Consider the following 62,508-nt stretch of genomic DNA (forward strand, 5'->3'; position numbering starts at 1 on the left):
AAATAAAGTTATAGACAAAAAAAAAATGAGGAAGAAAGAACCAAAAAAGGGGGGGGGGGGAAGTGAGTAAAAAATAAGTTAAAGAAAAGCATGGAAAGGAAGAGAATAGGTTAATTATTTATACAATTTAATCAAATGTCAAGGTGGCAGCTTTTATAGCAGCTACCTGTATGTTAGGCTCAAACTTCATGCTTCCAAATCCTCTTCAATCTGATAAGCATAGTCTTCTATATTTAAGACACAAAGCATCCTACTCCATTGCCAAGAAATCCATGACTCTTGCCAATATCTTTCTATGGTGAACCTTCTAGAAAAATAAAATCTAGTAAATTCTGTGCCTTATTTGCTACACAACTATATTTAACATTTTCTCAGGGACAAGATAGTATCCAAGATGATGACTGAGCAAAGATAACTATTATACATGGTAGTGCTGTGTGCTAGAGTGGGTTTTGAATATGATGGTAAAGTTGACTTTAGCTCTATTAAAGTTGAAAAAAGTCAATATTTACCATGTGTAAAAGAACTCTCCTAAATTTAAAAAGCTGAATATCCAATGAAATAGGATAACCAATATGAACATATTTTAATAACTAGTAAAACTCGCTGACCAAAGGATTCTTTCAAATTAATAAATACACTAAGATCCCCAACAGGGTGAACGTGAAGAAAAGAACATAGATAATCTGTTCACAGAATAGGTAAACACAAATAAATAACCAATAAATGTAGAGAAGGATGCTTTGCCTATACAAACAATCCCATACATAAAAATTTACACAATTACACGATCTACCAGGTTTCACGTTTTGCCCAGGAAATTAGCTGAAAAGTAACAGGGGCCTACTCTAAACTCTAAAAAAAAGTGTGTTGAGACAGGCATGCCCCTATGCTAATAACATACACTGACACATTTTTCTTGAAAGAAAGTTGAAAATATATGTCAACTGACTTATAAAATATGGATGTCATTAATCCATTGTTTCTATTTACAGATACAACTTCTACAGAAATAAACAGAGGTATGGACAAGGATTTTTTACAATGATATACATCTCAGTCATAATTGTTATGTAAGGGGAGTGAGTATGTGAGGTATGTATATATTCAGAGAGATCTTGTTTTTTCATGCTCAGTAAAAGCCCTCTTATCTGATTGGATTGGTATTTAGTTAGTGGGAAAAATGTTGGTTAAAGCAAAAAAAAAAAAAAAATTTTTTTTTTTTTTAATGACCCATACATTCTATTTTAGTTAGGATTCATTTTTGCTGCAAGCAACAGAAACACAAAATAACAGCAACCTAAACAAGATAGAAGGTTATTACTTTTTCAAGTGAAAAGTCTAGCAGTTGGTGATCCAGAGTTATTGTGGCCCCCCAAAACATCCTGGGTGTAGATGCCTTCTTTATCTTCTTGTGTGGCCACCTATGACCTTTATTCCCAGTTTCAGTTCTAGCAATCATGCCTCCATTGCAAAAGCAAAGAAGAAAAGGAGGAAGATAAAGGTATACTCAAACCTGTGACCTTTTCCTAGAGCTGCACACACCATTCTCCTTTCATTTCATCCTCAGAAATGCTGAGATGGTAACACTTAGCTAGCTACAAGGCTAATGGAAAACATCGACTACTTCAGGCAATCCCGTGCCCAACTCAAAATCAGATTTTTTCATATTTATCTTTTCCTCAGACTATAACTTATCCGTGTGCACCACCCTGAACAGAGCTTTGCATACATTAGGTTTTCAGTAACCGACTGAATGGCTAATGCAGACACTAGACAATGTCCCCTTCACATGAAGTGACCTTTTGGTTCAACCTGATATAAACGTTCAAAAAATTTGAAATTACTGAGCTCTGCCATCAAGAAAAATACTCTCTAATACCTGATCGAATATCAGTGGACAGTTAATATTGTAAATGCTACTGGGCCCAGACACACTGACAAATCCAGGTAATCAGGATTAACTTACATCTGCAAAGCAGGTAGCAAATCATAGTACTCAGATTCCTAGTATGCCATGGCATGATGAGAATTCTAGGAGGCCTTGGGTTCACTAGAATATTGACTTAAATTTAGAATATATGGACTATCAACCTATTTGATTGCCCTAAGGGATAGCTTAAGTCTAAGAAGTGCCTGGTGATGCTCTCTGTTCCCTAGAATATACATCAAAGGGCCATTTAAAAGACTGTAAAATCTTACCCAGATTATATCGACCTGCTAATTTGGTATCTTCTTTTCTCTCCTGCCTCAAGCAATTTACCCTTATTCTTTTTCAACCCATAAGAGGATCTGTGTATTCTACATTCTTCAAGACCTGGAAGCTTATCTATACATATAGATAAGGTAAATCTAGATCTAGCTATTTTTAAACTCTTTTAAGTTCATTTATTTATTTTGAAAGAGAGGAGGGAGGGGCAGAAAGAGAGGCAGAGAGAGAGAGAGAGAGAGAGAGAGAATCTCAAACAGGCTCTGCATTGTCATCACAGAGCCAGATGGGGGCTGGTATTCACAAACCATGAGACCATGACCTGAACTGAAACCAAGAGTCTGATGCTTAACTGACTGAGCCACCCAGGTACCTCTAGATATTTTTTTTAAAACAGCTTCTCCTAACTAATCCTAAAATTTCCAAATCCTTTTTTTTTTCTTCCCAATGAAAGAGTCTCCTTAGAACTCTGTGACATAGTTTCGTTAATGTTTGCATACATGCATGTCAGTTTTGGAGGACTGTGAAAGAAACAACACGATGCTTCTTCTGTTTCTTTCCTTCTTCTCCTTCTCCTCCTCCTCCTCCTTCTATTTCTTCTTCCCCTCCTCCTCCTCCTCCTGCTTCTTCTCCTTCTCCTTCTTCACCTTCTTCACCTTCTCCTTCTTCTTACTCCTTCCCCTCCTCCTCCTCCTTCTCCTTCTCCTTCTTCTTACTCCTTCCCCTCCTCCTCCTCCTCTCCTTCTCCTTCTTCTTCTTCTTCTCCTTCTCCTTCTTGTAACTTTCCCCATTGCCTTCCCTTAGATCCAACAATTAAATTACCTTTCATGGCTGCAAATTAGGTTCAACACCAAATATTTTCAGCCATATACTGTAAATGTTAGTAATAGAACACTGGCTCTTACAGAAGTACTCAGCACATATACAAACACAGTTGTCTTAAAAGAAGCACATCACAGTGTCTAGATTCTAGATTCTAGAAATATGAAGATATTCAAAAACCAAACACTGTTTTCTTAAGGCCTCCTTCTTAAGAAGACAAATATGCTTGTACTTTGTAAATGAAAATATCATGGTCAACCAGAGATAATCAATAATGACTGCCATGTTCTCAAAAGGAAGGAAATAGACTTTTTGTTCATTTGTAAAAAATTGCCACTCTGCTGGGTTCTGCTCATCAGCCTCTCCTTTAAGACTATAGTAGACACCAAGAGTAGATACCTACCTCATAATTATTTCCCTTTCTCTAAGAATGGTTCCTACATGCGAGGTGACTTTGTCCATACTATATGGTCCTGTCGATTGGCCATGGTTGATTGGTTCAGTAAAGGCAGCCGACCCAAGCTTGGCTAATCAAAATCATTCTCTAGAATTTTTCAGACTATACTACCCAAAGGGTCTCAACATATCCCTGAGGGTGGAGGAAGCTCAGCAGCTATCCACGGCCATATATGCTGCTATATCGTGCTACCTAAACCTGACTTTGTGCAATAATTTCCTGAAGAATGCAGTCAGATTTTTAAAATGGTTAGTCTTAATCAGAACTTCTTTTTTCTTCTGCACCCATATATAAATTCTCAGATAAGATGTACTCAAGGGGAGATTTTTCTAAGTGCATGTTGTTATAGTGCTAACATGCAATCTGTGTTATGTTGGTACCTAGGAAATTAGGTTCCCCTTAAGATTGCCTACTGGATTTTCCAGAAAGGTGAACTCATAGAAAACATATTGCATTATTCTTCTGGGAATGTTGGTCACATTATTTTTGTAGGACTCCCAGTTAGATGATTTTCTCATTTCTGGTATCTGCTTCAATCATACACCTCACTTCTTTTCTTATAAAAGCAAAATGAGACATGGTAGGAAAAATAATGGCTGTTGTCTACTTGGCAATAGAGTACTTGGCCCATAGTAGATATTCAGTAAATGTTTGGTGAATGAAATAATTCAAGGTGAGTGTTACATCATATATACTATCAAATACATAAGGTATATATATTAAACTATGTCCAATTAATATTAATATATCTATCATTCTATTAAGATTATATATTAATAGAAGTTGTACATCTAAATGAGAGCCATCAAATTCAAATTAGTCACCTTGACTAGGGTAGGCAGCCATTGCTCAAAACAAATTGAACTCTTTCAAAATCATTTTATACTATAGCATGCTTTGGAATAGCCTTACAACATTAGCAAATCTCTTGCTTTTAAAGTACATTTGATTTTTTTATTGTTGCTGGGCTAATGATTTTGATCGACTTAAAAAAATCATCAGCATTAAAGAATTGTATTAGAGCTTGGAAATCATCTAATTAGTGATCAAGCCAGGGGATAACATTTTCTGTTCAGAATAAATAAAATATGACTAATTCTTTCAGTCGATTAATTTTAGACTATAACTTCTTTTAAGTAATGATCATCACCTGCTATGGGATGGGTCTAATCCTCCCAAGAAACCAGCAACATATTAGGCCCATTTTATTAATAATAATACTAAGATTCCGATACTGTATATGCTATAATAACTTTCTCAAGGCTAAACAGTCAGTAGAATATACCATTTAGACAAGTTTATCTTACTACCCCTCTGCCTGTATTGGTAGAGATCCTAAAAGCAAGTTTTCACAATGAGATGATCCCTCCTCAGCTGCAGTTCATTGGATCATGGAAGGGTGGAGGTAAGTTGCTTGATCACCAAGCTAATCAAGTCTTGTACCTAGGGAAATTGGAATTGGGGTTGAGAGAGTCATTGTTTCTTTCTCTGAATTGGCCATGTAAATGACCAAACTGTGGTGTGACCCTTTTTTCTTAATTCAAGAATCAGAGGTGGTTCACTCTTGAGGAGAGATATAGACTATTCTATCATCAGTTAAACTTGCTTTTCCACCCAGCAGAAGCGATGAGAAGGCTAAGTTGCAGAGAGAAGATAAAATACACTCACAGAGAGGAATGTAGATAAACCGCAGAGAGAGATTTTGAATGGCTTTCTGGGCCCTGGTTCTATTTCTTTCCTCATATCCACCTGCATTTCTGTACTTAATTGGAAAATAGCCCTAGTGGTGTTGTACTACATTCTTCTTTTTGATGAAGCCAAAAGTAGTTATCAGTGGGTTTTGTCTGGTCATTTCTCTCCTCACACTTCTGGAAATAGTATACCTCTTCCTTGGGTGTCCTTTTCCTCTTCACTTTATATATTGGTAATGATCTGTCCATTTTGATACCCAGCCTACAGAGGGAAGGCACATGATCGAGACCAAATTGGATACTGTAAATAGTTCTCTCCATGATTTGTTACAGATGACCACATGACTTAAGCCTGAATATTCAGATTACTTTCCTGTGATTTTTTTTTTATATGAGCAAATTTTCCCTCCAGATGAAACACATCTGGTGTGTTTTCAAGTTGGAATGGTATAAATCTGAAGTATGTATGTATGTATGTATGTATGTATTTATTTATATTATTTCAAGTGCGCTCTCTCTCTCTCTCTCTCTCTCAGGGATTTAACAATTAGAAAAACAGAATAACAACTTCCCTCCAATTTCTCTCACAAATGGTGAAGAGATTGAATGTATACATGCTAATAGCTTGGTATATTCTTACCTTAAATTATTTAATATTAAATTTAAATGAGATATATTAGTGGACACCTGGGTGGCCCAGTCGGTTAAGTATCCAACTTCAGCTCAAGTCATGATCTCACAGTTTGTGAGTTCAAGCCCTGCATTGGGCTCTGTGCTGACAGCTCAGAGCCTGGAACCTGATTTCAGATTCTGTGCCGCCCTCTTTGTCCGCTCCTCCCCTGCTCTCACTCTGTCTCTCTCTGTGTCTCAAAAATAAAAATAAAACGTTGAAAAAAAATTGTAGTGAGATATATTAGTTATATAAAAGGTTATGGAATAATATTCCAAGTCTATACTGTACATCTTACACTAAGGTATGCATACTGTGTTTCTGATTCTATAATGATTGGGATAATCCTGGGTCAGGATTCTAACATGGAAAGTGGAGCTGGGGGGGTGATATATAAGCCTTTTACACAAAGCTTTTGAGGTTGTACTGGACAGACTATAGGTAAACAAAAAGAGGGAAGGTTTCTTAGCATTTTATTTATGGGCCTGCATGATCCTTACCATATCCACTCAGATTCTGTTCACAAGAACTCAGTCATATGGTGACACCCAACTGTAAAGGAGGTTGGCATATATACTCTAGCTTTGGGTCCAGGAAGAAACCTATGTAAGTTTATAAGCAACTATGCAGCTCTTGCCATATACTCTTTTGGTGGTTCTAAAATAAAAAAAATTGTGACAGAATATGGAGAATTGTGTAGCCCAATCACTGCCAAATAATTGAAGTGATATTTAGGCTACATGACATGGTACAAAGAGCTCAGGATGAGAATTCAGAAGACTGTATTTTCAGTTTTGTTCTTACCACTGACTCACTCTGTACTGGGAAAGTCGCTTAATATTTCTAGACTTTATTTTCCCTATCACTAAAATTTGTATTAAAATATCTGTCCTACCAGGGTTCTTGGGTGGCTCAGTCAGTTAAGTGTCTGAGTTTGGCTCAGGTCATGATCTCACAGTTTGTGAGTTCGAGCCCCACGTCAGGTTCTGTGCTGACAGCTCAGAGCCTGGAGCCAGCTTCAGATTCTGTTTCTCCCTCTCTTGCTCTGCCCCTCCCCTGCTCATGCTCTTTCTCAAAAATAAACATTAAAGCAACTTTTAAAATATCTGTTCTACCTACACTACAAGTTTATTGTGGCTACCAAATTAAATATATTATAAATGTAGAGTGCTGTTCAAATGGAAGATCCTTCTTAGGACACATACACACACACACACACACACACACACACACACAACTATGCTATTTGCACACATAGAATTCCATGTGTATACTCTACTTCCCATGTTTTCCCATGCTGTTTGACTCTCTCCTCTATAATGTAATAACCTCTTTCAGGGATGCTATGAAACACCTTACATTGTCCTTCTCCCTAGGACCAAAGTATTCATTTGCACAGCTGGAGGAATGTAGGCTGTTCACAAATGAGTCCCTCAAGTATTTCCCTCTCTCTGCTGAAGGGAGATATCTTACTCAAGATTTTGTTCCCTCCCCAGAGGTCAACCTGTATTCAATACCTTCACAGGGGTATTTATAATAGGCCTATTTCCTATTTCATGATGATTCTGAAGGACCATCCCAGGTTCAGTGAGCCCCCACTGGAGTGCCTGAGGGCTCTACTGCTGTTCCACTTTTTCCTCCTAAGTCCTTCTCCCCTGCCCCTCCCCCCCCACCTCCTCATGCCCACCCTGTATTTTTCCTGAGAGCACTCCTAGATACATCTCTTATTTGCAATCCTCTGTCTCAGACTCTGCTTCCCAGGACACTTGACCTAAGATAGGCTTCTCATTCCTATCCTTGACCTCGCTATAGTTTGTTCTCAGCATTCAGCCGGAGAGATGCTGTTAGAACTAAATGCTTGTATGTTTCCTAGAGTCACTATAAAAAAGTACCACAAAATGGGTGTCTTAAAACAACAGAAATTTGTTGTTTCACAGTTCTGCCAGAAGTTGGAGCTCAAGATGTCAGCAGAGCTATGCTCCTTCTGAGTGTCTGAATCATATCTTTCCTTGCCTCTTCCTAGCTTCTGATGGTGGCCATCAATCCTTGTCATTTCTTGGTCTGCAGCTGCATTGCTCCAAACTCAACCTCCGTCATCACATGGCATTCTTCCTGGGTCTCTGTCTTTTCCTTTTCTTGTAAGGACGCTGGACATACTGAATTAGGGCCCACCCTAATGACCTCATCTTAATGTGATCAGATCTTCAAAGACCCTATTTCCAAATAAGGTCATATTCACAGGTACCTGGAGCTAGAACATCAGCATAACTTTTGAACATCAGCATTCAACTCATAACAGCAGTGCCCCAAATCCTCCACTTACTCTCTATATCACTCAGAGTAAACCTGAAGTGGCCTGCAAAGCACTATACAGTCTGTCCCCTGAAACCTGAATGGCCTGATCTTCCACTCCTCTCCTCTCCTAGAGATCACTTTCCTGCAGCCATAGTAGCCTCCTTGTTGCTTCCTCACTTGCCAGACACACCCCCATCTCAGGGCTTTGCATCTGCTTATCTGTTTACCTAGAATGTTTTTCACCTAGAGATCTCTGCACCACTCTTTACCTAACCTACTACTAATTTGTGCACAAATGTTTCTTCTCGGTGATGCTTTCTCTAACACTCTATTTAAAATTACAAACAACCTTATCCCACACTCTATCGCCAACCATTTTTTCCCTCCATAGAACTTCTCACCTTTTTAAAAAAAATGTTTATTTATTTTTGACACAGAGAGAGTGAGAGACAGAGTGCGAGTGCAGTAGGGACAGAGAGAGGGAGACACAGAATCCTAAGCAGACACAGATTCTGAATCAGCTGTCAGTACAGAGCCCGATGCGGGGCTTGAACTCGGGAACTGCGAGATCATGATCTGAGCTGAAGATACTCAACTGACAGTCACCCAGATGCCCCATCTCACCTTCTAATATACCATGTAATTTACTTCTTCATTGAGTTTATTATAATCTGCAGTATGACTTCTGTGGTCTCAAGGCAATTTTGCCTTAATGGCCTCTTCCTCCATTAAAAAAATATTTATAATTGTATTTTATGGCTGCATTGATATAAAGAAAAATATGATCCAGGGTGGATGCATTATTGTAATATTCACATTTTTTCTGGTTTTAAAAGAAATTACAATTAAAACATTTTTGTGGGCCACCAGAAGGATCCTGGGCATTAGGCCCCATGTATAATGGATAACTTGGCCCTGGGTTTATAACTGCTTCCCCATCAGAAGGTAGGCTTTTGGAGGACAAGGACTCTTGTCTATTTTACCAATTGATATTTCCCCAGCAAGTAAAACAGGGCCTGGCATATAGCAATGTTCAATAAATATTTGCTGAATATACAAGTGGCTAAAAATATCATTTTGATTTTCCATTAGTTTGCCATTCCCTTAGTGAAATAGGTTTGTGTGGCCTAACCTAGAATGTACTGTTATTTCCACTTGAATACTTAAAACTTCAAGAATAATTCTTTAAGAGCCTAAGCAATCTTTGAACTAACCATAGGACTCCAACTTTATACAACTCTTGGGAACCATGGGAGTGAGCTAGAGGAGTTACTCTTCTGTATCTGTTCTTGGTGCTCTGTAAAGTTCTATGCTCTGTCTGGAAGTTATTACAAATACTATGAGGAACATTTTTTTTCAACTTAAAAAAACTTCCTTAAACAATTATAAGAAAAAATCTTGCTAGCTTGAAATAAACCATAATATTGAAATATCTTCTAAGTAACGAAATAAGTCATGAAAATGCTTAAGATAATTTTATAAAACTAAACTAGTGTGGTTGCCATGTTACAGAGATTCATTTTAATGAAAAAAAAAGAAAAAAAAAACTCCATGAAAATTGGTGGGTCTCAGGTGGTAGAGCAAGGATAAGAGAATGACTAAATTTGATTTGTATTTATTAGAAAAGGGGAGATCAGACCTTCAATTTGATTTGGGAAAACCGAAGTTAAACTTGCAGGGGTAAAATATAGCTTATTTTTTACTGAAGAATCTTGGTACTTATGAATTTCTTAGGCTAAAATGTGGCCACTAAAACCTTTTTGAGAGGAAATGTTATTTCATGGGAGACGAAAATCATTACAGTGTTGCATACATTTAATAATATGAAGAATATTCTAATTTACAGCTGATGAGGAACTTTCATGGTGGTTTTCTTACCCTTTCTGGAACTACTGTGAAACTTCCCATTTGTTCTACAGGCAGCAGTCTTATTTGTTTTTCTTGGAACTTGACTAACAGTCAATATTTAGGTATATATGTCTGTCCCCCATTAGACTGTTGGGGGAAGCATGAGCAGTTTATTTTAGTACATATATCACCCAGCATGATGCTTTTCATATTGAATAGATATTCAATGAATGAACTGTTGAACGTGAAATGATTTAACAACTATGGACATGGGGTGATTTTCTTAAGCTTGTTTTCATTATATAAATATTTAGGAAATTCTTTCCTTTGAAGGTTTCTTTTTTGCTACCTGACAGGTATCTGTTTCATATACCTGCTTAAGATATGGGTCCCAACCCTGTCAGAGTAGGGCAGAAGATGGACCCGTTATCTACTTATCTAATACTTGCCTGGAAACTTACTGGAGACATTATATACATGATCTCACTTAATAATAACAACAACTTAGAGATATAGGAATTATATACTTCATATGATAAATTAAAAAAGGCCAGGGCTGACTAATATGCTCAAGGTCAAACAGCCAATAAGTTAAAGGGTGAAATTCAGTCCTAAATCTGTCTAATACCAAAACTTACATTCTTTCTCACATGAACAAAAGATCAGCTCTACAAAGTAATATGACATTTAGGAATGGAGCATGCTTTTAAGGCAAGATATTGAAAGATAACATAATGAATTTTTATAAAGTAGCTTAAATTTTAATTCAGTAGCCACTACATTAAAATAAGAATTTTGAATCATAATGATCTGCCAGAGAGACCTATATGAAAATAATGAATACATTGCTAAGAAAAATGAAGACATTTACAGTGACAGATACTGGTCCATGGAATTTTATATCATTTTTACATCCGTATTTTGTCATGTCCAGGTCAATTGTGAAAATGATTCTACTACTTTTATATTCTTTGTCCTTCTTTACCTTTTGTGATGATTTATTTCTGCCTGTCTCCTTTAGTCTTATATGTCGCATCTTCACTTGCATTGCTGATTTTTTTCTATCTTACTTCTATGAATTCATTACTTATCCAAAGTTTCTTTATATCTTCTTCTTTTTTTTTTTTTTTTTTTTTTTTTGGTCCTCCTGAAAGAGCTTATTACAATACTATCTGTGTGATTCAAAGAAGTCCCAGTGTAGACCCATGCAATGCTTCTTCTCAGATTTCAGAGCTAGGGAAATATCTCTTTCCTGATAATTTGGTTTTCTGCCTTATTAGCTATTGAGAGTGATGTATCCTATTATATTTCCCTTTTGCTTTGAATGCCTGAAAGATAAGCATTTGGTTTTGTGCACAATAGCAATAGTTTCCCTAGACTTCGTTGTCTGGGATGATTATTGTTCCCATCATTACTTGTCTGTTGTCATTGTTTAAATGATGTTACGGTTTTCTCATGTGTGACCTTAATCTGTAAGAGACCTCCCTTTCTTTTTGGAGGTAAGAAAAAGAGAAAAAGATGAGGAAAGAGACTGAAAGAGATAGAAAGAGACGTGGGAAAATTAGACATTTCATCAGTTTTGCATCAAATTTGGTTCTGCCCTGTCTTCTCCAATTTAAGTGAATAATTTCTGTCTTGCTTTGTATGCAACTTCGAGTAGCTGGGACAACTGATTTACTCTTTTGTGCTTGACAACATGTGTTCGTATCTCATGTCCTTTAGGAATGGAGCACTTCTTTATTTTGTCAAACTTTTTCTACAGCCTGTCTTTTTCCCAGATTGGAGCCTTCTTTCTGAATGCCAGATCTACACAGGAGGTCTTGTTATCCTTGGCCAGATAGCCCCAATTCTGAATATGAGCCTCTCTGTCCATCTGTCTGTTGCTATGTATATGTATGCACACACGCCTGTATGCACACATGTTTAACATACACACATATGCATGTTAATGATATTAAGAAAGTCTAATAGAAGGTGCCGGTGTGTATTTATATTAATGCTAAACACTGTCTGTGCTGTTTCTGTTATCTGTGCCATATTTTAGTTGGTTGCTTTTGCCTTGCTATTTGCCTTTCAATGTCCCTTTTACAACACGGCATCTATGTCTACTTTGAGATTCATGCCCACCACTGCCAGCTTTAACACACAGCAGGATAATCTGGTTTCATTTTAAATTCTTTTATCTCTCTAAAAAGTTAGAAGGAAACATTGCTTTATAGCCCTTTAGTTTGGTTTGGACTTTGACGCTATGTTGATAGTAGATTAGGTCAGCCTGCCTGCATGTACCTACATATATTTATATGTATATACTTACATTCTGCCATATCCAATAAAAAGAATATTCCATTCTACAAATTAGTTGTGCCACTGACATATTTTCCTTCTCTGATTCAGTTCATCAGAACTTTACTGGATCTCTACCATGTACAAGGCACTACACTAGCTCCATAGTAACAAATACAAATAAGACGTGAAGTCTGTTCTTTATGGAGTCATGGTCCATGCTGGAGACAAAAATACCTATGATATAAGTGGAGAGAGATATGGGTCTTGACAGTGATTCAAATTTTGTGGCTGACATGCTTCCTAGTGGCACACTTCAGGGTTAGACCCAGGGACTTGTGTGAGTTGCAGAGCACTAGCTGTCACTGTCACCTGTTTCCCCATTTAAAAAAAATTTTTTTAATGTTTATTTATTTTTGAGACAGAAAGAGACAGAGCATGAATGGGGGAGGGTCAGAGAGAGGGAGACACAGAATTGTAAACAGGCTCTAGGCTCTGAGTGTCAGCACAGAGCCCGACGCGGGGCTCGAACTCACGGACCGTGAGATCATGACCTGAGCCGAAGTCGGCCACTTAAGCGACTGAGCCACCCAGGCGCCCCTTTTTTTATAGTGGTGGTAGTACTGGATTATTTTAGGAATAATCTTGAATTCAAACACATGTATGCTGGCATGTGAACCTGAATAGATTACTTACCCTCTCTATAGCTCATTTACCTGTTAATAATATGCAGTCATATGTATTTATTAAATGTATAAATATTGTCATATAATGTATGTGCCTGGCACAAAGTTGTCTTAGAGGATACGGTGGTGTATAAGACACGTAAGTTTCTGTTTCATGAAGATTAAATTTTAAAAGACAACCATACTGGCCCAACTGTAGTAATATAGAATTACATACACAATATATAGTTTACTAAAGCAATATTTTATGTAAGTATTATTGCATATTTGAAAGATATTCAATATATTCTAGGTATTTATTTTTATTTATAGGTAATAAAAAGTGAACTTTTTCTTGCATCATGCAGAAATCAAGATATCACAAAGTATTACATATGTCATATGTATTTAATGTTTTATCTCAAGGTAGAGAATACAATATAGTAAGTGTTTGTGGCAACTTTCACTCAGTGCAGAGATGTCACTGCTTGATTTGACATTTCACTGATTCTTGAATCTGGCAGTTGAGATGAATACCAGAGTTCCTAACATGCTATGTTCTGGGTTTTAAATCACCTTCTGGCTCCTCTATTATTCTCTGAACTTAATAAAGACATTATGCCCATGTGTTTTCCAGATCTCATAAAGCGTAAGGCGGTGTAACCTAAGGTGCTGGAGGAAGGAGTCAGTAGATACCTTAGAATGGCCCCTTTCATCCTGATCACAAGGCGTGGGACATTAACATGGATCTATGCTCTTCTCCAGCAGCTGGACCCAGGGTAACTTCTGAGAAATGCTGACTTCTGCACTGACTTTATGCAGAGATGAAAGAAATGTGTGTGTGTCTTAAAAGCAGTGATTAAAGATTTGTCGGACTTTCTACTATTCTTTCATCATTTACCCAAACCTATGAGTGTGACAAAGTGTGTGTCATTAGAAGGCTTTTGTTAAAAAGTAACCACATGAGATACACGTGATGATGTGTGAAGGTTCCCCACCCCCAAAAAGGTTTGTTAAGAAGTTTCAAATACTAACTTTTAGATCATCGGTAACATTTTACATCAGAAAGACAGTGTTTCTGAATGTAGATATATTGGGCCTCAGTTTACTTGTCTGTAACTCAGGGCCAATAATAGAGGGTCCTTGTGATTATTAAATAAGTTAATAGGTATGAAGTGCTTTGAAAAATACGTGGCAATAGAAAGTGCCCCCCCCACCCCAGACAGGAAAAAGGTAAATAACTTCACCCAAGTCATGCTGCTTGTTACTAATTACCTACACTGCAAGAATTGATGTATGTTTCTTGACTTATAGTTTAGCAAGAAGTTGAGAAAGATACTATACAAGTGATGTTAATTTTATATGCTCACCGTGTTCAGCCACTGAGATTTTGGCATTCATCTCTTAGGCAGCCTGTGTTACCAGAACTATTACCCAAATTGTACTTAGAAGTGAGGAGAGCTGTAACAACAACAACAACAACAACAACAACAACAAAAGCCTAAAAGATATATCTCTTAGCTTGGTAAGACGTCAGTGGATGGCAAGAAAATTTGTGTAAGAGGCTAGAAAGATGGAGACCCAAGATATACAGTGGCAAAATATCTGGCAAGACTAGCTGCAAAATCCTGGAAGGTGAACTGTATGTTTACCAAATCTGCATCCATCAGAGGACCCGAATAAATTAATGAATGGGCAACGCCTCTACCCACCTGTTGTATTTTAAATGAGTGAAAAATGAAATTCTACTTTGTTGGTCATTAAAAATTTAGGTTCATATGTTATTGCAGGTAGTGCCACGTAAACTAATACAGTCTTTTGTGTAAACATCAATTCATTACTTTGGTCTTAATTTTTTCTATTTACCAAATACTTTCTTACTACAAGTTACTTGAATTTTGTGATGTTTCAATCTAAATTTATTTGAATTACTATTAATGAAGGGTACAATTAAGCACTTGCTTTTTGCCAGGTACTGTGCCAAAATATTTAACTTGTCTCACTGGCACTTTATAGTGTGACCCACGGCAGATGTACAATCTTTATTCCTTTTTACAGATGGGACAACTAAGGTTGAGAAAGCTTAAGTAACTTCGTTAAAGTTATAGGTGGTACATGAAAATTGTTAGTCACTTAGGATAAAGTTATCCTGTTGGCACAGGATAAAGATGAGGTCGATGATTACTCAAACCCGTGAGTGTGGATGACATATTTTAGAGACAGTATGTTGTATGGGAAATAAATAAAACAAATAAGAGGAGACAAGAGAAAAGAGCCTGGTGCAGTACTCGAGAAATAGCTAACTTTAAACATGGGTAGAGTAAAAGAAGCTGTCAAATGAGAGTGATCAGAGAGTCTGAAAGGTAGGAGGAAAAATAGAAGAGTATGATTTCATGAAAACAAGGAAAATGAATGTTTCAAAGAGGGAATAATCAAGAGTGTTAAGTGTTGAAGAGAGGGCAAAGAAAAGGACCAAATGATGAGTTTCCTTTAGAATTATAAGTGAACACGTGACCTTGGCAAGAGCAGTGGAAGAGAAGGAGGTGAATCACACTTATGGTGCAATGAGCTGTAAGTGGAGGTAAGGAAATGAAGACAGGAAGTAGAGACAACATTTTGAAGAAGTTTGTGGAGAGAAAAGAAGTATAAGTTAGTAACTGGGGTGGACTGTGGTGTTGAATTTTGGGGTTTTCTTTGGGGGGGTGTGTGGGGGAATGTATTGGGAAGAAATATGAGAGGCTGATGATGTAGAATAGAGAACAGGTAATTGAGCAAACATGAACATCTTCTGAGAAAGCCAGAAGAATACAATCCAATATGTGGGACAAAGATTTATATTTTAATTTGAGGAAAGGTGAAAAGGATAGAGGGTGATATAAGTAAGTAGAATTATTTTAGCTAGGGAAGTTAAGACATTTTTTTGCTGGTGTGTTCCATTTTCTCTCCAAAGAAGGATATAGTCAGGTGGCTGAGGATGAAGACTGTTGAAGGTTTGAAGAGCGTGGGCATGATTTTAAATATCTTCAAAAACTAGAAAGAGAGCTGCTAGTAAAATATAGACATAATAATACAGGTCTTCAGTTTGGAGGAGCCAAATGAGGTTGAAAGCTAAACGCATACAGATCAAAAGCACTAAAATTTTGCATACTCTTTGATCTACTATGTTTGGACTAGAAATTTATACTAAATGAGTAATTATAGATGTACCCAAGATATCACCATGAGGATATCCACAGTAGAATTGAGGATATTGAAAAACTGAAACTTAAATACTTACTGATAAAATTATGGTACATTTGTAAGTAGAATATCATGAACCCATTAAAAATTGTGTTTTAGAGGGGTGCTTGGGTGGCTTTGTCATTTAAGTGTCCAACTCTTGATTTCAGCTCAGGTCATGATCTCATGGTTGGGTTCATGAGATCAAGCCCTGTATCAGGGTCAGTGCTGGGCATGCAGCCTACTTATGATTCTCTCTCTCCATTTGCTTCTCTCTGACCCTTTCAAAAGAAGTATTTTAGAATATCTAACATCTAGAAATATGTTTATAATATTCTAATGAAAAGTAGAGGCTGTAGAAAAGAACATTCAGTATGATTTTCCTTTTTTTATAAAAATAGATGTACTTACTAATGCAAACAAAAAAAAAGCAGTCTTAAAAGTGGTGACTTCTACATGATGGGATTACATGTGACTTTTTAAATTTTTTCTTGTGTATGTTTATACTTCTGTTATAAGCATTTATAATACCTATCATTAAAAATACCTAAATTTTTAGAGAATTTATTAAGGATTTAGTGAGAACCTAAAATATGACCTATGACATAGTACAGATACCCCAAACTATTGTTGTGGGGAATATTATTCCAAGTGCTGTTAATAGGTATCTCTAGGGGCAAATCCTCACATAGGTTTGGAAAGTTTTGTTTTAATTAAGATTTCATAGGCATGACATAATGTTATGAATACACACAACTTCTAGTATGCTAATTTTCATTGGGAATCTTCTTTCCCAATTTTAGTTGCCACTGAACCCTTTTTTGCATGAAATATGGGTTATCAGTCCCTAAGACTATACATGTTCTCTACATTGGGTGCCTTGTTGTCATGAGACTGGCAAGAGCAGGTACATGACATTTTATGGGTTGATGAAGATTGTCAGTTTTTCGAAATCCATCTTCAAGAGGGCACTACTCAATGTATAGAGTTTGATTTTTCTCATTTCAGAGATATCATTTTTTAGGTGACAACTTTTACACAGCTTCAGAAATGCAACCGTTGTGACTTTTAACCAATTTAAATCAATGAAACTGTGTGTGTGGTGCTCATAAAAGTAGTTTCTGAGAGGTAGGCCAACCAGTCCTATGGAAAATAAAGATATATAAAATGTGCCAACATACAAGTTTAAAATCTAAGCTTTTTATTGAATGGCTTCTGTCTTTATAGCATCAATGAGTACAAAATTAAGGCTTAATTATATATTTTATCTTTTTTGTAATCTTTTGATTTTATTTAAGATGCTTTATCTTGAACCTGTGAAGGTATATTATCTTCTTTCTATGTATCCAAATATATTTACCCTCCTTCTACTTATTCAACTATTCTACTTATAACCTACTTCTTATTTTTTAAATGAACACATGCCAAAAATCCTATATAAATCACTAAGCAATGAGGGAACCAGTAAGATGTTACTACCAGTTTGCATAAGAATCCAAAGGGCTGTACCCATAAAGGCCTATGGTACATGTTCAAATAAATTTGCTTAATACATGTACAACTGGCAAACTGGTTAATATCTACAGAGCAATAATCCACTAAACACAATTTGCACTTCGATGCTCGAGTATTATTCACATTACAGTTGACTCTTGGAACAACACAGGAGTTAGGGGTGCTGACAATCCCTAACTTCATGCAGTTGAAAATCCACATATAACTTTTGACTCCCCCCAAAACTTAACTACTATTGACCAGAAGCCTTACTGATAACATAAACAGTAGATTACCACATATTTTGTGCATTACATATATTATATACACTATTCTTACAATAAAGTAAACAAAAAAGCAATGTTATTAAAATTATAAGGAAGAGAAAACACATTTATAGTACTATACTGAATGTATTGAAAAAATTCTTTGTGTAATGGGACCCATGCAGTTCAAACCCATATTGTTCAAGGGTCAACTGTATTTTGATATTCTACAATTTACAAAATTATAAAATAGGTTAAAGACAATGAATAGTACAAACCCGATAGAGTCAGATAACCTGGAAGGGTGTATTCTAGATAACACAGTTTTCTTTTTTTTTTTTTAATTTTTTTAATGTTTATTTATTTTTGACAGGGAGAGAGAGAGAGAGCATGAGCTGGGGAGGGGCAGAGAGAGGGAGACACAGAATCGAAAGCAGGCTCCAGGCTCTGAGCTGTCAGCACAGAGCCCGACACGGGGCTAGAACTCACAGACCAGGAGATTGTGACCTGACCCGAAGTCGGACGCTCAACTGACTGAGTCACCCAGGTGCCCCTAGACAGCACAGTTTTCTACTGAAAACAGTTGGCAATTTTTTTTGATACCTTTGAGAGTCTTTCACAGTTTTCCCTGACAGTCTCTGCTTATCTTAAAATTGTGATAGTCACAAAGAAAGATTTTCTTTTTTTTCTTTTTTTAAATAAAAAAAAAGTTATTTATTTTTGAGAGAGAGAGAGAGACTCTCTCTCTGTAAGGGCAGAGACAGAGAGAAACAGAGAGAGCCTGATGGACTCGAACCCACAAACTGAGATCATGACCTGTACTGAAGTCAGATGTTAAACCAACTGAGCCACCCAGGAGCCCCAAGAAAGATTTTCTTGATTATGAAATAAGTCTGGTCTCACTAGGTTTGACTTGATTATTCGTATATGTACACTAAAAGTATGAATTTACCACAGAGGCCTTCTTAAACTTTTTACAAATCAAGAGCCATATAATATTTAACCATTACAAACAGCACAAGGTTAACTTCTTTCTGGAAAGTTTCATAAGTCAGTTCAAATTTGACTTATAAAAGCTTTTGTTACGTACAATCACAAGGTGACCAAATGAAGCTCATGATATTCCCTCCACTATATTTCACCTGAATTAGTTCTAAATTTGGGTGATTTTTCTCTCTTCTCATAGTGATCCAAATATCCAAACTTTCCCGACCTAATGGGAAGTACCCTTCCTTACTACCTGCTAGGCTGGACCCTGAAAACCAGCCATCAGGCAGTTTCCCCAGGAGGGCTCTATAAGCATTGTCTTCATAATAAAGCTAGCCTTTGTTTCTCAAAAGCATCTTGTCTGTCTGCTGAAATAAGCATTGTTTTCAAATATGACACTCAAGATAAGACCATGGTTGTACAATCATTTTGTTCTATTAACATCTGGTAAAAAGAAAGACTTTCTTATCAAACCTATGTAAATAACTATATTGCATAAAAAGTAAGGAGAAGTAGTAAGAATTTCTCAATTTGGTGATCAGTGAGAATTAGGTATCATTTAAGAGACTGCATTTCAATTTACCAAAATAGAGTTTACTGAATTGTTCTGGTTTTCAGATAGCTTAACAAATAGAAAAAACACACAAACCTTTCTTACATATTCATGAAATAGAACAATAGTCCCTGCTTAAGCATTACATAAAAATTCCCCTCATCAGTTCATACAGTCCTAGAAATCCTGACATAGTCCACTGGCACAGTTGAAAAGTGGTCTAGATACCACCTCACTCTGGTCAGAGTGGCTAAAATGAACAACTCGGGAAACAACAGATGTTGTGGAGGATGTGGAGAACTGGGAACCCTCTTGCACCATTGACGGGAGTGCAAACTGGTGAAGCAGCTCTTGAAAACAGTGTGGAGGTTCCTCAAAAAATTAAAACTAGAACTACCCTACGACTCAGAAATAGCACTACTAGGAATTTATCCAAAGGATACAGAAGTGCTGATTCATAGATGCACATGCACCCCAATGTTTATAGCAGTACTATAAAAAATAGCCAAATTATGGAAAAAGCCCAAATGTCTATCAACTGATGAATGGGTGAAGAAGATGTGGTGTGTATGTATGTATGTATATATAATGGAATACTGCTCGGCGATAAAAATGAATGAAATCTTGCCATTTGCAACGACGTGGATAGAACTTGAGGGTATTATGCTAAGTGAAATAAGTCAGTCAGAGAAAGACAGATATCATATGTTTTCACTTGTATGTGGAACTTGAGAAACTTAACAGAAGACCATAGGGGAAGGGAGGGAAAAATAAGTTACAAACAGAGAGGGAGACAAACCATAAGAGATACTTAAATACAGAAAACAAACTGAGGGTTGATGAAGGTAGAGGTAGGAGGCTGTGGAAAATGGGAGACAGGCATTGAGGAGGGCACTTGGGATGAGCACTGGGTGTTGTATGTAAGGGATGAATCATGGGAATCTGCTCCCGAAGCCAAGAGCACACTGTATACACTGTATGTTAGCTAACTTGATAATAAATTATTAAAAGGAAAAAAAAAGAAAGAAAGAAAGAAAGAAAGAAAGAAAGAAAGAAAGAAAGAAAGAAAGAAAGAGGGTCTAAACAGTGTCAGGTCAGAAGCGTGTATCCAACATTCTTTTACCTAAAGTGTCAATAGTCTGAAGTCCCAAGTACAGTCCTTTTCCAAAAGGCTTTGAGACTGTCCTTTGTTGAAGGAGACTGATGGTGTTTTTTGTTTGTTTTTAAAGATGTCATTGACTGTTTTATTTTTTTAAATGGTCTGGTTTTTTTTGTAGAAGAAAAAGTCTTGAGATATATAATGATACTGAAATAAAACACATGTATCAAGAGTATACAAAAAAATATCAAATAAACACTGAAGTAGGACCTATGACATCTACAGTTTTATAAATTTGATGGGTATCATCATTTAAGAACAAATGGCCTAGAAGATGGTATATTCAAATGAAAGAAGGTGGCCTATGAACATTTTAAGTAATAACTAAAACTATGAGTGATGACATTATATTATTATTGACTAATATTAAAGCATGAACAGGATTCTGAAAAAATAGAAATATAGGAAAACTTGAAAAAACTCTTTCTTAAGAGCTTTGATCAATGTTTTCCCTAAGGTTGAAACATTTTGAAAGCAAGGGCATTAACAAATGCCTAAAGGCTTCCCATCAAGTGTGAATTTTCTTGAATATTTATGTTAATAACGTTTTACCACTCTCAGTTTAACCTAAGGAAGTCTGAGTGTCTGTTTTGATTTGACAATTCTTCCCATGCAACTATCAAACTAATATAATTAAGATACTTCTAGCATCTTTTAAGAAGTGAAAGAGCTAATATTTGTGGTTTTCCAGGGACCCTTTGAAATAGTCTGACAGTTTTAGATATAAAAATATCCTGAAATTTTAATCTTATTTTTTTACATTTAAGATCTGAGTTTTGAAAGGTAGAAATCAAAAAAAGTTTCAGGAGAGATTTGGACATTTGGTTTAGGTAGGATCATGGGTACCTGAGAAATAATACTTGGTTTGACTAATTAAAATGATAATATAGCACTAAAAATTTAGATAACAGGATTGAAAAGAACCTTAGTTCTTTGATAAGCTATAACTTTAGTTTTTCTTTCTTTCCCCCCATTTAAATAATCAAGGCTATAATAAAGTTCGCATAAAGCACAGAAAATTTTTCTGCTAAATCACAGAATTTTACAATGTAGGCAGATAACACAGAGGGTGAACAATTACCTTTCATATTGTAGGTGAAGGTATTAGTCAGTAAACCAAGGAATCAGGATTGAACAAATTGCTAAAATTTTAACATATTTCATAGCTTCTCTTCAGATTGAAATATTATAATCCAAGATAAATAAGTTTGTATACAAGTTTTGTTCTTCATTATGCTTTTTCAGATTTTAAAAGTGACACATTACTTTAGGATAGCTATTAGGGAATCCACCAGGTAAAAACTAATTTCATAATTATTTTAAGATATTATTACTGTCAACATGCAATGTATTCATCATCACTCTCTTCAGAGAAATAAAAAAAGTCATCAGTTTTTATTTCTAATGTGGTAACTATGGGTAACTACACATAAACAAAGTCTTGGGGGATCCTCAATCATAAAGGTAGGAAAAGACCAAAAAGTTTGAGAACTCCTGATGTGGACAAATTACTTTTTCCCTACAAACAAACAAAAAAAAAGACACAAAAAACCAAAAAAGTTGCATTCTCACTATATTGCCTGATCTCAACCACTCATATCAGTTATAACTTTTAACAAAGTGACTTCTATTCCTTTAAATTTTTTTTTACTCTTTATTTATTTTTGAGAGAGAAAGAGACAGAGTGTAAGCGGGGCAGGAATAGAGAGAGAGACACACAGAATCCAGAGCAGGCTCCAGGCTCTGAGCTGTCAGCACAGAGCCCAACATTGGGCTCCAACTCACGAAGCACAAGTTCATGACCTGAGTCAAAGATGCTCAACCGACTTAGCCACCCAAACACCCCAAGTAACTTTTATCTCACAGAGGAAGCTATGTGGGTTGAAGAGTGGAATAGAGAACTATCTGTTACACTATTATAACAGATTGCAAAGTTTTTGAAAATAAATACTTGATAAAGTTTTTGATAGTCACACATCCCTTTTACACTTTCTTGAAGTGGCAAAAATGAGCATTCATTAACATCACCCCAAGATACAATCTCTGTATAGCACAGAAAGAATAAGTAAAATATATAAACTTTATGTGTTGAGTATTAATCAATGGTTTTGATTTTTCAGTATTCTATTTTACAAATTAATTATGTATCTAATTGTTATTAATTAATTCAATATTAATCCAAAGTTTTAAGGTGCCTTAAGAGATTTTGGAAATTATCTACAAAATGTAACTACTTTTGAAATCACAAGTTTCAGAACAATGATTCAATTTAATTGAATACAAATTCATATTTTTTTAAATTTTTTTTTCAACGTTTATTTATTTTTGGGACAGAGAGAGACAGAGCATGAACGGGGGAGGGGCAGAGAGAGAGGGAGACACAGAATCGGAAACAGGCTCCAGGCTCTGAGCCATCAGCCCAGAGCCTGACGTGGGGCTCGAACTCACGAACCGCGAGATCGTGACCTGGCTGAAGTCGGACGCTTAACCGACTGCGCCACCCAGGCGCCCCTACAAATTCATATTTTAATAAGTTTTTTTCAGAGAGAAAAGAGAGCAAGCAGGGGAGAGGGGCAGAGAGAATGAGAGAATCTTTTTTTTTTTTCTTATTTTAGAGAGAGAGAGAGAAAGAGAGAGAGTGCATGCATGCTAGTGACCAAGGGGCAGAGAGAGAATCCTAAGAGGTGCAGAGAGACAGAGAGAGGGTGCAGAGCCTGGGCCGGGGGAGGGGGAGGAGGGCTTGAGCTCACCCAATCCAGGGCTCCAACTAATGAACCACAAAATCTTGCCCTGAGCCAAAGTCGGATGCTTAACCGACTGAACCACCCAGGAGCCCCAGGGGGAGAGAATCTTAAGCAGGCTCTAGGTTCAGCACCTGTTCTTTCTCTCTCAAAATAAATAAATAAATAAATAAATAAATAAATAAATAAATATTTAAAAAAAAGAAGAAGAACAAGTCCAAATGGAATAAACTATATTCTTTCATTACACTTAAAATAGAGAAAATTTGAAAACTATGTCAGAGAAAAGGCATGGTTTGTTTTTACTAAACCAGAATTATGTTTTTAAAATGCTTATTCATTTATTTTGAGAGAAAGAGAGAGAGAGAGAACAACGCATACATGTGTATGCACAGAAGCAGGAGAGGGGCAGAGAGGGAGAGAGCCTGGCCCGGGGACTGATCCCATGAACCGTGAGATCATGACCTGAGCCAAAATCAAGAGTTGGATGCTTAACGGACGGAGTCACCCAGGAACCCTGAGTTACTTTTTGTAAGAAGACATTTTTTTTAATTCAAGCAAATTTAAAATACTAGAAGTTAAATTTTCTTACTCTGTAAGCATTTTAGGAATAGCATATATATATTTACTTGTTTATCTCTATAAACCTGTCAGAGCATGTGAAAATTAAAACTTAAGAGTAATATACTTTAGCAATATAATTATTAATATTGCTATAAAAGCTAATATTGATGCATTTACTGTAATCAGTAACTGTTCTAATCACAATATGAAATACCTGATTTATTCATCACAACACTACGATATTAAAATATATATGTGGATATTGTTATCTTCATTTTATAGGTGAGGAGACCAGGACACGTAGAGGGAACATGTCATACAGTAAATGAGCAATTGAGTCAAGATTAAGATAGCTATTTTAAGGTCACAAAGCCAGTAATTGTGAGGCTGAAATTTTACCTTGGGTTGTGTGACATCCAAAGTTCACGCTCTTTCTTCTTCCTCATATTGGTCCCTGGTGCTTTAAAAAACAAACAACTGAAGCCACGTACCTACAAAACTGTAATATGAAGCCAAGTATTATATGACCTGAACGTGTTATAAGTTGCTATTGGGTAGAGTTCAGAGGAAGACTGGACTGATTCTGGAAACTTTACTGGTGGCATTGACCCTTTAACTCAATCCCCTTTTGCCAGATTTAGCACAGTAACACAGGTCTTAACATTATTTCAATAAGTACATTCATGATGTTCCCTAGTAATTCTGTAATTCTTTTGTAAGGATCCTAAGTCTGGAAAATGAGCTTCAAATAGGAGATACAGACCCAAAGAAAAACACAGGTGTCCCCAACTTTTTGAAAGTTTGTGCTATACCACTTCCTGTCTACGAAAGACCTGCATTGTTAGTACCTGTTCCCACAAATGGAAAGAAGTCTGAAGAGAATTTTCACTTTTATGAAATAAGGCGGAAAGGGAAAATAATTTTCAGCGTTTGTTTGCAGCGAGCTGTTAGAGAGCCAGAGTGGCTCAGCCAAGCTCCTTCCCTGGAACTACACTCAACATCTCAGCATCAAGCCCCAATAGCTTTGAGCTGTTTCTGTGAGCATCTGTGCTTTCTCTTGATTGATTTTGTTTATCCCGTCTTAAGGTATCAGAAAAGCCTAAGAGAGGTTATTTTTTGTCTCTGGGAATGCTCAAAAATTTTTCCATGTAAATTAATGGTAATTGCTTTTTCACTTTATGCCATTTCAGTTTATGAAAGATTTCATAGGAACGCTCTACTTTTAGATGGCCAGGAAACCTGTTAAGTCACATATACCTCATTTTATGGGGAAAAAAAAGAGGGGGGGGGAGGAAATCGGTGTTTTCCCAGGGAATGGAAGGTGAAGACAGGCAGTTGCGATGAAAGTGTCTGGCAAGGAGAGGCACATTACAGATGCATCACATTTTCTAATTTTCATGAGCAGGGAGGAGGAAACAAAGGTATCAACGAACGTTCTGAGTAAATACAGAGGCTTCCTTCATCTAAGCCTGAAATGTGTTCCAGGCAAAATTGTCTTGAGTGCCTAAGCTAAAGTAATATCCAGGACCAAGGCCTGGGAGGGCTCACCATGAAAGCAACCTTTGAGAAACTTATCATGACACTTGTATATTAGCAAGATGAGAAATGTACACTGTGGGATTTGATTCCAATAGACACAGTATACCTGAATTTTAGTTTTAGTCATTTTACACATATTTCAGATACACTGTTAAAATTGTTTTCTATTAATTCTTTTGAATCACTGCATAGGACACTTGTGGGTGGAGGGGCAGGCCACCCAGGAGTATCTGTCATCTATCCATCTATCGAATGCCTACTAAGGGCCAAGAACTTAAAATATATATATACACACACACACACACACATATATATATACACACACATATGTATATATATATATATATATACACACACATGTATATTTATACATATTTATATGACTACCTACATGGATATTATTTCACAGATAAAAGAAACTCAGGTTAAAACAAAGTAACTTCTTTAACTTCCAAAAACTAACAAGGGGCAAGAGTAGGATTAGAACAAAGATCTGTCAATTCCAAAATTCATTCTCCATGTAAAACTGAATCCAAGAAAATACTGTTTTTCCACCCAAGTGTTGAACAGGGGCTCAAGCCAACCAAAATGTCATTTCTTTCTTCACCTTGCCAACTGCAAAATAAAGTGGACTGCAAGCCCCAGGCATCTCAGACATGAGTTACATAAACCATAAACCATATTTAATCATGATAAATGTGGGTAAAGAGTTCTTGGATATTCTCTCATTTATTTAGTGTTTATTAGTCATTCCTCAATCTAGCAATTAGAATCTGGGAAGCTGGAAACTTCAATATGATTTTCTCTGCTAAGTAATTTTTAGCATACACCTGTAGTACACAGTTTAAGATCCAGTTCAGAAATAAAAACCATTCACATACCAGTGTGAAATTTTATACTGACCAACCTTGAAATAAATACACGTGTTGAATTATTGAAAGGGTCCAAAATTCAGAAAAGGTAATTCACATTGACGTCTAAAGCTCAGATCTTAAATGTTTTACAGGTTTGTTTCATTTTAATGACTACTAAAAAAGGAAGCATTGGCAGAAAGAATTCATTTTACCCCATTTCAGGAGACTTGTCTGTTATATTCAATAATAGGTGTTAATATTGGCTTGTTTTAAAGGTAAGGGTTTATACTTCATATATATGAATAAATCTGTAATCTAACTATTTCATAACAATTTACTATAATCCCACATATTTCTAGCCTACATTTGTTATTATGATTTCCAACATGATTTTGTATTTGATTTCAATTTTATTATTGTGATAGCTTTTACTATTTTATATTATGTAAAATAGGTTTCAAACCTTGTGGGATATAGTTAACTATAATCACAGAAAAGCTTTTGATTTTTGAAAAAAATAAAATTATGGTCCTCTGATTACTAAATATTAATACATTTTTCTTAACCAGAATAAGGAATTTTGCATCATATTTTTTCTTTTTATTTGGGCATTAATAATTTTATATCTAGATAATATCCATTATTAGTGTAATATCTCAAAACTTCTGCAACAAGTAGGCTTTTACTAATAAAAAATCAATCTTTCAAAAGAAAGTTGATACCATTTTGGGTAAGTAAAATTTTCCGAAGTAGAAATGAAGAAAAAAGAAAAAGTTTACTGTATGCTTGTTCTTGTATTCCTAAACATTTTAGTTAATTCACATATTTAGAAAAAAATCTTCAGTGTTATATTCAAGAACCAAACAAAACAATTGGCATATAAGTAGAATCAATACCTCATATGTAAATGAAGATCAGAGTTTCTTTAGATGGAGTAGAATATGATTTTCACAGAGCTTCTTTATTGTTAAGCATTTTCTGAGTTTCCTTCTGAACCAGATATGGCAACAATCTTCTCAGTTTCTCACATTTCTTTCTTTTTTAAGTTTATTTATGTATTTCGTCAGAGAGTGTGAGTGGAGGGGGGCAGAGAAAGAGGGAGAGAGGGGGTGAGAATCCTAAGCAGACTCCACTCTGTGAGCATGGAGCCCAACGTGGAGCTCAATCTCACAAACTGTGAGACCATGACCGGAGCTGAAATCAAGAATCAGATGCTTAACCAATGGAGCCAAACAGGTACCCCAAGTTTCTCACATTTCTGAGGGGAATTTCATTAAAGGCATTTCATATAGGATACTGGTGACAAGGTTTATGAATTTGAAATGTAGTCATTAGGAGTATCTTTCAAAATAAATCTTGATTTTTTTTTTTTTTTCCAACTGGAAGTCCTCAGAGAAATTAGCTTTAAACTTTTGGGACTTCTTCCTAAACGTTACCAATCTAGGAGTTCTTGTGCCTCCAGAACTCCGGTAACTTTAATGTTAAAGATTGGGTATTCTCTTGGTTAATGTAGATTTGATTTGCCAGATTTGAAGAACAAAAATTTGAACTCTTCTCAAGTATAGATCTGGACATGAATCATCTAAATAACTATCAACCTGTTATTAACTGTTGATCCACTTGTCATGAGGAATTTGGAAATTGGTCCGTAAGTGTCATTTTGTAATGTCCATGTTACACTTTTTTAGTTAAAAACAACATAGACTGAGTAATGGTTATTTGGTCTTTTTTTTTTTTCATTTCAAAAAACTGACGCTAATTTTCTCATAAATAATAGAAGGCTATAATGCTTTATTTTAATTATTGTATTTTTTCAGTTTATAACTTCCATATAATAATATTTTGTTATATCTCTCTTCTCTAATGAAATTCTTCACTTTATTTTTTTGTGACTGTGCTTTGTGTTTTTTAACTTTAAAATGTTTCATTTATTTTTGAGAGAGAAAGAGAGAGACAGACAGAGCATGAGCAGGGGAGGGGCAGAAGGAGAGGAAGCAGGTCCAGGCTCTAGCTGTCAGCACAGAGGATGAGGGGCTCAAACTCAGGAACCATGAGATTATGACCTGAGCCGAAGTCAGAGATGCTTAACCGACTGAGCCATCCAGGCACCCTTGTGACTGTTTTCATTTATTTTCTACAACATTTTCATAACAGTTACTTTAAATCTTTTTGTTGAGTAACTAACATTTGAATTACTGGTGGATCTTCTTTTATCACTTACTGTTTTTCTGTTGTTTTCAACCACATGGTCCTGACTTGGCATGACCAGTTATGTTTGACTGAATGATGGATATAGAGATTCCAGATAATGTTATCTTGGATTTACCCTTTCCATTAGTTGAAGAGAGTGACTCATTAATGCAACAGAGAGTTTATTGCATAGAGGCTGGTTGTAGTCCTGGTAAGACCAGTGTGTTTCTGATCCACCCCTGTTTCTCCAGAATTTTCAACTGAAAGTGCACTCCATTTTCTTAGACCTTACTTCTGTCTTACCTGCTGAAAAATCTGATCAGCTTTTCAGAGGTCTTCTACTTAAGGTTTTAGTCTCCAACCCCACACAGAGACTGGCCTGAGTCTTGCAAAAGTTTCCACCAAAAGCTTGTTCAGGTTCTTCTTGCAAAGAAGTTCTTTGGGTTTTTCATCAGTATAAATATCAGATTCCAGCCTTCTGTCTTTGCTTAGAATTTCTGCATAACAAACTATCACAAATTCAGCAGCATGAATAACAGCACCCACTTATTATGTTGTATTTCTGTAGGTCAAATGTTTGGGCATGGCACGATTGAGTTCTCTGCTCACAGTTTTACCGGACTGACACTAAAGTGGCAGCTGGGCTGTGTGTTTACCTGGAAGGTTGAATAAGGAAGAATCAGTTTTCATACTCATTCAGGCTGTTGGCAGAATCTAGTTCTTTGTAGTTGTAATACTGAGGTCCCCAACTTTTTGATGTATGCTAGCCAGTGGTTACTCTTAGCTGTTAGGGACTGTCTGCTATGCCCTGCTTTGTGGCCTTTTCCATTCTCAAACACAGCAAAGGAGAATTTCCTTCATTACCTCTCACATCTGGAATCTCTCACCAGGAACAGCCAGGTCCCTTTTAAGGCGCACCTGATTAAATCAGGTCCATCAGGGATAATCTCTCTTTCCTAAAGTCAACCACACCATTTTGCATAACCAAATCACAGGAATGATAACTGTCACATTCAAGGCCCTTCTCATGATTGACAAATACTCCAGGGGAAAAATGATCGTAATAGTAAACTTCTTTTTTCAAGGTTCTTCTGTCTTTGGAGATTTATCGACCTTGATGCTCACTGCCTAAACAACTCTCTGAGCTTTCCACTTTATCCAGATTTTCTGGTTGTCCTAGGTGGAGCATTGTGTTGCAAACTGCTCCATTCCACTTGAAAATAGACATCCCCATTAAGTCTTTACAATCCTTGAGTTACAAATTTCTAGCTACAATGATAATAGCGAGCCATGATTTAATCCTTTATATTATCTCAGTTCACTAAACAAAAAGTGATTTCACAAAGATGATATCTCTTGGTTCCTTGGTTTGGTAATTGCTCTGTATAACTCATATCAGAATGCTGTTTTCTTTCTTTTTTTTTTTTAATATGGAACTCTTCATGAATTTGTGTATCATTCTTGTGTAGGGACCAGGCTAATGTCTATATCAGAATGTTTGTTTTGTTAGATGCGGTTATGTTGGTTTTTAATTCATTTATTTTTATACAGATTTTAATATCTTTAAAGAGTTTTTAGCAAAATTTTAAAAATATAATGTATTGTCAACTTGGCTAACACACAGTGTATACAGTGTGCTCTTGGCTCCGGGAATAGATTCCTTGATTCATTGCCTACATACAACACCTAGTGCTCACCCCAACAAGTGCCCTTCACAATGCCCATCACCCATTTTCCCCTTCCTCCCTCCACCCACATCGACCCTCAGTTTGCTCTCTGTATTTAAGAGTCTCTTATGGTTTGCCTCCCCTTTTTTTGAAACTATTTTTTCCCCTTCCCTTCTCCCATGGTCTTCTGTTAAGTTTGTCAAGTTCCACATATGATTGAAAACATATGATATCTGTCTTTCTCTGACTGACTTATTTCATTTAGCATAATACCCTCAAGTTTCATCCACGTTGCTACAAATGGTATTATTTCATTCTTTCTCATTGCCAAGTAGTATTCCATTGTATATATAAACCACCTCTTCTTTATCATTCATCAGTTGATGGACATTTGGTCTCTTTCCATACTTTTGCTATTGATGAAAGTACTACTATAAATTTTGGGGTACATGTGCCCCTATGAATCAGGGCTCCTGTATCCTTTGGATAAATTCCTAGTACTGCTATTGCTGGGTCATAGGGTAGTTCTAGTTTTAATTTTTTGAGGAACCTCCACACTGTTTTCCAGAGTGGCTGCACCAGTTTGTATTCCCACCAACAGTGCAAGAGGGTACCCGTTTCTCCACATCCTAGCCAACATCTGTTGTTTCCTGAGTTGTTCATTTTAGCTACTCTGACTGGTGTGAGGGGGTACCTCAGTGTGGTTTTGATTTGTATTTTACTGATGATGAGTGATATTGAGCATTTTTTCATGTGCCTGTTAGCCATCTGGATGTCTTCTTTAGAAAATGGTCTATTCATGTCTTCTGCCCATTTCTTCACTGGATTATTTGTTTTTTGGGTGTTGAATTTAGTAAGTTCTTTATAGATTTTGGTTAATGTTTTTTAACGTTTTATTTTATTTTTGAGAGAGAGACACACACACAGAGCACACGTGGGGGAGGGGCAGAGAGAGAAGGAGACAGAGAATCCGAAACAGGTTCCAGGCTCTGAGCTGTCAGCACAGAACCCAACATGGGGCTTGAACCTATAAACCACAAGATCATGACCGGAGCTGAAGTTGGACACTTAACTGACTGAGCCACCCAGGCCCCCCGAGATTTATAATATTTTAAAATAAATATTTATAATCAAATACATATGAAAATCACGTTGGGATTTTGAGACTCTGGGATTTTGAACATTTTTTCAGTTTCACCAAATTAAATTGAAGCATCTATAAATAATAAAAATATTTCTAATTGTATTTAGAAAGAAGGCAACTATTTAAAAAAAAATTTTTTTTTTTCCAACGTTTATTCATTTTTGGGACAGAGAGAGACAGAGCATGAACGGGCGAGGGGCAGAGAGAGAGGGAGACACAGAATCGGAAACAGGCTCCAGGCTCTGAGCCATCAGCCCAGAGCCCGACGCGGGGCTCGAACTCACAGACCGTGAGATCGTGACCTGGTTGAAGTCGGACGCTTAACCGACTGCGCCACCCAGGCGCCCCGAAGGCAACTATTTTAAAAAAGATGACATACTGGGATAAACTCAGTCAATAGGATAATTAATGTTCTTTAGAAAGCGTGCAAAATTCTGGAGTTACTCTGCACTAAGGAAATGTTAATTCTGGCATTCCTCTAGATTTTGAGAGAGGAAATCTTAGTATTGCTACCACAACCTGTAACATATACCAACTAGAAATTTCGAATCCTTAGAATTTTTAAATTTTTATTTATTTTGAAATTTAGGTTTCATTATTTTTTTAGGTTTTATGTATAGATTTTGCTCATTTGTTCATTTATTTACAGGAAGGGCTGGGATTTTTCTTTTTTTTTAATTAAATTTATTTTTTTTAATTTACATTCAAGTTAGTTATCATATAGTGCAACAATGATTTCAGGAGTAGATTCCTTAATGCCCCTTGCCCGTTTAGCTCATATCCCCCCAGTAACCCTCCAGTAACCCCTCCAGTAACCCTCCATTTGTTCTTCATATTTAAGAGTCTCTTATGTTTTTGTCCCCGTCCCTGTTTTTATATTATTTTCACTTCCCTTCCCTTATGTTCGTCTGTTTTGTATCTTAAAGTCCTCATATGAGTGAAGTCACATGATATTTGTCTTTCTCTGAGTGACTAATTTCACTTAGCATGATACCCTCCAGTTCCATCCACATAGTTGCAAATGGCAAGATTCCATTCTTTTTGATTGCTGAGTAATACTCCATTGTATATATATCCCACATCTTCTTTATCCATGCATCCATCGATGGACATTTGAGCTCTTTCCATACTTTGGCTATTGTGGATACTGCTGCTATAAACATTGGGGTGCATGTATCCCTTCAAAACAACATACCTGTATCCCTTGGATAAATACCTAGTAGTGCAATTGCTTGGTCGTAGGGTAGTTCTCTCTTTTTTTTTTTAATTTTTTGAGGAACCTCCATACTGCTTTCCAGAGTGGCTGCATCAGTTTGCAGTCCCACCAGCAGTGCAAAAGAGATCCTCTTTCTCCGCATCCTCACCAACATCTATTCTTGCCTGAGTTGTTAACATTAGCCATTCTGACAGGTGTGAGCGGGTATCCCATTTGTGGTTTTGCTTTATATTTCCCTGATGATGAGGGATGTTGAGCATTTTTCATGTGTTGGTTGACCATCTGGATGTCTTCTTTGTAGTAGTGTCTCTTCATGTCTTTTGCTCATTTCTTCACTGGATTATTTGTTTTCTGGGTATTGAGTGTGATTATTTTTAAAGTTTTTAAATAGCTAGTCCTAACCAAGTTGACACATTATTTCACTCCAAAATTCATATAATTAATCTGAGAAGAAATTGCAAAAAAAAGAATAATGAAAAAAATTAAATTCCATTTTTAGTTCAGTTGAATTAAGTACATTATATATAAGTACCTAATTTTTAGGTGCATTTAACTATTCATAGAAAATATGCCAAATGCTTGCTTGCAGTTGGGCAATTACAAAAATCAATACATTAATTATTTAATCCCATTAGCACTTTAACACACTATACAAGCAACACTCACACACATGAAAAACATTTTTTAAAGATGTTTTATAAATCTTAATGTAAAGCATTTAAGTGACAATGTTATAAGCAGATATATGTGGAAAATGCCCATATTCTCATTTTTGCAATTCATTACAAACCATTAAATCAATGCATATTATTAAAATAGTATTTATTAAGTACCAACTGTGCATACTAGTCTAAGTACTTTAGGCAGTTCATTCTTAAGACAAAAGATACTTTCTTAGCTTCAGATCTCAAGAAAGATTTCATTCTGAATTTTGTTTTACAGAGCTCCTTAATCTTTGTGTTGTGGATGAACTTTGTAATGTAAAAATCTTCAAATTATCCAACCCTCTTCCCCTCACCCCCCACAAAAATCTTTGTGGAAATAAGGAGAGCTTCTCTTTGCTTTTTGTAAGAATTAAATAATAACTACCCTCATGAATACAGATTGTATTTTAAATTTATTTGAGTAGAAAGTATAGTTTTTGTGTTTTATAAATGTAAGAACACATTTGACGGAATTGGCAGATTATTCAGATGACAGGCTGTTGTTAAAATGAAATGTTAGTGTTCACATGCCTATTAAATATATATAAGCACAATGACAAAGGTAAGGGAAATATTGATGAATAATAAAAATGTCTCATATTCACAATTAATATGTCTGCACTTCAATAATTATCTTCAGGCTCCCCCTTGTATTATATTTAACTTCATGGGATTCTTCGATAATGCAAGGATCAGAGAAGTAAACAGTTTATTATATTTGCTCTCTTTGGAGTAGTGTAGTATAGTAGATGAGCTGTAAAGACATTAAATCTTTTTTTTTTTTTTAATCCGTCTTCATCTGAAAAAATAGGAAAGTAAGACACACCTTGGAGGGCTGTGAAGATTCAAAAACACTTAAGCAAAGCAACTGGCCACAGGTTTGAGCATGCATTCTCAAAATGTAGCCCAAAGCAATTGTTATTTAACTGAAAGGTTTGGTAAGTGAAAATTTTAAGAAAACAACTTCAGCTCAAATTTAAAATTATCACCTTTCATTGGACAGTGAGGTTTATATCTGTATAACATAAGCACTCAAAAAAGTTTACTTATTTTCTAAAATTGTTTTAGGTGTCGCGCTGCAATATTCCAGGAACCTGAATGCATTTCTGAATGTCTCAGGGTATCTATGGTCCCACTCTCCTTGGTACTAAGTTGTAGAGTCCTCAGGGCTTACTACCACTTTACACAACCACAATTTTCATTGCTGTGCTTACATTAATTTATTTAATACATTGTTTTGGGACTAAATTCCAATTTTTCTGATTTCTCAATAGCTCTAAGGGTAGAGGTTGTAAATTTTCGGTGGTGGACTCTCCCTTGTTTCTGGAAGTGAACACATTTAGGAAATCTCATAGCTGGGGCACCTGGGTGGCTAGGTCCGTTGAGCATCCAACTTCTGCTCTGTCATGATCTCACAACTCCTGAGTTCAAGCCCCGCATCACGCTCTGCACCGATAGGATAGCTCAGAGACTGGAGCCTGCCTCAGATACTGTGTCTCCCTCTCTCTGTCCCTCCCCTGCTCGCACTCTGTCTCTCTCTCAAAAATAAATAAACGTTAAAAAAATTGGAAAAAAACAGAATCTTCGTAGTCATGCACATGTAAGGTAAATAAAAAAATATAAGTCTGTTTTTCTATAGAGACACACAAACTGAGAATAAGCCAAAAGAAATATTTCGGGCTGGGAAGCTAAACAATCTGTTTTGTAATGGAATTGCTTTAGGTAGGGATATCTTTGTACAGATAATTATTATATTATCTGAGGGCTCAGACTGGATGTGGAGTTTAGGCAGTTAGAAAAGACAGAATTTAAGAAGGGGAATTTAGCTTAACTAAATGTGAGTTCTAGGACCATTGAGACAAATCTGGGCAAAGAGGAAGGACAACCACTAAGGACATGCAGTTCGAGGAGACCTTTCAGACTTGAGGATTAATTTTGAATTTTGATTATGTTATTTCTAAGCTCTTAGGATGTTCAATTCAAAGTCTCAGATGAGTAGTAATTTAAAGAATAGAGGGAGAGGTTGTATTTTGTAGTGGAAAGAAGTCAAAGAGCCCTACGACTTTTTGGACTGATAGGTATCTACTGGTCAAAGAAGATGAGGAGTATCAGAAGTACTGGTGGAAGGCACAAGATTTCTTGTAGTCATCAAGATACAGGTTCCAGGTGACTAATGTTTGAACTTAAGGGTAGATTGAAGGATGCGATTAAAATTTTAGATAGCATAAGCACCATAGGTTCTCCTGGAAACAAGAAACTCAGGAAAGCTTCAAATGAGGTGAGAGCACAAGTACAGGGATGTCTGGGGAAAGAACATTTGATGCAGAGGAAACAGCAAGCACAAAGACCCTGAGATGGGAATATGCCTGTTGTGTTTGAAAAAATTCAGGGAAGTGTGAGTGACTGCCTGGTGTTATTCAAGAGAGAAATCAGAAAGGTCTTTAGGGTCTTATAGTTTATAGTGAGAGTTCTGGCTTTTACTCTGAGAAGACTGGAAAGCTAAAACTGAAGAAAAACTAGAATGGATATTAAAAAAAAAAAAAAGAAAAAACAAAACCCAACTCTAACTGCTCCCACAAGAGTCAGGGCAGGATCAGAAAGACCACTGGAGGATGTGGAGATGTGAGAAAAACAGATTCTAACATTTTTTTTTTTTTTTGACTGGTTGGTTCTTCCAACCGGAAGAACAAAGGTGTCATTTACTGAGATGAGGAATCTTGAGGGAGAAGCAAGGGTCATGCAAGGTGAGAGGGATGGAAGGCTACCAGCAAATTTGTTTTGAATATCGTAAGTCTGAGGCCAAGTAAAGATAACCAAAAGACAGTTGTATGGACAACTTTGGAATTCAAGAGGGAAAAACCCTATAGTGGAAATAATATATATCTTTAATATCCTGCTACGTACTTTAGTCTTATGAGAAAACTTTCATTCCAAGTGGTAGGTGCAGATGTTCAGATACAGATGGGTGTAGAAATATGTTAAATGCAGAAACATTGCCTTGGAGGGGCACACTGTGGAAGTTCCTAGCAGAATGTAACAAGATTTATAAAGAGGAGCGCTGGCCAAAAAGAACAAGATGACAGAGTCTACCTTTTCATAGCACTGCCTTAATCCTGAAACCAGCCCTCTCTTCTTCTCAGGTGGAATTCTTTCTCCCCTCTCTTCCCATTTCCTTCTATAGCCTTTTTTGTTTTAAGAGGCCACGTTCCACACTGATTTGTAAATACAGGTGTTTTACAGGTCTAACTCTACCATTAGATTGGGAGTCTTTAAAGAGTGGATTCATGTGGATTATTGTTTACGCTTCCTGCTTCCAATACAGTGCCTAATACATTGTAGCTACTTGATGTTTATTTATTGAATAAATAATTGATTGAAGCTTTTCCTATGTCCAGAAACTAGGATTTTAAGCTGCTGGATATTTCCAGTTGGATGTTCTATAGTTGCCCCAAATATAATATATATTCAAAACAGGATTGATTTCCTTATGCTGAAAACTTTCCTTTTATCCCGGATTTTTAGTGTCACTTAAGGACATAACTTTGCAAGCAGATGTATAGAAACAGAACTTTCCAACCTCGAATTTCTTACTCAAGTCTCATGCCATAATGCTCTGTGTCCTATTAATTCAGTCTCTGAAGTGTCTTTGGAAGTAGTTCTTCTAATCTATTCACATCTCTACTCCCTATGTCAGACCCTGTCTGCTTTTCTACTTTTGCTCGCTTTTCCCCTACATTCCCCCCATATCACAGCTAATTACAATCCTTGAAGTCCAGCTTAAACCTGCATGTGGCATGCAGCATATTTTTTTGCCCTCTCCACTAGCTCAGGGCAGCTCTATAGCTCATTTGGTATCACAGGGGGGAAACGGACACATTTATTTCACATTAGCTTGTGGTTTTCTCATCTTTGCACCCGAACGCTTAGCACATTGCCTTTCATAAAGAAGACACTCAGTAAATAATCGTTGAATTGAATGAGTGTGTGTGGATCCTGCTTTGCTGATTCTTTGACATAATAATTCTTTGCAGTGGAGGAGTAATTGCCACTCATCAAAAGTCATTCTCTTTGATATGTTTGCTTTTCACTTATAATAACCCTTACTATCCAGTAGCAGGATATATTTAAAAGACACTTTTTAAAACAATATTTTCCAATTTGAAAAAAAAATTCAATCATTCAGCATAAGTTATTTCTTCACTTCTAGAAGGTCTAATTAGAGATGATTTTGTCAGGCTGCTGCACCAATGTATTAAAATGCTACACAAAAGTGCTAGTCTTTGCATTCTAAAGATTTTGTGGCATACTCCGTCTGGTTGAAGAAACACAATATTTTAAATTTTTATTTAAGTGCAGTTAACAGATATTTTGATAATGCATTAGAAATGGAATTGTACACATAAATATTTCACTTTGCATTGATTATATTTATCACCCTTTTAGAGCATAATAGGCAAATATGCTGTCAAATATTCTTGAGAAGAGAGAAAATTGAGTCTTGTTTTTCCAGAGAAGTGAATAGTCATTGTATCACCTTAAAAGTGAGGATTTATCGGTATATGTTTACAAATTAGAGGGAAAAGATATAGAAAAATAATTTCATTTGTCAACACTAACACAGAAAGCAATGAATGCTTGAGCTGGAATGCCGAATGCAGGTCAGCCAAAAATCTTCAGATTGCTGTGAAATTTTTTGGATGGTCACCTAGGCTATGGATCTTTTTCACTCCTGTGAAAGGAGTATTATTCCAGGTAAAGGAGCTAATGCAGCAGTTACCTACTAAATATATGATTTATGTGAGAGAAGTATGTTATAACCTTTCTGAATCTTAGAATTCCAGATCTGTCGTATTTATGGTTATACTCGAATAGATGTGCAGACACTTACTTAAATGCTGAAACTCTTCTCTCCCCAGTTCTCTCCTACTCTATATTGCTTTGGACTCTGTCTTTGTCTACAACGAATACCTCACAGCATAGCTGAATGTAAATAAATAATAATGAACCACGTTTTTCACTATCTCCTAATCAATGCACACCTTTCTTGTTTTATTTTCCAGTCTCTAATTACTTTTATTATGTAGACAATCTTAGTGTCTCATAAAAGGTCTTTTCCTACTCCATATATTCTTTCTTCTTTCTCTCAGCCTATTATCTGATTCTGTATCATAATATTCTGACAAAGACACACCGCATAAAAGAGAAGATGGCACAGAGAAACTAAGTAGAGAGACAGTACATTCTCTTTAGTTAATGAGGTACAAAGACTGGGAAATGTATGAGTTAATATTTTCACCCTTTTAACACATTTACCCTGGTCAATCTTCACAGATGCCTTCAAAGGCAAATCCAATATTTAAATAGGACTTCCAGATGATCCTTTTATTGACAATCTATCATGCATTGACTCCCTTTCTTTTTACTCTTCTACTGGGGGTAGAGGAGGAGGAGGCTTGGTGAGTGCTGTGTAATTTACCTGCAAAAACTCCAGAAAGAGTAGCAAGAAGAGCCTTACTGTGTTCATCATAGTCCTGCCTCTCTAATTTTAGGTTGGGGGAAGGGGGCTTATTGATGATTTATTTCCCTCACTTTTCAGGTATTACACAACTGTAGTTTGCGAAAGAAATTTTGTTTACTTTATAACAACATTAATAGCTCTTAACCACTGAAAGATCTTTGCGAAAACCAGTGCAAATGTGTAACTGGTTCGTTCTGTCCAAGCTGAGTTCTGAATGGATATCCAAGTAAGCATGGTGATGCTTCTTAGGGCCGTTCTTAACCTGTAACTAGTGGAGTTCACTGATTAAGACCAGGTAACTCATTTATTTCTGCCATCTGGGATCTTTCATCTTTTAAAGCCAGAGACAAACAAAGCCCTTTTGGTTTATCAGATTCATCCCATTTTTCAGTTGGAATTTCTTTAGTTGATCCGAATTCCTGATAGCTTCTAATTTGTCCTCATTTTCCTCTACAGCTCTGATTTGTATTACCAACAGTAAGATTCTGCGAGATTTTCAAAAGAGCCATGGTTTCCAATAGGGCTTATGAATTCTTTATATTGCTTTCGTTTTAACTTCTGAGCCTCAATGTCTTGTTCAACTGTCCCTTGTGGAACTGCCAGTTAGAGTTAATACAGCTTGTACATGAGAGAGAATACATTCCCCCTGGTTTTAATGTACATTTATGAACAGAGGTGTCTTCTATTCTCTTGTATACTTGTTCTAGTGAAGTGGTTGGCAAACTTTTTCTGTAAAAAGCCAGGTAGTAAATATTTTAGATTTTGAGGCCACCTCTGGTCTCTATCCCAGCTTCTCAACTCTGGCCTTGTATATGAAAGTAGCCTCAGATACTGTGTAAATGAATGTGTGTGACTATGTCACAATAAAACATTACTGTGGACATTGGAATGTGAATTTCATATAATTTTCACATGTTACCAAATATAATTTTTCTTTTGATGTTTTTTCTGGCCACTTAAAAAGTAAAAACTGTTTTCATGGGTGGCTTAACTTTTTTTCCGTGATGTTTATTTTTGAGAGAGAGAGACAGAATGCAAACAGGGGAGGGGTAGAGGGAGAGGGAGACACAGGATCTGAGGCGGGCTCCAGGTTCTGAGCTGTCAGCACAGAACCCGATGTGGGACTCAAACTCACAAACCTTGAGATCATGATCTGAGCAGAAGGCTGATGTTTAACTGAGCCACCCAGGCACCCCTTGTGAGTGGTTTAAAAAACAAGAAAGAAATGTGTAGTGGGTCCCTGAGCCATAGTTGCCTACCCCTGTTCTACTACAGTTGAGTTAGTGTCTTTGTAGAAGTACTGTTTTTTACAGTTTTAATTCCCATTGTAAGGCTTGAAAACAAATTAAAAATGGTGGCTATTCTCTGCCTGTCATTTTTTACCTTTCTACTCAATGTCTGTAGTATATTCCAGTTATGATTCAGCATCTAACTGCCTTTGTAAAATATTATTTCTTGCTTGTTTTCCAAGTTCTTTAGGCAAATAACTTGAACAAAAACCTCAAAGTTTCTTTTAATTCTAAGTCTTCTGTTATCACACCTGCCCTCCCACGCCCCCCACAAGATTTGGTCTTGTCCACAGAGAGATGAGAAGAAGCCACTCACTTATCCATGCAAGGTGAACTTGGAACTCTTCTTATTTATAATAAGGACTCCAATTTCTTAAGAAACTGAATGTGGAGATATGTGGATGTGTTGTCAATGGGTAAGCAAAGACTATATTCACTTTTGACACTTTTTTTTTTTTAGTGTTTATTTATTTTTGAGACAAAGACAGAGCATGAACAGGGGAGGGGCAGAGAGAGAGGGAGGCACATAATCTGAAACAGGCTCCAGGCTCTGAGCTGTCAGCACAGAGCTCGACATGGGGCTCGAACCCACCATCTGTGAGATCATGACCTGAGCCGAAGTTGGACGCCCAACCAACTGAGCCACTCAAGGCGCCCCTCACTTTCTACACTTCTTAAGGGAATAGGTTTCTTTTCTCAATGTAGTGGACTATGTGGGGCTACATCTGTTGGGATTTATGGCTCATATATCCACTTCTAAATAGGTATTTTTCTCAACTTTGCATCCTTGACTTCGTACAGTCATCTTCATAATGGCTCTTAAACTTTATAAGGTACATAAACTTGATTGTATCATCATCTTAAATCCCTAGCAGTACTGATTTTTATCTGAGGATTATTTTGAAATCTTGGATAGCCCTCTAAGGGCTGGATCCAGGTGTCCAAAGAATTCCAGTGTTTGAGTGATAAAGCTCCATCTAATGGAAGCTCAATCCAGAGTCAGAATCCCTTCTTTACTCTGGGTTTCAGTTACCTCCACCACCCAGACATCAAAAAATATCCCTCTTTGTTCATGCTACTTTAGCCCGTGTGACTTCTCTCTTTGCCCCTCAGATTTATTACATGTATCTATTTGGCTTCTTGTGGTTTTTCTTCTCCCATTCCTCACTTCTCTGCACAGTGTCAGATTCTGCAGCCCAAAAGGATTGGATTGCACAAGGTGGGATGTTTGGTGGGGGGAAGCTGAAGGGTCAAAGAACATGATCTGTGACGGATAGGATTTGCATGTGTCCAAGATTCTAGGAGCATCTGAACATTATAAATCCTAGAATTTACTGCATTATCAAGATTGAAGTGGGAACCCAACAGTGTCTTTTAAATAGTAATATCAGAAATATCTGTTTCTGTTCTTCAGTTATATTTTCTTCCAAATGATCATCTTTGACTTTAGGGAATATTGTGAGAAATTATATCTTACCTCTCAGTTCAGACGTATATACTCTTGTTCAAGTAAATAACATGTTTACTTGCTATCAAAATACAAACATTAGGATGATTGCTTTATTTACTACATTAAGTTTTATTTTCCAGTTAGATCAAGCAAATCATGTGAATAAACTTGAAAAAACATTTAAAATGTCCATATTTTCTTTTTAAAATGGAAGTACTGTTGGTTAATGAGAACTAGAATGAATTAAAGTCTATATTCATCAAATATTAAATGAAATAGAAAGTTGTGATATTGATGGATCTGGGAGGACTTTGACAAATTGTCTACATTGCTAACCCAAACCTCGCAATATTTAGCTCATACAACACTGAGCTCACACACACAATTTCTTCTCACACCTAATATAAAAGTCTGGAACAACTTTGTGGTTTTAAATATTAATGGTCTGTAAATATCAAGCAACTTACATGTGAAAAATGCACCATATCACCAGCATTAGATCACATCAAGTTTGTCTTTTAATCTAGTGTTTTAGTCCTTAAAACCAGCATTTCAATATAGAAGATTTTTATGAGGCTGCACAAATTTCCTTGTATTGGCCAAGATCGGTCCTGGGTAATATTTCAGTCAACCTCTCTACAAATGTCTCATGGGTAAATAGTATTCAGTGTTCATATATTCTCCTTCTTCCCATCTTACCCTGCGGTTACTTCATCATCTTGAGCCACAAGCCCTTTCTCCCATGGAAATCAAACCATTCCCAGGCAGTAACACTGCTTATTGGTCTGCAGAATGAATTGCAGACAAAGGTTTTTCTAATGCCCTTCTTTTTACATCTTAGCAAGTACAACATACAGTTATTTTCCACTTTTGCTTGACATCTTCTAGGCAAACACGTTCTAAACAGGCAGGTTTACATAGTGAAGTCAGAGTGAACAGCCAAAGAGGCTGGCTGTAAAACCATCCTTCCTATTGAACAATTATTTCTAAGTATTCTTTCCTTTTGCTCATGATGACTTTATTAGGTGGCTGCTATTTAATCCCTACTCCCAAATGAAGAAAAATGATGCTCCAAGGGATGATGTCTCTGGCCCAATGTAATGAAATAATAAGTGAAGGAGATTGGAAAACTTCACTGTAATTATAATCTTGCTCCATATCACAGGCTGAACTCATGTATTAACTTGATTCATGAACTTGTCCTAGTCCCTTAACTTTCTAATTTTCCAGTTACTGATTTGTTAAGTAAAGATAACAATATCTTTCCTTCTCACTTCACACAGGATCAAACTGACTCCAAAATGATGATATGTAAACATTCATCAAATGTAAAATGTTTATACATGTGATTCCTTAGGCATCTCTTCACCATTCTCTCTACTCTCTCCTCACTTTTGCCTTTATCTACAGAACACACAATTTTTATTTATATCCTAAACAGAGAGAGAAATATGATTTCTTACACCTATCAAGGAAAGGAAGTCTTACATTTTGAATTTGAAATCATAGGAAATAATCTCTAGGGCCCTTAAAATTACCAAGAAATCTCAGAGTCCTCAGAAGGCTTTCAATTCTTTCTAAATTAAAAATAATTTTATACCAAACACCAGAAACAGGTGCTTTCATTTGAAAATTTGGAAATAACCTGAATTATTTTATTGAATAATTGTTAATCTTCCATTGGACCTGGGGCTAGACATATAATTATTAATAAGTCTATGATATTAACATGTTTGCCATCTAATGGAGAAATGCACATACATACAGACACGATTACAAGTTAATAAAATCAATGCTAAAATTGAGTGCTGTGTTTACCAATGAAATAGATTCATTTAGTTCACAGTATTCAGTATGGAATTTGGAAAGAATGGGGAGAGAAAATGGGAGGTGAAGATTCAGGTGATGGGAGGAAGAATGGGGAATATATTCTTTTTAAAGGTGACTTGTGATTTGTTCAAAGTAACATGGCAAAAAAATTTCAATGAATGAATAAGTAATTGAATGTTCTATGTTGATCAAGTTAAATAATAAATTTCATTGTCTTAAAAATCTGTTGTGATTGGGATTTTAAGTCATTGGAAAACAAGACAATTTACCATATCTACGGATTCATAAGTTTCAAGCAAGCCCTAAAATGAGGACCTCCTCCCTTTACAGGGATATTTGAAGAAAAATTTTAACATTCGTGATCCTGACAATGTTGCTGTTGAGTTCAAATTTGGCTATTTCTCAAGCCTAAGATGTCTCTGTTAGCTTTTCTGGGACTGGCGCAGCTTCAGAGTGCGGATACACGTGGGGCAGATAGTGACTTCAACACCCAGTTTAATAAACCAGTTTTAAGAATTGACAAGTGTTCAGTTTGACCTTGAAGTTTCTGAATGCAGGCCAGGTTGGACAAAGAAGACAAGTCCATGTAAACTCACTCATTCATCCACTTACTCATTATTCTTTCACCTGAAATGAATCAAACCCTTTAAGAGAATAGCAGTATTGCTCAATTTTTAGTTTTATTTCATGTCAGTATATACCTTCATCATAGTGGACATTTTCACATTAGGAACACGCAGCTGTGTATAGTCCATAGGGACGAGATTGGTAGGTACAATGATCCTCTTTTCCTTTTTCCTGCTGTTTGTATTTTTGAAGAGAATTCATTATTATTTGAGGTTTTTGCCTTTCCCTCAAATACTACAGGTGAGAGCATGTGATCTAGTCCCCGCCAGTCACAGTATGTCATTTTCCTCTGGCCATACTGGTAAGGTCAGGAAAAGACAAATATACTCTTATTGGCTGGGAAAATCAAAGTACCTTTAGGACACATTTTCTTGAGCTACTGGTAAAGAGACTTTTTTTCAAAACTCTGTGATGCCTAACTGGTAATATGTAAGTTAAAAACATTCTAAGTTTTTGTTAGATGTTACATCATTTTTGTTACATGTAGAGAATAAAGCCAATAGAAGGGGAAACAGAGACAACAGATAGAGATATGAGAGAGAGAGAGAGAGAGAGAGAATTCTGAAGCTAGCCTAATATATTCAGGTTTCACTTTTATCCTATTCTTATTCTAAACAGAATAAGCTGGATTTCATTCATTGCAAGATTTTGACAAATATGACACCTCAAATGTGCTTTGATGATGGAAACAAGACAACTAACTCATCCCTTTTTCTTTTCCTGGTAATTATGAGAAGGTGACATTCTTCTGATATTCCAAATCTTAGAAAAGAAAATAAAAACAAATGGTATGTTTTTAGTTTTGGCCTTTATGGTTGCATTTTGAATCAAGATAATTTCAAAATTTATTTGAAAAAATAAAATGAATTTTAATCATGAGCATGAGTTATATTTGCCATCCAATTCTTCAGGGATTTTCTCATGTTTTTGAATTTTATTAAATTCTGATCAGCCATTATGATTAGTGTTGGGATTAGAAGTTAATAAGTGAAACAGTTAAGTATGGAGAAGAACAGCTGTGCCTTAAAAATAAGTGTAGTTACGCAAATATTGAATTAAATAATGTTTCAAAAAAATTCCTTGAGGATAATGAAATGTAGGAAAGACCCAAGACTTAGAGAGAAGCTTTATATATTGTTTTAGGTATGTATGAGCTATGGACATTTTATTTTAGTGGTGGGATGATGGGCATAAGAAATAAAAGAGGAAAAATAGAGTTGAACAAAGTCCTAGAAAACAAGTAAAGAAGAAGAGGCTTACCGTCATTGTTTTGAAGATCAAAGTTGTCCCTGGTTCTCCTGGATCAGAGACATACTAAAATCGATGGGTGATATAGTGGGGACCTTGGATCATACAAAACTCAGAAGACCAAAATGGATTCGTGGGTTAAGCCAGCATCTATACAAAGGGCAAAACATATATATAAAGTGCTAGGGGGAAAAAAGAGTAAAATCCATCACACACACACACACACACACACACACACAAAGATAATTTTGTTACGCTGTTTTTCTAAGATGTGATTATACCAGGGTCTGGGACCTTAAAATCTGCTGCAATTTGAAATCTTTCTATAAGTGTCAGATAAATTTAGGGAGCCAAGAAATATACCCACATAGGGAGAGCAAAGCGTAAGGATTGGGACAGATATGGATGAACCTTACTTGAGGAAGAGTGAAGGTAGCCTACTTACCACATTGATACACAAAGAAGTAAATCGAATAGTCTTGCTGTAGGGGTCTATTATATCAAAGCAGAAAATGCATTCAGCATAATTTAACACAGGACTTGAAAACATTTTTCTGTACAGAGGCATATAGTAATTATTTTAGTTCTTGCAGGCCATGTGATATATGTCCCAGCTACTCACATCTAACTGTGTTGTGCAAACCCAGTCATGGAATGGGTGTAGCTGTGTTTCAGTGAAGCTGTATTGGCAAAATGTCACTTTAGTCTGTGGACTCTGATAGAATAGATGAAAATATGCATGAGTGGTGTTCTGGGGGTAAAAATAAATGCCCTGAAGGGAGTGTTTGCTGATTTCTGTGGTATAAATTATCACCACCATGGCTAATTTCAAACTACCAATGGTTTGAAAACCAACATGTAAAATTCCCGAAAATCAAACATCAGCAATTGGGAGCCCATACAAGACAACTGAAGGGCTTTACAAAAACATGTTTTACTTACATAGAAGTGAAGGTTCTGTTGTCCCAATCTTTAGTTTTTAAGATCCTGCAATCTTACATTATTTTTCCTCCTTCCATGTTTTCTGTCCCTGCTCGTCAGATCTGCTTCCTGGAGTCACATTCCCTAAAAAACAAAATGAAACAACACAAAACAAACAAACAAACAAAAAAACAAGTATGTGCATCTTTGGCTTGGAATTCCTCAACCTCAGACTTACAAACCATTTATATTTTATATTCTTATTTATTTAAAGGCTTACTTACTTATATTTCCCTCATACGAGTAATAAGATTTTGAACAAGCACCTATATTATAGATTGTCAATGAGTTATTTAAGAAAAGAAGACAGCTAGAAATTAGTTGATGAATTTATATTGTAGACCTATAATGGAAATTACTACATATAACGAGGTATTCACATCAAAGGAAACATAGTACAAAAGAGAATACGTTTAGGAAGATACCCCAGAAAGGGTCGGCTGAAAGGGAACATAATTTTGAAACAAAGAAATGATGAGAAACAAGCTTGCGTTCATTTAGGGATGTATAAAAACTCTGGGTCCAACTACTCATTATTAGACCATTTTCATAATGAACCTGTTCCAAAAAAGTCGAAGTGGATATGCACTTGGTGCTAAATGAGTTTAGAAATAAAACAAAGCTGGAAAAGATTTCTTTTATCCTCTGTCCAATTAGAAAAACCAAGTAGGTCTTTGTTCTTGTAATAGTCTATTTGCTTAAATACATAGACAAGTGGCAGGGGAATCATTTAAATGTTTGCAGGCAGTCAACCGCATTAAAGAATCACAAGAAAACAGGCTGAACTCTGAAGTCAAACTGCCAACTTTATTCTAATTAATAACCCTAAATTGGATAGCTATTAATGGATTGTTAATATTTGAGGGATATAAATGTTGAGGTTGGAGGATGAAATTAGAGGTAAAATAAAACAAAATCATCACCATACATGACATTTTTGGTAAGCCATGTAGAGGTAAACGAAGATTGAACATCTTTTGAGATTTAAAAGATTCTATGATATGATTAGTATGTGACAACCAAAATGTTTTTCTCTCACATTACGTTACAGTCCTACCTTTACATTGGTTTATTTATCCCCCACTAGTCTGTCATAGAATCATTCTGTTATCCATCTAGTCTGAAATTTCCCTCAAGAGTTGCTTATAAATGAAATATATGAGAACGGGGTATATGCTCTACAGAAGATCATTACTTAGTCTTTTAAAAAATGTGAAATCCTGAGCACTTAAGGTAGCAAGATTCAGATCCTGTTCTTTAGAAACTTACAGTCTCTGTCTTCAGTCTCTGTTTCACTTTCATGTGAGGACCCTGCTTCAAACTTCCTGAGATAAGAAAAGCAGATTAAAAATTTGAACTGCAAATAGTAATAATTTCTGCCGTAGTCCATTTGGGCTGATATAAAAAATATCCTAACTGGGCGGTATATGAACAACAAACATTTGCTTCTTAACAGTTGTGGAGCCTGGGAAATCCAAGATCATGGCGCCTGCAGATTTGGTGTCTGGTAAGATACTGCTTTCTCATTGATGGTATTCTTTTCACTGTAACCTCACCTGATGGAAGGGTGAGGGAGCTTTCTCAGCTTCTTTTATCAGGGCACTAATCCCATTCATAAGAGTTCTACTTTCACAACCTTCTAACAAGTCCCCACCTTCTAACAATATCGCTTCAGAGTATGATTCAACATATGAATTTTTTTGAGGGGTGGGGACACAAACATTCAGTCTATAGCAATTTCTAAATGCAGATACTGTATCAGGTCCCCCTTCCTTCTCCCTCCATTGGATACCCTGGCTTATCAGAGTGCCTGGCCGAAAGTGAAAAATTAATAAATATATTTTTAATGAATTTTGAGTAAATAGTTGGGGATTTAATTAACAAGCAATTACACTATACTGAGATAGGAGCTTTAATATATGCCAGGTGTAAAGGAGCCTGGTTAAGATCACGAGAGTATGGGGGCGCCTGGGTGGCGCAGTCGGTTAAGCGTCCGACTTCAGCCAGGTCACGATCTCGTGGTCCGTGGGTTCGAGCCCCGCGTCAGGCTCTGGGCTGATGGCTCAGAGCCTGGAGCCTGTTTCCGATTCTGTGTCTCCCTCTCTCTCTGCCCCTCCCCCGTTCATGCTCTGTCTCTCTCTGTCCCAAAATAAATAAAAGTTGGAAAAAAAAATTAAAAAAAAAAAAGATCACGAGAGTATGAATATGAAACTTAAGATTTCTCCTTATTTTTATGACCCCCTTTCCTGTGCTCTTTCTATTTTTTCCCAACAGAGAAGAAATGCTCAGAGTGATTTGACACAGAATTGGCAAATTGGGATAAAGAAAGTATAAGAGTAGAAAAAAGAGAAAGAACTGAAACAATGAAGTTTCTTTAAAAAATGCAGTATCTAGGGGCACCTGGGTGGCTCATTCGGTTAAGCGGCTGACTTTTTGCTTCAGCCCAGGTCATGATTTCACAATTTGTAGGTTTGAGCCCCAAGTAGGGCTCCATGTCAACAGTGTGGAGCCTGCTTGGGATACTCTCTCTGTCTCTCTTGGCCCCTCTCTTGCTTAAGTGTTCATACTCTTTCTCTCTCAAAATAAATAAATAAAAGTGAAAAAAATGTGGTATCTAATAGCTGAGGAGAAAATCTTTCCTGTCTGTCACAAACTATTTTGGAGTCATTTATTTACCTTATGGGTACAAGCTGTACCCTCATCTTTCTTCCACAGAAAAGAATCCTGGGCAGCTATATTTGTTCTACATGTCCTAGGTCTTTGTCCACAATCAACTGGGCCAAATGGACTCTCTTTCCTGGGAATTTAGAATTAGCATTTAGGAAGAGCTAGTACATCTCTACAACAAACTAAAAATAGGCTATGTATTAACTGCAAACCATGAAGAGCCTTTGACAACTATGTGGACTGACAAGCAGAGAGAGGAGGTCGATAGGAAAAGAATGAAGCAGATGTCCACAGAGAAGCAGAGACGAGTGATAAACAGAGCGCGGACGGCCTAAGTTCTTGGAGGTATTCTGGGTTCTGAGTTTCACGCCTTCCTGAAGCCAAGCTAAAGCCAAATTTTGGTTTTTATTACAAACTTTTATTGCAAAAATGTTGTAGCTTTTGTTTTGTTTTACAAATCATCTCTTTCATGACTTTGCCCAAACATCCCCTTTCCATTCAAACCCAACTTCGTGACTTGGCATTTTAAATAATGCCAATTTTACTCCCTTTCCTGTTTTGAGCTGAGTTGAAAGCTCCTAAAATTTACCTGTTGAAATCATAACCCCTAGTACCTCAGAGTGTGACTGTATTTGGATATAGAATCTTTAAACAAGTTAACTAAGCTAACATGAAGTCATTAGTGTGAGCCCTAATCCAGTATGACTGGTATCCTTTTAAGAGGAGGAAATTTGGACAGATACACACGTAGAGGGAAGACATCGTCAAGATACAGGAAGTAGAGGGCCGACCAGAGAGGCCTGCAAGAGAAACTTTCCTCGTGGCTCTCAGAAGAAACCAATCCTTCATCTCAGACTTCAGCCTCCAGAACTGTGAGGAATAATTTCTGCTGTGTAGGCCACCCAGTCTGTGGTGCTTTGTTAAGGCAGTTCTACCAAACCAATTCATCACCTCAAAAACTGATCTCCTTGACCTTGTACTATCGCATTATTAAATATATTTCTTATGTATTGTCCTTTTCCCATCACTAGAATGTAAATTCCATGAAGGCAGGGAGTTTTCCTTTATTCACTGATGTTTTTCTCAGGTCTTTGAACAATGTCGAACACATACATACATGCATGCATGTATACATATGGATTTTTGTTAGCACATAATCGTCTAGGATAGACACTAAGAACAATGTGAAGAGTGAAGGTCACTATATAACTCTGGATAAATAAACTCAATTTATAATAATCTTAATTATCTTATATGTGAACATAAAATGTTTAGATTCCCTTAAAGTATAGAAAATCCCATTCTATGAAGGGATGGAATATTCAGCTTTTACCTTTTTGTTACTAGAAACATGTTTAGTCTTTGTACTTGGAAGTCTTTGCTGAAGTTCCTTGGAGCCAAGAATTTTGTTTCTTCTACTTTTCTGTGCGGACCTTAGGGAACATTTGTGTTTCTCCTTGTTTTTAGAAATTTCCCTGTGAGTTGTCTATATTGTGACTTGGGAGTGAAATAAATGCGCATATATTTAGATTCTCAACTTTATTTTCAGGATTAATAGTAGGTTGAAAATTCTTGTTAGTTTTGGTAGAAATTTAATTTTTCATGAAAAAATGTAAAGTTGTTTGTGGAAATGAATGACTTCTAAAGAAAATTCAGTTTCATAAAATTACATTATTTCCTAGTCAGCCTCATTAGAGCACTTTTCTCCCTTTTATTCTGTGAATTAACTAGTTAACAGCTAACCGTCCAAGCTTACCTAACCTTTATTTTGGAAACAGTTACAATTTGCATTGCAAGATTAGTTCAAATTTTATTATTCAGCTTATCCTTGACCTCAGTGGTTAAAACTATTAACTAAAGTAATGCTAATTGTGGTGGCGTTTTTTGATTTAGACACTTGTCCACTAGGAATTGGACTGAGACCAATTCATTTCATTCTGGCTACTGAAAAGACATCAAGCTGTAATGATTTTTGGTCACTGTTCAAGAGTTTACGTTAATATAAAGGACACACAGGGTAAAACTCAATCATAAATACCACCCTATACATTTAAGTGGGTGTTTTTGTACTAAACTGGGTGAAATCATGAGGAAACTATAAACATATTTTAATATTTTGCAACTGAATATGAAACATCATTATATATTTTATCCTGATATATTATCATTTTCATCAGATGAAAACGACAGTGTGTGTGAAACCTGTATTAAAAACTAAAAAAGATATTATTTGCTTGATCCAATAAATATTTGATTGCCTAATATTCCTAAGGTACTATAGAAAGAATACATAGAGTCCCAAATGAGCAAGGCATGATGGTGGCCCTCAGGAGATTTATGATTTAGTAAAAGTAATGAGATTTGTAAATAGATAATAAATGCGTATTTAAGATAATTGATAACATTTACTGAATCCTCATCCTGTGTCAGGCACTCATTTAAGAGCTTTATATACATTATACCAATCAAGCCTTTTACCTGTACTTCAAGATGAGTATTCTTTTATTGATAAGTAAACTAAGTCTCAGAGAGTTAAAGCAACTTTTCAAGGTCAGGAAGTTAATAAGTAAGCATGTTGGAATTTGAACTTGTGATGTTGGCTTCTGAATCACACTGTTAACCTATTTTGTCTTTAAGATGAAATTTTTAAAAGTAATATAAAAACAAAACAAAACAAAACAAAACAAACAAAAACCCTACAAACTTGTTTAATGACTCACATATGACAGAAATCACATCTATGTTGGGAGAACTCAAGCGTCTTAGGAGGGATGCGTTTGTAATGGACCTCAATTCATTGAGATATGTGGAACTTTGGAATGAGGTATCATCTTCAAGTAGACAGACTGGCTAGTTTGTCACCAAATCTTTTTCCTGTGCATAGAACTAGACTACCTTTTTCATCCTCCCTTGTAGGTAGGTATAACCATGTGAATGAATTCTAGCCAAAGGAATATATACACAATGTGGAAATGTATGAAGTCTACAGAGTTCTAGGTCAGGCCTACAAAACCTCCCATGTATGATTTTTGCCCTGTTCTTTTCCTTGATACATAGTCTGTGGATCTCAGAAGCCAAATAATGAAGATCAGAGATGACATTCACAATTTGGAAGAGGCCTAGATCCCCAAATCACAGCTTGAAGGAGAGCCAGCCACTGATTAGAAAAACCCATTTTAGGTATTTTTCAATGAGCAATAAATGCTTTCGTTGTAAGCTACAGAAATTTTGACACTTGTGGGCTACAGCAAGTAAGAAGTAAGCCTATCTTCACCAATATAGGGAGTATAAGACACAGAGTGTCATAAGGATGATAGATTAAATTTGCTTCTCACCAGTGGATAAGAAGTGTAATGTTAGCTTCTAAAGCCAATATGAAAGGTTAAAATTGCCCGTGGCAGAACTATTTTTGGAATTCCCTATACAAGTTGATATATATATATATATATATATATATAATAGTGCAATATAAAATATAATATACAAAGTCAACCTTATACAACCTTATAGAAGATTATGTCAGTTCTTTTCACTCTTGCATTGTTAATGTTTTTCTAGTGTTAATTAATTATTCAACTTCTTCCTTTAGGATATTGATGATACCATTACCACTTATTTGTCTGGCCACCTGAACCATACATTTCATTTCTTTTTAATGGAAAAGAGACATAATCTTTCTAAAATGTTTGGCACTTTATGTATTGGCTGTTTCAGCCTCAGTTTCTGCCATTGCTTTCAGACACACTTCTAATATGATTTCATGGAATTGAGGGGCAGTTTAATACCCTAGAAATAACACAGGCTTTATAGGCAAGGACTTACGTTTGAATTCCAGCTCTAACATTGTTCAAGTTGTGTTGTGGATCTTGGATAAAAAACTTAAATTTTTGGAACTTGTTTCCCAATTAATGAATTGGAGATAAAAATACATACATGGTAAGATTGTTCTGAATACATATGTATTCATATTATTTATTGGGTACTTATCATGTTACATTTTCTAAAATAATTACCCTATCATAAGTTCATAATATTTTCCAGGTTTCTGTGTTTTATTAAACTTTTTTACTTTTGGTCTGTATGTGTCACACATTCTATTCTGAGTTTATCGAGTTCCCAGCTCAGGAATAGGCAATGTTTTGGTTTATTTTCTTCTCTTTCTCTCTCTTTTTTTATCTTCTCAAATCTCCCAGTTACCATTATACTTTCTTTCAGCACATTGTTAACTCTGTTTACTTCATTTCCGTTAAGATTGATTACTTATATTAAAAAAATCTTTTTAAGTTAATGCATAAATTACTAAAATTTTGCACTTGTGGCATCCTTAATAACCAGTTCGTGAAAGTGCTATTATCTTTGCTTAAGAGTAAATGACTTGCCTGGTGTTCCACATTATTTGGTGACAGAGCTAGAACTAAAACACCAATTAACAATTATTGAGCACTTGCAAGTTGTGTAACACTTTTCAGATACTAATTTCATCCTCATAAAAACTCCATGAATTAAGCACTCTATTATAATCAAATCACACATCAAATCACAAATCACAAATCAAATGAAGAAAGGGAGGTGCAAAGAGTTCCGAGTTGTTTACCATGGTCTGGTATTTGAACTCAAATATCTGTGTCTAAATCAAGCTACTATTTTTTTTTAGTTTTTTTACTTATTTATTTTGAGAGAGAGAGAGAGAGAGAGAAAGAGAGAGCGCACACAGGAGGGACAGAGTGAGGGAGAGAGAGAATCGCAAGCAGGCTCTGCACTGACAGTGCAGAGCCCAATGTGGGGCTCGACCTTAAGAACTGTGAGATCATGACCTGAGCCAAATACAAAAGTTAAACGCTTGGTGACTGAACCACCTAGGTGCCCCTAAATCATGTTACTATGTCGATTTACATTAGAGTGTATACAGTGTTTTTGGTACTGTGACTAATACATTTTATGGGTGAAAGACATTGTTCTTCAACTAGTCAGCAATCTGAGGTCAACATAACTAAATCATCTTGCTATTGTACAATTCGGAGGAAAATTTAGCTAAGAAGGTATAGTAGGTACATGGGTTGACATTGGAGATCTTAAATGCCGTATTTTGCATCTTTGTGCTTAAAGACTGAACATTATTGTTTAAAATTTTAAAAACTCAGATTAAAAAAAATAAACAAAGGTATAAGATTAAAAAAAATACCACTTCAATTTTAAGATTGAAACTAAAAGTTTAAAAAAAAAAAGTAAAATAAAATCCCAATTGTACATGTACTGGAAAATGTTGTTTTTTACTAGGTCATGGGATAAATTTCAGCTTTTGGGAAAAAATATGAAAGTAAAAGCAAAAATAGATTGTTTAAATCAAATTAAAAATCTAATGTGATCATTTTTGCCTTACAGTGAATATTTATATTATGAAGATCTGTAACTGTATACTATGTATCAGTTTGATGAGATTATTTTAGACAGCTGTATGCAATATGCGTTGGTAGGCAGGAAATTTTTTTCTGTAATGCTACAGCCACCCTTTCTTGCTTTGGCTGAAGTCTGAAACGTATCAGAAAATACACTGTTACTGCTTCACATTTATTCTTTGTAAGTGATATCCACGTAAAACGAGCTCATTTAAAAAGTTAAAGTTTATCATTTTCCAGCCCACACTGTGGTCTCCACCTAGGGATTGAAAACGAGGCCGTGTTTCTTCTCCCCCTCATATATCTCTGAGAAACATGAATTTTGCAGCTGGAATTCAGCTGACAAATTTGGTTGTGACCTGGTAGTCATAGTTCTGTAAAAAGACAGCAATAGGTATGGTCACAGAACTAATTATGTTGATTATGGACGTGCTATTTTTTAAAAAGTGGCCTTTGTCATTTCTTTGTGTACGACTTATAACCCATTTATTTAATCCTATTTATGTAGACATATATGTAAAATTATATATTTTATTAATGTACCCAAATTAAATTCACTTTTATGCTTATACATTTTTAATCCTATTGTCTTGCACTAACATTTGTTACTTAAAACATTAATTTTCAATAACTTGCCATCTAACTAGGAGGTTGATTAATTGCGGGTCAATGGAGAATAGTCAATGGAGAGACTGGGTGGCCTTTGCCTTCAATCACATGTAATTGAAACACTGTTTCTTGTGTTAACAAAGCACTAGAATTAGAAGTGATTCCAAAAAATTCATATGGTTTGTGTATATTGGTTGCAATCTGATGAGAAAGTGAGATGAGAAGACTCATGTTGACACTGTTTTTGGATAACAATTATGCTTTTTACTTAGATTATAAATTGATAGGTTGGAATTGGGAGGAGTGAAAAGGATATAGAGGGGGCTACAAACCCACCTGCTCATGGGCACCACCACAAATTAGAGGATATAAAAACAATTTAAACACTTGTTTTCCTGTTCTTTAATCAGCTGATGGACAGAGATACAAACAACAATCCTAAGAATGTGAATTCGTAATAAAAGTGTGAGCTGAACGCCTGAAGCAGCACAAAGTGAACAACTGATTCTGACTGGTGGATCGTGACACGTGTCATCAAAAAAGTTATATTTGAACTGAGTCTTGAAGGGTAAGGCTTCAAAAGTTAGAAATGAGGAGGATAGATCTTCCACACACAGGCAATAGAATGACCAGAGACATAGAGGCAGGGCAGCATATGATCGTACAACAATAAGTGACCTTTTATAACTAAAGATGGATCCACAGTTGGGTGGGGAAGGAGGAGGGGGTGGGACACAAAGCAAAAATGAGGCATAGATTTCATTTTAAAAAACCTAAGTGCCACTCTGTTAAGGATATTGCTGCTTCTTTTAATAAAAAGCACTTTTTTACTGGTGTGTGTGTGTGTGTGTGTGTCCAGAGATTATCTTGTAAGAGCTGCCCATGACCAGATCTAAAGGCAGACCTTTGTGTTTTGGAATGTGCAACTTCTAAGTAACTCAGACTGATGAGTTAACCATTTGCTGCCCACAGATAATGCCAAAGGTAGTAGAGACTCACCAGCATCTAAAATGCTGAAGTCTATTAGGAAACCAGTACAAGCTGGGTGGGTGGGTGTACAAGCTGAGGGAGGGTGAAGTTGGAAGAAGACTATTGAAGTTACCATAAGGAATCAGGAATTCGAAAGCAGGAGTATGTAGTGCAATTAGGCAGGCTAGGTGGGTTTGGAGAAGGATGTGGGTTCTGAATCATTGCTTAGCTGTCATCTGTGATTTGCTTTTATGAGCTTACAGCGACTAAATGCAAAGACAGATTAATAGGATCCAAACCCAAAAATAAGTCAAGGATAAAACTGAAATAACCAGAGAAGAAAAACGAGACATTTAAAATTTTACTCTCTCCCTTTTTCCCCTGAAGAAGGTGGCTCTTGCTTAGTTTCTCTTCTGGTATTCTAAATCCTCAAAAGGAGAATGGGACGTCCAGAGTGGGGTTAAACACTATTTTTTTTTCTTTAAGGGAAGGGCAAAGGCTGACCTTAAGGTGGCAGGATCTATGGGTGCTGTATATATAATGCATTGAGTCTTATCTTTAGCTGACTCTTTTCCAGCATTTGACAAATGAGGTAGAATTTGAAGCAAAGGAAGTTATATTTTTTTAAGAACAAATTTTGTTGGTGGGTGGATAGAGAAATATTAGTTATATGAGGTAAGTAAAAAGGAACTGTTGTGTCCACAGAGCCAAAGAAAATACAAAATGAGTGGCACATAGTAAATCTTCACCACTCCACGTTTTTGCATAGCATTGGTCCCTCTTTTCTCTCCACCAGATCACATCAAGTCCTCTTTCGTTATACTCTCATTCCACACCAAGTTCCCTTTCTGACCCATAAACTCCTAGCCAGAGCCCTTACTCCTGTCCTCTCCTTATTTGCTTACTCAGATGACTAATCCTTAGCTACTCCCCAGATGCAATGCTGACTCTTCTATATCATATTTTCAGGAGCACAAAATTCATCAACTGATGAACAACAAATTTTTTCTTGTGAATGACTGCTCCAAGTGGTTGGTTAGATACAGTCCTCAGAAAGATAGGAAGTAGGAAATCTAACTGGGTATGTTTGCTTTGAAGTGACTCTCTGTTCTAAGCCGTGTGACTAATAAAGTACCTAACACATAGTTGAGGCTCAATAAATGTTTGTTGTTCGTCGAGGCCAATGACTTCTTAAGTAGTTTATGGAATAGAATATACAATAGAGGAAAATACAGGAATTGTCTAACTGTCCTCAGTGGAGAAATGAACCAGCTGCAGCATGAGTGTGAAGTGCTCAAGAACAAAATAAAAATAATATTTTGAGATTTATTTGGAAAATAGCTGTTTCCTAAGGCCTTGCAGATTGCGGACCAGATTTTATCTTTGTGTAATTTTCTGTGACAGCTCTCTAATCTGCAGTGAACAAAAAACAGTATTTCGACAAGCCTTTGTTATTTTATTATTTATTGACTTTTCATTGTTAAGACTTTGCAACCTTCTAAGATAGTGAAGTTTAGTATGTGAATCAGGATATTCTCGCCATCTTATAAATATAATGACTGATGGATTTTGAAATTCTATATTATATTAAGGAATGGGAAGATAATAGGAAGTATAGATTCAAATAAATCTGTATTCCTTTTTTTTAATCCTTGAATTATTTTAAACATACATCTGTAATGGATAGAGATCCTTATGTAGATAATTAAACACTTTGGAAATGTTCTCCTTTACTTTTTTATGGAGTTCGAAGAGGTCATTGAAACCATCCAACAACCAATAAAATACCGTGAATTCAAGTGAGAATGTGGAAGCTTCTTCAGCTCCAGCTAGTTGCAATGATTTTATTTAATGTTGTCTGCTCCAATAATTTGCTATTTGAAAGGTCTAGCTAACAAAACAATATCTTAATTGATACAAAGTTATGTGATTTTCATCATAAGCCAATATTTAGGGAGTTGTTCTTTTTTTCCCCCCCCATTTATTTATTTTTGAGAGACAGCACATGAGCAGGGGACAGGAAGAGAGAAAGGGAGTCACAGAATCAGAAGCATGATGTAGGGCTCGAACCCATGAACCGTGAGATCATGACATAAGCAGAAGTCAGACGCTTAACCAACTGAGCCACCCAGGCACCCCTGGAGTTGTTCCTTATTATAAATTATTATACTCATGACTTCAACCGATTTGTAAAGATGAATCAAAATCATTTGAAAGACCCCTCCCATTCTTGTTTTAAAATAAGCTCTAGGCCCAATGTGGGGCCTGAACTCATGACCTGGAAATCAAGAGTCTCATGCTCCACTGACTGAGCCAGTCAGGTACCCCTAAAAGAATTTTTTAACTTTGTCCATATTTTTGTCTCCAAAAACTGGAATAGAGAAAACAAGTTCAGAAATAAGAGAGAAATTCTTAGGGAAAAGTTTATCCCACATGGATAGAGCAATATCCATTGCTATTTTAAAAAATAATTTAATACGCTGCGCAAAAAATGTCTTTTTGTTGTCTCACTATTCAAAGTGAGAAATGGATTAGCAATTAACATATGGCAACTCTCTGATGCCTTAATAAATGGAAAAGAGCTTTTGCTCAAAGCTGTTGGAGCTCTTTCACAAATTAATTGACCCTAACAGGTGGATATACTGTGCCCCGTGTTCCAAAGGGGGAAATGCGTACAGCCAGCTTAAAATAAATTCCAAAGTTGTAGGACATATCTAAAAGATAAATATTCCTGAGAGGTGAATTTGAGGACAGCTTTACATTTTCTTGTCTTAGTCTGGTAACAGAAGGCATCATTTCCATCCTTCCATTCTGACCTCATATATTATAGGACTAGTTTCATCTTCGGTTCTAAGCCTGCGAGAGGAATTCTAAGCTCCATTTCCACAAAGTTTTTTTTAAAAAAAGCTCTGTGATATTATAAAGATTTTTTTTGGGGGGGGTGGTTACTCTTGTTTGTACCTATCCAACATTCCACATTTCGTTTAAAGGTCACCTACTGTGTATTTTATGTATGTGACATTATGGAAAAGACAAAGCCCTAGTGAGGAGTACAGATCAGTATTTTCCAGGGGTCAGGGCATGCCGTGATTAAAAAAAATAGCCCAGTAAGTTTTTTGGGTGGCGATGGAACTATTCTGAAGCCTGATCATTATGGTGGTTACACGAATTTATACACATGTTACAATTTCTTGAACTGAACACCCCAAAAGATCGATTATGCTAAAGTAAATTTGTAGAATAAAAAAAATTTTTAAGATGATTTTATGTTTTGTACTGTCTTAATTTTTTTCTCTTAACTTAAATGGTAGAATGATGTATAAATGGCTTGTAGGAAGAGCGGACAAAGATACTTTCAGAATTATGAATAAATTCCTAAATTTCTGAATATCTGTTCATTTTATTGATGGTTAAAGGGATACTGTGAAATCTTTTTGTAATACAGTCCTCAAGGGCTCAGAGCAAGAGATCACCTTAGAATTGAGATCCTTTTATTATCTTTACCTTTTAAACTTCTCTGGTAAAATGAATGGTAGTCTGCTTTTTGTTAAATTTTTCTTAGGATTAAAGTGTTACAGTGAAATTTCAGTGCATTTTTCCAAACATTTTTCATAGTTTTGCCAGTCTGGTAGGTAGAATGGTCTTATATTTTTAAGTTATATTTTGATTAATAATCTCTGTTCATATTCATATATATACATATATATAGGTTTATCTTATCCAGTATGGTAAAGCTAATTGTTTATAGTTTACATCTCCATATTTTCAAATCTGAATCATTATTTCATGATAGGATAAAATATATAACAGTAAAGGGAGTTTATAAACAATAAAAAAAGTATTACAGAATAATAAGAAGGTTAGTGTCAATCCATTCAAATTGGCCATGAATTTCAAAAGTGTTCAGATTTCAAGTTCTAACTGAATTGGGTAATTGAGCACTTCTTTATATCTGCCTGAAGAATGTACCTAAAAACCCATTTCTCCCTTGAGTGGTTTTGATCAACAATTAAATATTTATACTGTAATGTATACCATGATGAAATTAGATATATGTTTTTTACTAATAAATGGCAACACCAATGGTGTCCAGGTTTTTAAGCCCTTATTAGCCTTTGGATTTTTCTACTTACGTTTAAAGGTAATAATTTCCTTCATCATTTAACATTTATCAACTTCCATCCTCATATATTCAATTTATTATACACATCTAATGAAAGAAAAAAAAATAGTTCAGATATATACATATTTTTTGAATATATAAAGGCTGCCTTAAGAATTTAAAACAAAGGGAAATAAATGCAACTTTTGAAATTTACTGAGCATTCAGTTTAAAATACAAATTTCAGGACTTATATTGGGTTGGGATAAATTTAGGGTTGCCAGCCAATATTCTCCCTTTCTCTTTCTCACTCTCATTGATTTGTTTGCTTGTTCACTAAAAATGTAGTTCACAATTTTTAGGAACCCAGAGTACCCTAGGATTATGGTTTTTACTAATTAATAAAATTGCTAGTAGAGATTCTCCGTGTTGATGTTTGCCCAGGGTCATCCCTAGAGAAAAGGGAGTAAGTGAAAGGGAAGGATTGAATTAGAGAAACTTGTGAGAGTAAAATGATTAAAGAACCCATCCTACTTCCCCTTTAAACCTCTCTGATTCACTCACTGTTTATAATAAAATTATTTTAGATTTAAATATGTGTTTATGTGAAGTGAGTTTTTAATTATAAAGGTTTTTCAGCATGGTATATATTGTGAACATTTTTTTTTTAAGGACCTTCTAGCTGTATGGACTGTCAAGTTGTACTTCTAATGAATTGTGTGGATTGAAATTTCATTTCTACAATTTTAGATTGTTGAGTGAGTCAGCAGGGCCAGTTGTCCAAGCAACAACAACAACCAAAAAAGTGTAACTGTGTGTAGTAGGCAGAATTCTAAAATGACCCTGAGGATTCCATCCCCTCCCCTTGATTGTGGGAAGGACCTGTGAATATGATGGACTATCATTCCTGTGATTATGTGACCATATACTGCAAAAAGAATTCTGTATATATAAATAAACTCCTTAATAAGTTGACTTTGAATTAATGAAAAGGGAGATTTTCCTGAGTGATTCTGATATAATCAGTCAAACCCTTAAGACAAAGAATCAAACAGTAGATCCTGCTGTCTTTGAAGAAACAAACTACCATGTTGTGAACTGCCTTAAGGGGCTGGTGGGAGATTGGTAAGGTCCTCAGGAGAGCTTCTAGGAGTCGAGAGTGTTCCTGACCACCAATAAGCTAGAAAATGGAGACTTCCATCCCTACAGCCTCAAGAGACTGGATTCTGCCAATGGCCAGGATTGCAGTTCCTGGCTGCCATCTTGATTCCACCCTGGTGACCCTCTTAGCACAAGAGCCAACTTAATCTGTACTTAGATTCCTGACCCAAGGAAAATGTGAGACAATAAATTTGTATGGCTCAAAATAGCTAAATTTGTAATAATTTGTTACATAACAAAAGAACACTAACATTACAAATGAGTAGCTTTTAAAAAGGTAAACCCAATGAATATAAACTTCCATGAAATAATGCTTATGAAAATTAGTATTTATTAGGATTAATAAGATACTTTTTAAGAAATGTTACAATTCCTGTACAGTTTGATCAGGCAGGAGGTGTTCGAATTTCCAGAAAAATTGGTGAAATTTCCAGGAGGCCAGATCATTAGGCAGCGTTTTCAGTGGCAAAGAGATAATTGTTTATGGCTTTAGAAATTCCTTCATTAAAAAGTACAAAATGAAGTTACTACCTTAGCACATATATTTTGGTTATCTATCTCTAATAAAGTTAAACTATCAATTCTCAAATAAAATATGATTCAGATTTTAAATGCCAAATCATTACCCTCACTATGTTCATCAATTAACTGCACTACTTTATGGGAAGTGGTTGGCTAAGTTTTAAGGTTTATTTACATGAGGTATTACTGTGTATATTTGTGATATGTATGGGCACAAATAGCTGGGAATAAGCCCTGATATTCTGGTCATGGGACCTTTAAAAGTAAATTGCTTGATATAGATAAAACAAAACAACAAATATGAATCACAATGTGAGATTCAAAATCCATTAGCTACAAGATTTTTAATTTTGTTTTGTTTTATTAGAAGATACATATTTTATGACATTTTGCAGGATGTCTTCAAATTATTGCTTGAAGTAGTCATCCTTGAATACTTCCTCTAAATGCTTCATTAATGATAGATCTACCACCTGTCTCCTCATACTTAAATAACAAGGAAGGTGATATTAAGAATGGTATGACCTTGCTCAATGATCTTATACTTTTATTAAAGTCACAAAAATATATTTAAACATACATATGTGGGTAAGTTAGAATATTCTCTACAGTAGATTGTGTTATTATTCCTAATCATACTCTCCCTTCTCTAATAATTACATATCTCCTCTCCCATCCACTTGCCGTGTAGTTTACCATGCCTCTGAGTGGATAAAGTAGGTTTTCAGATTACTTAAGTCTTGGCCATCTGGCTCGTGGGAACCAATGGCATTGGAGCAAAAGATCTTTCACTTTAAAGCTAGAGGCTTTAGGACATTGCCAGTTGCCGAGAACTCTTTTTGTTGTGCCATGAGAAGAACACATCCCAGTAGGAGCTGCTCCTTCAGCATAATCTGAAAATG

At 36.0% G+C, this 62,508-nt stretch overlaps 2 long non-coding RNA genes across 2 annotated transcripts; one reads left to right on the forward strand and one right to left on the reverse strand.

Annotated features, from left to right (window-relative positions):
* Positions 1-1,001: 1,001 nt before the first annotated feature.
* On the forward strand, positions 1,002-13,820 carry LOC121035132 (uncharacterized). Its single transcript, XR_005792762.1, has 3 exons — positions 1,002-1,022; positions 2,256-2,346; positions 13,578-13,820. It is a non-coding gene; the product is annotated as an uncharacterized LOC121035132 (long non-coding RNA).
* A 31,424-nt stretch (positions 13,821-45,244) lies between these two features.
* LOC121032031 (uncharacterized) lies at positions 45,245-60,046 on the reverse strand. Its single transcript, XR_005791048.1, has 4 exons — positions 59,955-60,046; positions 46,142-46,264; positions 45,645-45,753; positions 45,245-45,349 (listed from the first exon to the last, which is right to left on the reverse strand). It is a non-coding gene; the product is annotated as an uncharacterized LOC121032031 (long non-coding RNA).
* Between the last annotated feature and the right edge of the window lie 2,462 nt (positions 60,047-62,508).

Source organism: Herpailurus yagouaroundi, unplaced genomic scaffold, assembly GCF_014898765.1.
Source record: "Herpailurus yagouaroundi ecotype Mexico unplaced genomic scaffold, PumYag 28, whole genome shotgun sequence".
Taxonomy (NCBI): domain Eukaryota; kingdom Metazoa; phylum Chordata; class Mammalia; order Carnivora; family Felidae; genus Herpailurus; species Herpailurus yagouaroundi.